Raw genomic sequence first — 72,089 nt, 5'->3', positions numbered from 1 at the left:
GGATATCTGGAACTGGAGTTACCCATGACGGTGATCCACCTGATGTGTGTGCTGGTCGGTGAACCCTGCTCTTTTCTAAAGGCTGAGCCATCTCTCCAGTCCCTGGTCCGGCCTCTTTTTTTTTTTTCTTTTTTCTTTTTTTCGGAGCTGGGGACCGAACCCAGGGCCTTGCGCTTGCTAGGCAAGCGCTCTACCACTGAGCTAAATCCCCAACCCCCGGCCTCTTTTTTAAATCCTAAATCTACTCTCCAAATCAAGTTTGAATCAATCCACACCAAGAGTTAGGAAGTTAATTCAACTTCCAGCCATACGTGAAAGCTCAGAGAGAAATGCATTGGAACATTTAAAACGAGAGGAGGGAGCGATATTCTCGCGCTTCTTCCTGTCCCCCCCGGAAGCCATTCCCAGGGTACATCCCGGCCTCCCACGCGGACTACACGCCCTCCAGTGCCTCCTTCTAGGAGCACACTGTGTCTTCCGGCACTTGCTGTCAAATACTCCTGATGTGTCCCCTGCTCCGTCCCCTGCCACAATCACTCCTTCACCCAAACAAGGGCAATACCTTTGGAAAGTATAAGACAGAAGCGTCAGCGGACTACACAATTTTTCTGGAAACTTCAAGGGGGTTGGCTGAAAAACAGTTAGAAATGCAAGTTTAGTATGGTAACCGGATGCGTTCTAAGTTTTGAGGCCCTGCCTCACTAACATCGGGAGGAGAGCTAGAGAAAGACAAAACGTAGACCGTAAGCCTTCAGAGACTAAGTGAAGACCAGAAACCGACAATTCACCAAAGAAAAGAACACTCATTCAAAATGAAAAGAAAAGGGATTGACTCTGTCTGACCCCAACTGTTGTGAAATCAGATGTGAAGGAGATTGAGAAATATGAACAAAAAAAGATTTATTCCTTATCAATCTGAGCATAAATTAAACTCACAAGAGGTGCTCTGAAGGCATGCTAAAACTGTTCCATACATTCCTAGAGATTGGTGTGTCACACACACACACACATGCATAAACACTCTCTCACACACACACATGTATGTACACAGTCACACATACTCACACACCCACATATGAATACATGCTTTCTCACATATACTCACACACTAACCTACGCACATATGTTCACACACATACTCACACATGCAAACTCACACACACTCACACATGCATACAAACACACACATACAAACACACACATTCACACACTCACATATGCTCACACACTTATACATGCACATACATACTCACACATTCACACACGTTCACACATGCACACACACACATGCTCACACACTCTCACACACTCACATATGCACACTCACACTCACACATGCTCACACACATTCATACATGTTCACACACACTCACACTCATACATGCTCACACACACTCACACACGCATACATATACACCTACTCTCACACTCACACATGCACACACACACACAGTAGTTTAAAAAGATGAGGCCATGCTCCTAATGGGGAGACTCTGGCAACAACCAACAAAATTAGTTACAGAGATTCTCTAAAATATTCTGTTTGTTTAAGGACTCTGGGAAATTATCATGAATATTGCTTTTAAAAGTGGCTCACAAAATAAGCTGAGCGTGCTACCAATTTCATTAAATTTTATGCATTTCTAAGAAGAAAAAACTTGAGAAGAAGTAAAATATTGCCAATTCCTGATAGCTCCGTGTGGATATTATAGGTAAATACTGTGTTCTTCCTGGTTTCCTATTTTTTTTTTCTAATTTTTCACAAAGTGACTGCTTCTGGGAAAGTATCACCAACGGCATGCATATATCTGTGTGTGTGTCAGTGCTTGTGTTTTCTATTTCCCTAAAAACTGGTTAAAAGAGAAATTGGACCGTGGAGAATCAAATCATATTTAACGGTCCTTAAAACAGCCACCTCTGAAGGTTGGGAAGATAGATCAGTGGGAAGCGCTTGCCACAGAAACATGAGGGGTTGAGTTCAGAGCCTAGCAGCTGCGGACAGTGCCAGGCACGGTAGTATGTAGCCACAGACAGTGCCACGCACGGTAGGATGTACTCTAACGGCCCTGGGGAGACAGACCAGAAAGCCCCTGAGACCCTTTGACCAGCCTGTCTAACCCAGTCCGTGGTCTCCAGACAAGCAAGGGGAGAGCGACTAAAGAAGACACACACACACACACACACACACACACACACACACACACACACACGAAACACAATCAACTGATCAGTATCTGTGTCTGCTAAAACTCCTTTCCATGTTTCTCCTTTCTTAGTATTTAAAAATAATTTTGTCCTAATAATTATAATTCAGCAAAACCAGGGAGGGCTCCATAAACATTTGCTGGTGGGAGGAGCGAAGGTTCGGCTGACAGGGTCTCCTTAGCCTTTGATGATAATTTCTCGACACAGTTTCAAGCCTGTCTCCAGAGGCCATCAGTCCTGCTGCTTAACAACTTTCAGAAACGTCTCACTATTAGCTGCTCCAAAAATAAAAATCGCAACTTTTGACAGACGCTTCCCAAAATGTAATTGGTTTAACACCTATAATCCGGTATGGTAAGTTAATTTGTTTAGCTACTTGGGGGCACATTTTGCAATTAATTCTTTCCTGTGAGTTCATGGGGGTGCTCTGAGCGTCAGCCCTGACGATGCTGTGCTAAGGTGTGGTCCAGCTTTCCTCTAAGGGGACATCAGTGACACCTGGGGTCAACACTCTAAAGCTAAAATGAGCTGGGCCCTGCCTGCTCTCTAGTGTGAGACTTCATTAATTCATCTGCTGGTTCTTTATTTGAAGAGAGGATGAGTCAGGGGGTTCTGGCTTCACTTAGAGATGCCAAGGCCTAGATTTAAGAGGCAGTGAGATATTGTGGCAGAATCAAGCTGTGGAAATGTTCCCATACGGTGTCAACTCTCTCCTTGATAGCCCAATAATATTTAAGAATCCAAGGCAACATGAAACCAGAAATATTCACAGTAAGTTCAGTGGGAGGTGTGCTCTCTTTCTAACTACCTGCGGGCCAGCTCCCGTCACAGGGCTATTGAGAGAATTTATCCCACAACTTTACAACCTAAAGGTTAAAGGATAACTCACTTTCTTACAACTGAACCCAACTCAAAATGATAAAGGGAAGACGGGGCCCAGGCATCTCTGGTGACCAGCTGTCTGCATAGCCTCCCTAGCCTGATCTTCCAGACTTCATGGGGGACAGGGCTCATCTGGGTACCATAAAAGACCTTGTAGTCGTGAAGCAAGGTGCGGTGGTGTGCTGTGTGATGCCAGTTCTTAGGAGACTGAGGCAAGAGACCCTAGACTGTGAGGCCAACATGGGTGCCACAGTAAACCCCAGAATATAGAAAAGGGGAGGAAGCAGAGGGGAGGGAAGAGGAGGAGACCGAGGAGGAAGAGGGAATGGAAGGTGGAGGAGGAAAAGAAGAGAAGCCTAGGGAAGGGAGGAGAGGAGGAAGAGAGGAAGAAAGAGGAGAAGGGGGAAGAAGAGGAGAAAGAAGGGTTTCTAGGGCTGAGCGTTCACAGTCCTCAGGTTCTTCTATACACCGTCCCTCTGTGATCCTGTCCCGTGAGAAATCAGGCAGCAGGCGATGAGGACCTTCTAGCTGCAGACCATCTCCACAGATGTGAGGGACGAAGTCCACATCATAGAAAGTGACACCTCCAGCCTTGTGTGTGGGCCGTCACGGAAGCTGATACCCCAGTCCTAGCCATGGTGCCAGATTATGATATCTGACTGCCAACCTAGGACAAGCTATACTTGTAAGCTGGGCTACTGCTCAAGCCCTGGGTCTCAGACACCATCAGAAACAGATAATCGATTCAAATTAGTGATTGACCTGACTCCAGGATCGTCCTGATCTAGGATTATCCCAGGGTCCCCTCCTTTTGTATCCTGGGATCAAAGACCCACGGGACTATACTCTCCTGAGGTCGGAGAAAGTATTCTTGGCCATTATTTTCTGTACCGGTTAAGTTGATTTCAACGGCCAATAACAGAATACAGAATCAAAATTGTTCCTATTTAACAAGGGAGAAGGGAGGCCAGGAAGTTGACTCCGTGGGTAAAATGCTTGCCACACAAGCATGGGGACCTGGGTTTGTATCACCAGCACCCATCTCAAAGCTGGGTGTAGTAACGCACACATCTGTAATCCCAGCATTCCTGTGGCACGATGGGAGGTGGAGATGAGACATTCTCTGTCTGTCTCTGTCTGTCTGTCTCTCTCTGTCTCTGTCCCTCTCTGTCTCTCTGTCTCTGTCTCTGTCTCTGTCTCTGTCTCTCTCTCTCTCTCTCTCTCTCTCTCTCTCTCTCTCTCTCTCTCTCTCTCAGCTACAGCCAGCTAGCCTAGCATGTGCAGTAACGAATAACAGCCTGTGCCTCAAAGGAGGAGGGAAATGAGGACCAGAACCCCAGATCGTCATTCTTATGACATGACGTGTCTGTTCTCATACACACAAGCATACGGGTGCGCAGACATACGTCACACACGTACATCTCTGAAAAGGCGCTCTAAAAATATGTGGTCTTCAAAACAATGTACTTGGGCATAAATACTTCCGGAGTCACATGATTCAGTGGCGACTCTCCCGGCTGCTAATTTCTTGGTTTTTCTCTTCACGTGGTGCCTTTTCGCTGTGAGTCGTCAGTAACATTAAATTTTTTCCCCAAGGCTGATGGTCTCTGTCCTATATTGAAAGAGCTCCTTGTATAGTCAGAGGCCACACTCATCTGTGGTATAAGTTGTACAGTGCCTCAGTTTACCAGTTAACGAGTCACTTTGCTGGTGGCCCCGTGTGGTTTATAGTCACTGTGCAGAGCGCTGGGTCTCATGAAGACAATTTCTTTGGCTACACTGGATCCCTTTAGCATCCTCTCCGCAGATCCTGCCACCCTCCCCATTCCTCAGTCTCCCTTCCTCTAGCACAAAGCCTTCATTCTTCTACCTTGTGCTTCTTCCCCGGGATTTGCAGGCCTCAGCTTAGGTTGGGTGTTGGTGTTATTGGTGGTGGTGGTGGTGGTGGTGATGTTGTCATTTTATAATCATTCATGTTTGTTAGAGGAAGACTTTGTAACATTTCAGTGAGGCTAGGCTGGAGTACAGTAGGGCTGAGGCAAAAGGACTCCCAACTCCAATCCACGCTGTTCGTTAGGAAGGATGGGGAGAGGGAACAGGGCAGGACAAGGCTGACCCACTAAGTGATTGATTTTAAATAAGGCAATGTGTCTTAGGGTTATTATTGCTGCAACATGACCAAAAAGCAAGATGGGATGAGAGGGGCTCGTTGGTTTACACTCTCATATCGCTGTTCACCACTGAAGGAAGTCTGGACAGAAACTCAAGAAGGGTAGGAATCTGGAGGCAGGGACTGATGCAGAGGCCATGGAGAGGAGCCATTTAATGGCTTAATTCCTCACGGCTTGCTCAGCCTGCTTTTTATAGAAGCCAAGACCACCAGCCCAAGGGTGGCCCCACCCACAATGAGCTGCCCCCCCCCATCAATCACTAATTGAGAAAATAAATGTCTTACAGCCGGATCACATGGAGGCGTTTCCTCAACTGAGGCTGCATCCTGTCCGATGACTCAAGTTGACACAAAATTGGGCAGTACAGTCAGTATAAGAAGGAAGGCAGGGGGATTAGTGTGAGCACAGGGTCTGCGGCCCGCCAGGCACCATGTGGGTCTTCCGTCCCGCCCAGTGTGGTGTGAGCCTGCAGTCCCTGCACAGTGTGGGTCTTCGGTCCTGACACCTTGCGGTCCCGGCATGGTGTGGGTGCTGGCTCAGGCTGGACTGTGAATGTCCGTCTGAACTACAGCAGCAACCGTGGGAGGAAGGGAGGGGTCCTGCCTAACCTCTGCATTCTCTATCATGTTTATTTAAAAAGCAGGTTTTAACTCCGTGCAACCTTTCTTTCACAGTTTCTGGATTTTTGAGTCATGTTTAAAACATTAGGCCAGTGTCACAAAGTAATTGTCTCATGTGATTTCTTCTAGAGAGTTTGGTTTTCATTTTTTATATAAAAAAAATAATAATAAGTTAAACGCAGCAGCTGTAGCACTGTCCCCCCTTAGCGGAGGAGAGAGGCAGAGGCAGGAGGATCTCTGTGAGTTTCAGGTCACCCTGGTCAACAGAGCCAAGTCCAGGCCACCCAAGGCTGCACGGTGAGACGCTGTCTAAAGTTTTTAATGTTTAGTTATTTTACTAAGTGAAACTTTACCTGCTTGTGAGATTTTAGGAACAAAATCAGTTGCCCTTCGATCCTTTGTGATCACCCCTCCCCCTTGGTGTACAAATCAGAGCCCTGGACTCAACTGATATTTTTCTTTGAAGTCTCCATACCACTTTGCTTAGAAGTTTCTACTGGGCTGGAGAGATGGCTCAGCGGTTAAGAGCACCCGACTGCTCTTCCAGAGGTCCTGAGTTCAATTCCCAGAAACCACATGGTGGCTCACAACCATCTGTAAAGAGATCCGATGCCCTCTTCTGGTGTGTCTGAAGACAGCTACAGTGTACTTATATATAATAAAGGGATAAATCTTTAAAAACTAAAAAACAAAATAAAAAAAATTTAAAAAAAGAAGTTTCTACTTCCCACCCTTCCTTCTGAGGCTACATGCTACTAACCCATGATGACCATCACTGAATCCCCCCCCCCTATGGCAACCGGATATGCAGAGGGGACAAGCAGGATTAAAGCACACAGTGACAGCACTGGAGGCTCTTGGACAGGGTCACAGCAAACTGGCTCAGCCCCAGTTCAGTCACATTTGCTTTGGTTTTCTTCACTTCTGTTTGGTTCGTGGCACTTGGGATTGAACACAGACCTTGTACAGGGCAGGCAAGCAGTCTACCTCAACCTATCCCCAGCCTCTTACTTTGAGACCCGGCCTCACTAAAATGCCCAGGCTAGCCTTCCATGCACCCAGTAGCCCAATCAGGCTTTGAACCTGTAGTCCTCACTCCTCTCAGGTAATCTCAGCCTCTCAAGCAGCCTACACCAGTGATCACAGGTGCCTGAAATCTGTTCTTCCCATAGACCCTCCTTGTCTGGAATCTTCAGGAAAGTCTTAGCTCCTGCCTTCCATACTAAGGTCGTCCTGGCTACTTGTAACTAGTGCCAACCAGGATTTTTAACAGCAATGATACATCAAAAGAGAGCAAAACGAAGCCCAGGATAGAGAAGAGGTCCTGGGAGGTATGGGCTATCGGAAGGAGGGCCCAGAGTCTTCAATACTAAGATTAGATTAACTATGTATCTTTTCTTCAAAGATGGCGAGGTGGAATTGAATCGCTTCCCCTCTCAGTCAGTCCAGAGCACAGGTGCAGAGCCTCTCTCTTGAGTTTTCCAGCCAAATCAACAGGGGTCTGCCGAAATCCCTTGAGAATCAAGAAGGTCCAGGCAGAGTCCAGAGAGTGACCACTGGGCGTGTTTTTAAAGCTCTCGCCTCAGTTCATTTTAACTGAGACGTCTAAGCAATCCACAGGGGCTGCTGCAAAGCCTCAGAGCATTTCAGTCCTGCTGGGCCCACTCAGAAAAGCCACATCCTTCCCTTGTTAGTCAGGCAAGTCCGCTCAGATACTATTTCAATTTCCTGTATTTTTTTTTCCTACACAAAGTTAATTTACTTTATCACTCATCCCAAGAATGATACAGGGCATCTAGGCAACTGAACATCCAGGATCAAAGACGGGCTTGTGTTGTAAACAAATTATTACAACCTTGCTCCCTTTGAAATATTTTAACTTAATTAAGCTCACACACTTTTGGCAAAGGTTTAAAAACTAGAGAGTCACTAAAGACCCCTTTCAGCTTAGTGGGATAGTTTTTCTTTGATGTTGGGTGGCGGGGGTGTCTTACGGGATGATGGCTGAAAATGGTACATTGATCTGGCTTCTTAGCTGTACCTTCTTAAGTAAAAGACAGGAGACAAAACCAACTGTGATCAGGGATAGTAGGATTGATGTGTATCTTACTCACAGTGGTAGCCGCTCCAGGGCTCACCTCTGACAAAACACGCAGAACCATAGGCTGACAACACCAGCTCTCGCTGTGCATACATTGCACACCTCCAGAAACCTAACCTCTTAAAAATTACATGCTGACTTCTCAGTTGAGTTGAAGATACTCTCCAGATGTTTTTCCAGCCTCGTCCACGGTGACAAAAACAAAGAAAAAATAGCTAGGAATTATATCAATATTGATCAGTGGGGAATTTAGTTAATTAAAAAAATAACTTAAACGTATATTGACATGAAGACTATAAAATATTGTTAGACGGGGGAAGCAGGTTGCAGAATAATATGTTCATAAAGCGATAATGGGAACACCTGAGTTTGTGTTAGACTCTAATTAACAATGGCTAAGGAACAAGCATCAGTGAGATTGAAAGCAGCGGCGACTTATTGATGAGTTCAATCCAGCAGCCATTACTCTAAACACCTCACACATACTACATCATTTAATTAGCATGAGCCTGCTGTGAAGCAAGTACCATGGACACATTCACTGACAACCAGGCTTTATCTGGATGCTCTGGGGCCACATAGAGTTTAGAGTTCAGAATCCTCTATATTTTCGTGTGTGCGTGTGTATGTGTGTGTGTGTTTGCATGTATGTATGTACATGATTTGTGTATGTGTGCACATATGTGTATATGTGTATGTTTGTGGTGTATGTGTATATATGATGTGTATGTGTTATATATATATGTATGTATATGTTTGCATGTGTGTATGTAAGTGATATGTGTGTATGGATGGATGGATGTGTATATGTGTGTGTGGTGTATGTGCATGTGTATTTGTGTATGTGTGTATACGAGTGTGTAATATGTGTGTATATGTATGTGTATGTTTGTGTATATGTGTGATGTATGTGTGTGATGTGTGTGATATGTGTATATGTGCGGTTGTGATGTGTGTGATGTATGTGTATGTGATATGTGTGCATGTGCATGTATATGTGTGTGTGCATGCATATGGGTGTGGTTATGTATATGAGTGTATATGTGCATATGAGTGGTTATGATATGTGTGATGTATATGTGTGTGATGTGTGTGCATATGTGTGGCTGTGATGTATGTGATGTGTGCATGTGCATGAGTGCATGTATGTGTGCATGCATGTGTATGTGTGTGGTGCGTGTAAGAGAGACAAAGTTCAACATTGTGCCTTCCTCTACTGCTCTCCACCTAGTTTTCCAAAATGGGCTCTCTCCCTGAACTTGAAACTCACAGTTTCAGCTGGAATGACCAGCCAGTGAGCATGGGGCATCTGCCTGTCTCTGCCCCATCCAGGGCTTTGGTCATAGACATGTCAGGCCGTGATCCTTGGAATCCGAACTCAGGTCCTCATGCTTGTGCACCAAGCACTCTGGCCACTGAGGCCTCTTCAGCCCTAGAATCCCTGGTACTCTGAAAACTAATATTACAATATTTACTAATTACTGTGTGACAATCAACCCCAAAGTCGACATCTTAAAACAGTGAAGGTGCATTCTCACTGCACAGGAGCCAGACAGGGTTCAAAAAGCTCACTGAGCGTCTCCACAGCCGGGCACAGTCAGGACTTGCTTGGCACTGAGGTCTCTCATGAAAGCTTGAGTCGGGGAAAGAGACACCTGCCTCCAATCCTTCCCCCACACCTGTACCTCACCTGTGCCCACCCCTCCCCCACACCTGTACCTCACCTGTGCCCACCCCTCCCCCACACCTGTACCTCACCTGTGTCTGCCCCTCCCCCACACCTATACCTCACCTGTGCCCACCCCTCCCCCACACCTATACCTCACCTGTGTCTGCCCCTCCCCCACACCTATACCTCACTGGTGCCCACCCCTCCCCCACACCCATATCTCACCTGTGTCCACCCCTCCCCCTCACCTGTACCTCACCTGTGTCCACCCCTCCCCCTCACCTGTACCTCACCTGTGCCCACCCCTCCCCCACACCTGTACCTAACCTGTGCCCACCCCTCCCCCACACCTGTACCTAACCTGCGCCCACCTCTCCCCCACACCTGTACCTCACCTGTGTCCACCCCTCCCCCAGCCTATACTTCACCTGTGTCCACCCCTCCCCCACACCTGTACCTAACCTGTGCACACCCCTCCCCCACACCTATACCTCACCTGTGCACACCCCTCCCCCACACCTGTACCTAACCTGTGCCCACCCCTCCCCCACACCTATACCTCACCTGTGCACACCCCTCCCCCACACTTATACCTCATTGGTACCCACCCCTCCCCCACACCTGTACCTCACCTGTGCCCACCCCTCCCCCACACCTATACCTCACCAGTACCCATCCTTCAGAGGTCCACAGAGCATCACCCTGTAACAAGGCAGCCAGCTGCTCTCAAAGCAAGGAGCTAAAGGGACCTCAGAGAGAGGCATGCAGAGAGACTCAATGCCGTCTTAGACTCAACAACGGTAACAAAAATATACATTGGAAGGAGGAAAACAACCTCTTTAATAAACGGCTCTGGAAAACTCGGGCAGTTCCATGTGAACTGAAACAAGATTCTTATCTGTCACCCTGGGCAAACACCCAGGTCTGGGAAGCAGAAGACAGAGCCTTGAAATTACAGGGGGAACATGGCAGAGACACTGCAAGGTCTAGGCATCGTCTGTCTTCCTAAGTAGAAGAGATGGCTCCTCAGATAAAGGGGCTTGCCACCAAGCATGATGATCTGAGTTCGATCCTAGAGACCGTATGGTGGAAAGACACACGCACCCTCACGTGCAAGCACAAATGTTTTAATTGACAAATGGGATGGCATCAAATGAAAACCTCCTGTAGTAACCAAGTGTGCAGAGGCACACCTGTAAACCAGCACTTGGGATGCTGACACAGGAGAGTTCAAAGCCACCATGGGTTACATAATAAGACCCTATGTCAACGCAAAAAAAAATAAATAAAATAAAATAAAAACCAAAAAGTTTCTTCAAAGCATGGGGAAATAGTAATAATGACAGCACATTGAAAGGGGGACATTCCTGCCAGCCATTCATCCACAATGCAATGGGATCCACTGACTTTGAAGCTTCTAAAACCACCAGTCCCAGCACATTTCCCTCTTGGTTTGTTTGGGTTTTTTTTTTTGTTTTGGTTGTTTTGTTGGTTTTTTTTTTTTTGCTTTGTTTTGTTAGAAAGGGTCTCACTTCATAGCCCTAGATGGCCCAGAGCTCACTGTGTAGACCAGGCTGGCCTTAAACCCACAGAGATCCACCTGCCTCGGCTCCCTGCGTGCCGGGATTAAAAGCGTGTGCCAGCACACCCAGCCACTGTCTCCTAGATGTTGTCACAGAAGTCACAAGTTACCAACATGAATGAGAGAGAAAAACTACACACAGGTCCGCACCGTTCACGCCCCAGCACTCTCGGTCATTGTTAGACTAACATAATCAACTTTTTAAAAGAATAACAGTGGGCTGGAGAGAGGGCTCAGTCGTTAAGAGCACTGGCTGCTCTTACAGAGGTCCTGAGTTCAATTCCAGTCACCCACAGGGCAGCTCACAACCGTCAGTGGCTCCAGTTCTAGAGGATCTGACGCCCTCTTCTGGCCTCTGCCGGCACTGCATCCATGGGGTGCATATAAAAACATGCAGGCAAGCACTCACACATAGGTGAAATAAACATAAATGCCTTTTAGAAGATTAGAATAAAAACAGCAATTTTTCCATAAGGTAAGGAATTCACATTTCCTCCCTAAGAGGCAGAGGCACTGTGCAGAGTTCTTGATTTCCGTCACAGGAGACTCTTTCAGAAAAAAGAAATCAGAGAAACTAAGGTTCAATGAACAATGCTCGCCCTCCACACATGGCTAGCAGGATTCGGGTGAAACAAGTCCACGATCTTCAGAAATGCCTACATTTATGGTCAGGTGCAAAGACTTTGGATTTAAACAGTTGTCACATGGATTAATGAAGAGGTTGTGTGACTTGGGCATCGCTCAGCCTTCAGGCCAATGCAAAGGTGACCAGGACATGATCACTGCCTGTTAAGCTTCTCGCTTCTGGCTTGCACTGCCTCTTAATCAGAAATTGCAGTGCATGTTAAACGTCGCAGGGGAAAGGACACTGCCCCTTATCTCAGACTCCACTTTTTTTTTAATGACCTGTTTAAACAGATAAAAACTGACTTTAATAACTGCAGGCGATATTAGATATACCAAATGGCTCTGCTTAGATTCTGTGTATGTTTAACAAATTAAGCATTCACCGTTATGACTGGAATAACGGGCTCGGGAGGGCAAGCTGAGAGACGCATACATCTCCTCTAAGGGGCATTAATAAGCTAGCTGGAGCCGGCTTCTATTGTAGTACTGTAACTTTAATGTAACACTTCAGTTCTAAATACGTTCCTGTCAGACTGGGAAATGGCCTTGAGACGATGACACGGCAAGCACTTTTGTTTTATAAAGTAAATTTTAGAGGCCAAGATGGGAGATAGAATCCACCCGGCTACCTTGTCATCCTTTATCTGGCCACGAGGTGGCGCTGCTTCTCAGCACCCGGTACACTTGACGCTATAACTTGTCACCATTGGTGGGCCTCAAAGGGTCATTCCTTCTACCGCCCAAGACCCACTTCTACCAGGAAATTATCCCACAGAGTGCTTGCTTTAACCACATACTGAAAGCATCGGGTGAGGTGAATGAAGAACCCCCAATTCTCCAGGATGGAGCAGAAGAGTGGGTTCAATTCCTGACTCCCCACCTAATGTGTTTATGAAGCTCACTGCCATCTCTGGGTCCCGGACTCAGTAAGAGCAACCATAGCTCCACCCTCAAAGGGGTAATGGCAGACAGGAAACCCTCGCAGTGGCCCCTGGCACATTGAGACAGTTTCTTTGCTGGTAGTTGATGTTCAACAATCTTGGGAGTCAGGACTCACATTAGACCCACTTAACAGAGAAGATCAAGGCCCAAGACAGAGAGTAAAGTGAGTATTCCTCACTGTGTTTATGTCATGCTAAACTCCTGTCATGGAGTCTGTGTTCTACACTACCGTGCCCCAAACAGTAGAGCAAAAAAAACCAAGAGACGTATAACTCCAACTATGTTAACATAAAGCCACGGTAACATAAAGGTACTCCCTGAACCAGGGAGAGGGCTCAGCAAGTAAAAGACCTTGTCACACAGAGGATCTGAGCTTGATCCTAGGAACCCACTGTGGAAGGACAGAATACACTCATGAAAACTGTCACCGGACCTCTCTCTACAAGCATTCACCAGGACACAGGTATACACACACACACATACAAACACACACACACACACACACACACTAAATAAATAAATAAATAAATAAATAAATAAATAAATAAATAAATAAAACCCCTCCTCCAGGCCCCCCAAAAATACTTTCCTGACCCCAGCATGAGTCTATATTCCTTTCTTTGCTTCAGGTTACCTCCCTTAAATTAAATTTTTCCCTCAACATTTATTTCTGAAACCCACATAATCCAACTAGCCTAATAAATCTTTTAAAATTTTCCTGAGATTTGGTTCTGAGCTGAACTTAACACTCTCCGACTTTAAAAAAAAAAAAAAAGTTACAAGTAAAGAAAAGATGATTCTGCAACTCTACTCAGTGCTAAAAATAGAATCCCAAACCCTCTACCCAAAAATTCTCCCCCTCTCCAATGGCTGTCTTTTCCGGTCCATCCTTGAAATGACCTTGGTTTAATTACCTGCATCTCAATGACTGAATCTACATAGGAAGTGAAGGTTAATTAGTGAAGGATTGGTTCTTCCCTAAGCCCACCAGGCAGTGGCTGACAGAAGTCCCCTCCACACAGCAATATCCTCTCTCTCATTAGAAATGGTCAGGTGGACGTGCTTGCCCTGGACCAGGGGAGAGAAAGGAAACCGCTTGCTAAGATGGCCTCTTGCTCGCAGAGAGATCACGAAACCCCCAGCCAGGAGCCTCTAACCCTGAGTCGAAGCTGCCCATGAACTCAGATCCCACTGTGTGAGACTAAACAGAAAGGAAAACGGGCAATCTAGTGTCACAGACAGACACTCACGCGCAGGGCTGCTCCTAATCCCTCCATTCCACATAAACCACCAGAAGTCTCCCAGTAAACCGGGGGGAGACAGGGGCTGCATGCGTTTAATTGCGAGTGCACCTCATGCAATGTGGAGGGCTTTTGGTGCCCCTTCGGGTCCCAGCCACACATCGTCCCTAACTGAGACAACCCAAACTGTCCCAGGTGTTACCAAAATCTCCCCCCTCCCCCCACAGGGGAAGGGCGATCCCTGTGTGAGAACCTTTGGCCTAGGGGTGAGGCAGGAGTGCAGATTTTAGAATTTTTTTTCCTTACTATTTCATGATGAGATAATTTCAAACTGACAAGAGAATCGCATCCCCCATCCCCCACTTCCAACTCCCAAACCCTAGTTCCCCGACCCAGGCAAATTCCACAAATGTTACAACTTCACGAAGCCACTGAGAGCCCAGTTACTATTTTGTGCAGATGTGGTTGCTTTTTTTTTCCTTTTTTTCTTTTCTTTTTTTGTTTTGTTTTGTTTTATTTTGAGACAGAGTCTCATGAATCCTAGGCTGACCTGGAATTCGCAAGCTTGAAGTTCCGCCTCCACCTCCGTGATGAGACCGCAGGCGTGAGTGATCGCACCTCGTTTATACCGGGACCAGGGCTCATATGTGCTAGCAAGCCGCTCTACCCACTGGGCTGCATCCTCCTATATACAGTCCAATGAGGAAAAGCAGGAGTTAGGGCTCGAGAGATGGCTTTAAGAGCACTGACTGTTCTTCCAGAGGACCGGGGTTCAGTTCCCAGCAACCACAAGACAAATCTAGTGGTTCTGATGCTTTCTTCCAGCCTCCACAGCCACTGCACATACACACACACACACACACACACACACACACACACACACACACACATGTGTGTGTGTGTGTGTGTGTGTGTGTACATATATATATATATATGCATGAAAACACTCAAGTTTTTCATAAGTTGTAGATTACATCACTATCCATTTCTGGGCCCAAAATCTGGTCCAAGACCTTGCATGGGTGGGTCTCCTACGCTTCTGCCTTTCTGGTCCTTGGTCTGTCTTTGTCTATTGTGACCTTGATGTGTTTGAGGAGAACTGGCCACTTGCTTTCTAAAACACCCCTGAGAATGCCGGAAGACTGAAGATCCACATTCAGACCACACTGAGCCACAGCGGCCCGAGACTCCTCGGCTGTGTGTGAAGTCAGGATGGGGAGTGACCGCTGACTGGGCCACCACAGAGGCACGTAGATACTTCCCTCCCTGTAGACCCTCCTGCCTCCTCTCTACCTAGCGTGTGTCTCCTGGCAGCTTCTTTTGGACTGAGAGACAGTGCAAACTGATTCTCACTTCCGTATGCCTAGTAACGTTAGCATCTGGTGGTGACTCTCCAGTTTACTCCTTGTGACCAGGGTGTTAGCCACTGGGTGGTGCCCTGTTTCCATGAAGTCCACGTTCACAGTCCCTTTTCTTCTTGTGTTTAAGGCAGGGTCTCTCTCGCTGGTTCAATCATTCAGTACACTCCATACCACCATGTTTCAGGAGATTATCCTGTCAAAACCTCCTATCTTGGGGCTGGGGATTTAGCTCAGTGGTAGAGCGCTTGACTAGGAAGCGCAAGGCCCTGGGTTCGGTCCCCAGCTCCGAAAAAAAGAACCAAAAAAAAAAAAAAAAAAACCTCCTGTCTTGTTCAGGAATATTGCAGATGTATACAACCATTTCTGGCTTTTTATGTGGGTCCTGGGGATTTAACTCGGGATCTGGGGATTGCACAATGAGCGCCTTTACCCATTGACTACTTCACCAGCCCTGGACTCAGATTTTAATGTCATGAGTGCAGGCCTTTTCACAACCTGGGACATGGCTGGGACTAGGACTCTCTGGAAGGTGGGTGGAAGTTTTCCCGACATCCCATACCCTCCCCGATCCCTGCTCCCTCCACCCTCAGAGGCACCATAACCAAGGCAACTTATAGAAGGAGTTTGCTTGGTTTGTGATTCCAGAGGGATGAGTCCATGTGGCAGAGTAGAGGTGGCAGGTGACAGGTGACAGGTGACAGATGGCAGGTGGAAGGTGAGGGGTGGAAGGTGGCAGGTGGAAGGTGGCAGGTGACAGATGGCAGGTGACAGGTGGAAGGTGGCAGGTGGCAGGTGGAAGGTGGCAGGTGGAGGGTGGAAGGTGGAAGGTGGCAAGTGACAGGTGGCAGGTGGCAGGTGGAAGGTGGCAGGTGGAGGGTGGAAGGTGGAAGGTGGCAGGTGACAGGTGGCAGGTGGCAGGTGGAAGGTGGCAGGTGGAGGGTGGAAGGTGGAAGGTGGAAGGTGGCAGGTGACAGGTGGCAGGTGGCAGGTGGAAGGTGGCAGGTGGCAGGTGGAAGGTGGCAGGTGGCAGGTGGAAGGTGGAAGGTGGCAGGTAACAGGTGGCAGGTGGCAGGTGGAAGGTGGCAGGTGGAGGGTGGAAGGTGGAAGGTGGAAGGTGGCAGGTGGCAGGTGACAGGTGACAGGTGGCAGGTGACAGATGACAGGTGACTGAAGCAATAGCTGAGAACTCAAAGCTAAACCACACACAGGAAAGAACTAGAATGTCCTGGAAATAGTGAACAGATTCTGAAACCTCAAAGCCCACCCCAGAGCTTCATACTTCTCCAGCAAGGCCAGGCCTCCTGAACCTACCCAAAAAACACCATCAAGTGGGTATGGAGTATTCAGAAGCCCAAAACATACGGGAGGGCATCTCATTCAAACCACCACGAGTATAGAGAGGGTACACCAGCACTGACTCCTTACCTGGTGCGTAGTAGAGAGTTACTAACAGTGACAGCAGGCAAGCCGCAGCTCAGATCAGAGGAAGTCTTTGCTTGTTGTGAGAATAAACTAGTCGTGACCATCTTCGCCTGAGAAGGAAAGTTGTCTTTTGCTCCAACTGATTTGCAAAGTACGTGGATTTACTTAGTTTGTTTTCTATCTCTGGGATAGCATTAATAAACAAATTTGAAATCGCACGAGTCAAAATGTAAATTATTTACAGTGTGCTTGAAGAGCTCAGAGGGCTTTGTAAGGTGAATAATTTATAAACTCACAGGAAAACTTCCCTTTTTTCACTAATTAAGGGTGAAATTTTTACCAATAAATCACGAGAGGTTCAGAAAGGCACACGGAGTGATGATCAGTTCCACACAGCTAACAGTTAATAAAGGAACTGAACTGCACGCCAAGTACATGGCAGGACACGGTGATTAGAGAGTTGCATGATGGGAAACCAGGACGTGACTCAGGGATAGAGCTTTGCCTAGCATGAACTTGGTCCGATCTCAATACAGCAAAAATAGAGAAGAGAAATGAGGATCAAAAAGAGAAAGGGAGAGAACTATATGGTGAGGTTTCTGCTGTGAAAGTGGGTGGGGCATACTCAAGACCAAGTGTGCACGCTGCCATTCATGGGAGCAACCTCCCAGACCCTTCAGGCCCTGCAGAGTAGAAGCACGGTAGGAGCCAGCATATGAAAGAGGGATTGTCAGACTGGCTAGCATGACAGAGTCTGGGCTGTTCGTGGTGATGGCTGTCTTCACCCTGGAGAGGCTGAAACCCAGTTGTTATTCAGTTCACTAGGCTGGATACCTTGTCCCAAAGACCTGGAAGATGCCTGGGAAGGCCCCAGTCTTGAGTTCATGTCGGAAGCCTGGAAGGAGCTGCCGTCTAGTATAAGGAAAGGACGTGGCTTTCATGAACTTCCACCTTGCACAGAGCCTGTTTCTTTCTATTAGGTGTTTATTTGGTTGGTTGGTTTTGGTTGGTTGGTTGGTTTTGGTTGGTTGGTTGGTTTATTTTGGTTGATTGGTTGGTTGGTTGGTTGATTGGTTGGTTGGTTGGTTGGTTGGTTGGTTGGTTTTGATTGGTTGGTTTTGGTTGGTTGGTTGGTTTTGGTTGGTTGGTTGGTTTTGGTTAGCTGGTTTTGATTGGTTGGTTTTGGTTGGTTGGTTGGTTTTGGTTGGTTGGTTGGTTTTGGTTAGCTGGTTGGTTGGTTGGTTGGTTTTGGTTGGTTGGTTGGTTGGTTGGTTAGTTGGTTTTTGGTTCGTTGGATGGTTTTGGTTGGTTTTGGTTGGTTGGTTTTGGTTGGTTGGTTGGTTTTGGTTGGTTGGTTTTGGTTGGTTGGATGGTTTTGGTTAGTTGGTTGGTTTTGGTTGGTTGGTTTTGGTTGGTTGGTTTTGGTTGGTTGGATGGTTTTGGTTAGTTGGTTGGTTTTGGTTGGTTGGTTTTGGTTGGTTGGATGGTTTTGGTTAGTTGGTTGGTTTTGGTTGGTTGGTTTTGGTTGGTTGGTTGGTGTTGGTTAGTTGGTTGGTTTTGGTTGGTTGGTTGGTTTTGGTTGGTTGGATGATTTTGGTTGGTTGGTTGATTGGTTGGTTGGTTTTGGTTGTTTGGTTTTGGTTGGTTGGTGGTGGTGGTTGCTGCTGTTGTTGATTGGTTTTTCAAGATGGGGTTTCTCTGTGTAACCCTAGCTGTCCTGGAACTTGATCTGTATAACAAGGCTGGCCTTGAACTCACAGAGTTCCGCCAGCCTCCTGAGTACAGGTATTAAAGACATGTGCCACAACCATCTGGCTTCTTTCTGTTTTAAAATACCCTTTCTTCCCTTGTTGACTTTACCAAATAGTTTTTCTTCCACATCCACACATAGGAACTGAGACATAGCCACGGCATCGTTCATTTTAAAAGTCTAGTTTCCGGTTGAGAACCATCTTCCCCGTCCCCTGCTGACCCTCTACTTCAGCCTCCATTGCTCCTGTCGTTTCGCTGCATCTGGGGTTGTTTTTCCAGATGTTGTTAGTTTCACATGCATGTCTAGATCTATGAGATCAGAAGTGGAAATCATATAAAATCTGAGGCCAGTTGAAGAGCCCCAATATTGATCTAATATGCACTATTCAGTCTTAGTAACCAACTGCCCTATAAGGGCACATTAGGAATCAGCAAACTGGCAGAGCCATGAATAGACCAGTTTCTGTCGGTTTTACTCACTGCTGCATTTCCAGGGCCCGGGGCATGACCAACAACACAGAGAATAAACACTGCGGAAGGGTGGAAGGGAGGAACTAGAAAGCTGCCTGGTGCACACACGTGCACACACCTTGGAACCCACAGGAGGAGCCAGCGGTGCTCAGAGACATGCACGCTGTGAAGACTTACTGGAGAACACAGGAAGGGAAAGATTCTTTACCCCCAAGGGTTCTGGAGACTTTCCAACCATGTTCATTCTGGAAGCACTTCTCTGAATCAGCAGTTGTTCAGGATAAGGGAGATTCAGTCTAGATTGAGGGAACAGGACACCTTCTATGGCCAAGGAGGGAGGTACTTCCTAAAGAGCAAATAAATGTCATGTGTGCTTCCTCCTGCTGTGGTAGACTGGTAGGAAGAGGAAATCAGGGAGTCAGGGGTTGCTGGAGTTCAAGGGAAGAGTCCTGCACGGTGTGTGTAAAACCCTGGATACTGCCCAGCCTCAAATAAAATGGGGTGCGGTGCTGCTCACCTGTGATCCCAGCACTTGGGAGAGAGAGAAAAGAGGATCAGGAGTTCACGATTATCGTTGGCTACACTGGAGGCCAGCCTGGAGATCCTGCCTCAATGGATAGAGGGAGACATGATGGGGTCAAAGTTCATGCAGCGCTTGTGTCTGCTTCTTAACGCCTCATAAACCCCATCTCCCTTCCTCAAGCTTCTGTACGCAAGCTAGAGAAGCTCACCTCGGTCAGCATTGCCTTTTTCTCCGTCTTTCTATGAGAAAAGCAAATTTTTCAAAGTAGTCAATCATATTAATCTATAACGAAATTAAAATTTTGCTCCATCTATGCAAAGTCAAATAAGAAGGAGAAGGAGAAGGAGAAGGAGAAGGAGGAGGAGGAGGAGGAGAAGGAGAAGGAGAAGGAGAAGGAGAAGGAGAAGGAGAAGGAGAAGGAGAAGGAGAAGGAGAAGGAGAAGGAGAAGGAGAAGAAGAAGAAGAAGAAGAAGAAGAAGAAGAAGAAGAAGAAGAAGAAGAAGAAGAAGAAGAAGAAGAAGAAGAAGAAGAAGAAGAAGAAGAAGCAGCAGCAGCAGCAATGGGCTTTTTTCCCTCTGTATGTGTGCCAACTTTGGGGGTCATTCCTCAGATGTCTTCCGCTTTGGCTTGAGAAGAAGCCTCCGACTCACGGACCTATAGTTCTCCAAGTAGAATAGGCAAGCTGGCCACGGAAATCCAGCAGTCCTCCTGCCTCTGCCTCCCCAGGGCTGGAATTACAAGCATTTACCACCATGCCTCATTTTTCACCAGTCCAGAGGATGGAAGACTGGTAACCTTGTGCTTGCGGAGCAAATATTTCACCAACTGAACCATCGCCTCAGCCCCCGCCCCGCCCCGCCCGGCCCCGCCCCCTTCGCCACTCCCACTCTCCATATAAGTCCTTGACTTGCAGTGACCAGCTTCTGGCACACAGCAGCAGTTCACACTGGGGTCACATCCCCAGCCCCCCTACCACAGCCCTGCCTCTACCACTGAAGCTCACAGTGTGTCGCTACAGGTCTGGAGGCAGAAGCTCTCTCCAGTAACGTCTCCTTTGACTTTGAGGATAAGAAAATCACATCGGGTGGAGTTTCTTAAGCCTGGCGCTAGGAAATTCAGGGTCACAGCAGGGATGTCCCAGGCTCCTTCCACCCTGTCATTTCTCTACACGGTTTCCCTTCCCATGCTCATCTCCTGGTTGCTGGGGTACCTGCTGCTATTGGGAAGAATGGAGGGAGACGCGTAGAGTCAGCTCCTTTTAGATACGCTCCCCACATAATCAAACCAAAACTTAGACTCGTGGCCCCAGTTTGCTGCAAAGGGCCCTGGGAGGATTTACACTACTGGGGGCTGAGCAACTGAAGGTCAAGTACAGGGACTATGTGGAGGGGCGGGTTCGGGGTAAGGGAATAATTGGCTCCCCACTCACTCCAATATGGCTTATGCCCGGCTTTAATTTGTCTTTCTCTGCTTCTCCTTAAGTGCTAAGAAAAATAATGAGATATCTAAAGTTTTCTGAAACCCTGAAACAGAACTCATTTACCTTTATAATTTTCTATTAATCTCCTCCCCGAATTCATTTTGCATTTAATTCCGGTCTCCAGCACTTTAATTCCGTCTCTTCAGTCTTCACACATTAGCGGGCTCCGTCTTGTCAGTCTTTCTCCTCTCTCTTATGTTCATTTATTTGAACTTTTAGTGGTCTTCTAGCCGATCCTTTATCCTTTTTATTACGAGAGCATGAAATTTTATAATCCCCGGGGGCTTTGTTAGTCAGCCTGCTGCAAGGCTCTTAACCCCCGCTAATTTATTCCTTCATTTTTGACTTTCAGATCTGAAGCACGCCTTAATATTTTGTTTTCGAATGTGAAAGTAACTTTTATTAAGTAGGTTTATTGCATTAATAGATTTTTAGTTCCATTTTTACAGTTATGTTTAAGTTCCCGGCTAGTTACACTACAGATCATTTTAATAACGATTTATAATGCGATGTGATATAATTTATTTCTGAATATTGTAAAAATGCTCACAGTAGGCTACGGAGCAATTTTAGAAAAACTTCACCTGAAAGTCGTATCCAAGAAACATGGTGTTTTTTTTTTTTTCTCAAACTCCCAGTTTTACTGGTTTTTATTACAAAAGAAATTCCAAAACAAAAACAGTTTCTCGTGGTTGGGGATTTAGCTCAGTGGTAGAGCGCTTGCCTAGGAAGCGCAAGGCCCTGGGTTCAGTCCCCATCTCCGGGAAAAAAAGAAAAAAAAAAATACAAGCTTGCATTTAGTTCATGAGGCTGCACACGAGTAGCTGGGGCCCCTGCCTGTGTGGCCTGGGCTTAATGGACATTACTGGGGGATCACAGAAGTCTGTGGTTGTGTCTCAGGCAAACGGCCTGGGCCTCTTTCATAGGTCCCTTGTCATACAGCTGCCCTCAGGTTTGTTGCAATGGTGGCAGAGAGACCAGCCTGTGTCTGTTGTGCCATTGTCAAGTTCTGTCCCCAAATCAGATGGGACAGGGAAAACACCAGGAGCATTTTTTTAACCTAGCACATGATCCCCAATACATTAATGATATTTACTACCAAATTCTGAATTCCCGAGGCCCATCTGAATACACCATTCATTCATTCAATTGGGTGTTTCTTCATACAAAGCCCTATTTTTAAAAAAATCAAATAAAATAGCAAAAAGCCAGTCTGGTTAAGTTCAGCCTGGCAGGGTGAATCAGTGCCCTCTCTGACCCTGAGTCTGTCTATGTCCTCTCCCCTCAGGAAGAGTGATTTACTCTCCCTTCAGGAACGTCCTTCCCCCTTTGCTCTCAGTGGAGGAGTCTTGTTGTTGTAAAAATATATTTATAAAAAGGTAACGGTTGTCTTTTATCCCACTAGGTCCGGCACCTCAGTGCCCCAAGATATCTGCTAGATATCTTGGCGGAAACCAGTCATGCACTTTCCTACACTCAAACCTTCACATAAAAGAACACACAACACAATAATCTTTGACCCAATTGGTAAGATATAATTTCCCACTTAAACATACAAAGCCCGGTGCCATCCATCCCTTGAGAACATTAATAACAACCTGTAAATACACAGAGCAGAATCTTAACATCACCTGCCATCTTGTCCTGCCACGGCTTCTCCCCTCTCTCCTCTGCCTTCCTCCTCCTAGTCTCCTCCTCTTCCTTCAAACTTCTCTCCCGCCCATCCTTCCTTCTCCTCCAATGACAGGCCTCCTTCTATCCTGTACCTGCCCCTCACCTGTACTTTACAAATTCAATGGGGAGGTGGTTCTGGTGAAGTCACCTGAGTTCTGAGTACATGACTAGGCAGCTGTCCTTGGGGCAGTGGAATTAGCATCAAAATACAGATAACTCCAGGGCAAACCGCAACAGAGTCTCTCGCCCTCAGTTGTGAGATCTAATCTGTTCAATCAAAATGCCTTACTACGAGCACAGTGATTGGTTCGTGGTCGGGCAGATGAGCCAGGCAGAGTCAATCAGAAACACTCTAGGCACTGCACAGCAAGCTGGCACGAAGAGTCTGAAACCTTCACCAGAGACATGGTGTAAACTACCGATGCCAACAGCCTCCTATACCCCAAAGCAATAGATCCACCAAAGAACTAAAATAATGAGGGACGGAAGGCCCCAAGCTGTCGCCAGGGCACCTAGAGACAGCCACACCTGCAGGACACGCTGCCCGACATTATGTAAATCAGGAGTGTAGGAAGGTTGAGCTGGGTTTCATCACCCACAAAGCACTGAATAGGTTGTGTGCCGTTCCGTCTTCCAGCACAATTGACTCACTGCTGGCCTGTCCCAGCCTCCCCAAGCCAGCTAGAGGCTGTGGAGATCCAGTGTGCTACCAGCAATGCACACTGATGTGTACCATATACAATTCTACCCAAATCATAAGTCAATTACGGCGGGGAGACCATAAAGAGACTTTTACTCTTAAAGTGTGTTTATCAAACTAAATAAGGTCTGCCGGGGCCGGGGCTCTCATCACTACAGCCAGACTCTGCTCACCCACTTAGCTACCATTAGCCCTCTCAGGCGGCTCGAGAGAGGATTAAGGGATGGAAAAGAAATGGACAAATTTCTATCTTAGATCATTTTTTTTCTCCACGAAGTAAAAGAAAAAGAGATTAGCTTCTGCCCAGGTCATGAAAAATTCCAATCATCTTTTGGACCACAGCCTGAGACTCATTTTATAAAGTAATATCGGAGATGAGGATAAATTAATCAGTCCTACCTTACAACTGATAACTTCTAGCGTTGAGCCACCTTCTCCAGGAATACCTGGGCATTTTAACATCAGACTCTGGGATTGTACTCCCCGGATTTTGCCACCTCTTCCCTTCGAAGATGTAACCTATAAAGTGTTACCCGCATACATGCATTCCAGAGCTCTGTGTACAAATTATGCCCCATACTCATGAGATCTAAAATGACCAACAGGGGTTGGAAAGACATCTCAGCAGTTAAGAGTGCTGGCTGCTCTTGCAGGGGAACTGAGGCCAGTTCTCAGCATCCGAATGGAGACTCACAAACATTTATAATTCCAGCTCCAGGAGATCCTATGCCCTTTTCTGATTTCCACAAGACCTGGCACGCACATAGGCATGCGCACATGCACACATGCACACATGCACACATGCACACATGCACACATGCACACATGCACACATGCACACATGCACACATGCACACATGCACACATGCACACATAAATTTTTGAAATAATAAATCTTTAAAGTGACCAAGAAAAGTGGCCTCAGCTCACCTGCAAACATACATCACCCATGCAACTGCCTAATGGCAAAGCAAACAAACCTTCAGGGTTCTTTAGGTTCCCACTTCTCTATTTTTATTACATTTGTGTGTGTGTGTGTGTGTGTGTGTGTATGTGTGTATATGTGTATGTGTGCATGTGTGTGTATGTGTGTGCATGTATATATGTGTGTATATGTAAGAGTGTGTATGTGTGCATGTGTGCATGTATGTGTGTGTATATATGCATGTGTATGTATGTGTTGTGTGTATATGTGTATGTGTGTGTAAATGTGTGTATGTGTGTGTATGTGTGTGTTGTGTGTAGTGCATGTGTGCATGTATGTGTATGTGTGTGTACATGTGTGCATGTATGTGTATGTGTGTGTGCATGTGTGTATGTGTATGTGTGTATATGTGTGTGTTGTGTGAATATGTGTATAAATGTGTGTATGTGTGTATATGTGTGTGTATGTGTGCATGTGTGCATGTATGTGTATGTGTGTGTTGTATGTGTATGTGTGTGTTGTGTGTGTATGTGTGCGTGTGTGCATGCGTGTGTGTGTGTGTGTGTGTGTGTGTGTGTGTGTGTAGGTCAGAAAACAACTTCAGGGATCCAAGTCTCTGATTACCCTTTGCATATCCCGAATTGAACTCGGGTTTTCAGGCTTAGTGACTGGGTCTCTCAGCCACGGAGCCACTCCCAGGCCTGGAGTTGTCGTTTCTCTCTTAGAACGAAAGTGGAGGGATGAGGGGGGGAAGACAAAGAGAGCATGTTAAAGGCACTGGGCTGCAGCTCTGCAGTTTTTACGCAAGATTTGCCACCACGAAATCTTCCCTGCACCCACCCCAGTGGGGTTCACTGTACCCCACGAACTGCGTGACGCTGGGGTAGCTGAATCACTTCTAACCTCCGGTTCTATTTTAGGTGAGTAGGGATGACGGAAGGAGAGAAACAAGGAAAGCCGCAAATCCCACCAGAGCTCCCTTTCTACTCCATGGGGACCAACATTTAACACAGTTAATTTTTTCCTTTATGAAAGGGGGGTTGTTGAGAGAGATGAACATTTCTTTGTCAAGGAGAAGCTTTTAGTCATCATGACACCAGGTTTTCCCACAGCAAAAATATTACTGATAGTATTTTCCCTGCGAGGTGCATTTGTTATCAGTATGCACTTAAACCCGTGCTCCAGTCTCGCTAGAGAGGCACCTGCTCTGCCTCGTGATCTATTTAATACCTCGGGGATACATCACTTAATAATTTAGTGCTAAACCATTTAGCATTTTAGCCCTTCATCGCTGATATTACACACAGGATCTCGGTAATGTCTGCTGAAATTATGTGTTAGCCGCCTTATGTGTGTGTAAAACTTAATAAGTCTTCTCTCGCCCCTCAAGTTTAATAACTGATTTTCTTACATTTATGGATGTGAAATTTTATGGCTTGTGGATATAGCTTGAACCTAAATCTTCATATCTTATAAATTGATTTTTAGTTTCCTTTTTGACCTTATGAATTTCAATCAGACATTGACCTCTTGTTGCTCGTGAACCTGACTGATTTAATGCCTTCTAACAATAACAGTGGGGAAGAACATTATCCTAGGAGGCCACAGGGTTTGCACAAACCCATAACTGGATCTTGGAAGCTCACAGGAAGAAAAAGCGCTTGACCCAAGACCACTTTCTACAGTGGGTTCTCTTTACTGACCTAATACAGCCTGCCCTTATTGAGCCAAGTGGTAGGAAGGTTCCACCGGAAGTTCAGTCGGTTGGTTTCTATCGACTTGACCCAAGCTGGAAGCATCTTAGAGAAGGGAACTATGGCTGAGAAGGTTCCCCGTCCGGTTGGCATGTAGGCAAGCCTGGGGGACATTTTTTGATTGATGGTGGATGTGGGCAGGCCCTGCCCACTGTAGGCAGCACAGTAACCTATACAGTACACTGTAGGCTGTGTAGTGCAGAATCCCTGAGCAGGAGGTGGTCCTGGTTTGTATAAGAAATTGGGCCAAGCATGCTGTGAGGAGCAAGCCGGTAGGCAACACTCCCCCATGGCCTCTGCTTCAGTTCCTGCCTCCGGGTTCCTGCCCTGATTTTCCTCGGTGACGGAGTGTGACCTGAGACTTGTATGCTAGACCCAACCCTTCCTTCCCTGTTGGTCGTGGTGTTTATCAGGGCCACAGAGAGCAAACAAGGACAGGAGGGTTGGCTAATACTGTCTGGACTCAAACCGGAACATCCGCCTGCCGTGGGAGAGACAGCGAAATGCTAATTTTACATCAGTCTGGTTGTGATTGAGAGCGGAGACGCCACAGTCCTCCTGGTGAGAGAGGACGCTGCGTGAAGTGCCGTGGCCCCAGGGAGAGCGAACAGTTCAAGAGGCTGCATTTGCTGCTCCTCGGTCCCCGGGTTGTGACAGCAGAGCCGACAGTAGAAATGGAGAGGTTGAAGGATTTCGGCTTTGTTTCCTGGCCAAACTAATTTAATTTAATTGGCCGACTGAATAACTAGGGGTTGACGCTCATTACTCCTTATTAAGAAAGATTCAGCCAAAACAAAAGCAGCACCTTCGCTGCCCTGTGTTCTCTCTTTGTGATAAACTCAGGGGTCCAACTTCGCTGCAGTGAGAGAAATAGATCTCAAAACATAAAGCTAAACTCTGGCTCTACCCAGGAGCTTCCCCTCCTCGATTCCTTCTTTCAGAAATAAAAGAAAAAAAAAAGCTGAAATCCCCCTAGATTGCTGCAGCCTAATGCTGGCGCCGGAATGCTGACTAACAGTGAAATTACTTGGGGGAGAATAAATCTTTTCTGCTGAGAACTTAAGTAGCTGCCCTATTTAACACACTTGCTTTGTCAGGGGTTGCTAACAAAGGAGAAGAAAGCTGACCTTCAAAACTCGGATTCCGCGTGACCCTCACTTCAAATCCCCGTGTCAGACTGAACCGGGTTCAGTCTCCAGACACCAGCGTCTCTTGTCAGCTCACCAACATACAAACGCTGAGGACAGCGGCCACTGGGTTCCGTTTGACAGTAGTCTCCAGAAAAAGGAAGCCGTGCTTTTGGCCTGCTTGCCCTCGCTCTGACTGGCGAGTTCGTCTAACCCATTGCTTTGAGGTTTCTTAGAACTAAATTCTTCAGGATCCCCATGTAGGCCGAAGTCCTGCAGCCTCTCTGGGAAACAATCCTCCAGGTTCCCCGGCACCAGGTTGGGACCGTTGAGACTTCCAGCCTCGTGGGCCATTTCTCAAACAATTAGTGGGTTCTCGGGCTCTCCACTGTGAGACAGCCATTTGTGGACGACCTGGACCACATCCTGTTAGCAAGGCTGACAAACCCCCTTCTAATACATGAATTCATTCTCTAGTTCTGTCTCTTTACAGAACCACAGCGTGTTACTGCTGTTTTGAGACGGGGTCTCGCATAGCCTAGCCTGACCTCAAACATCCCATATAGCCAAGGATAGCCTTGAACTCCTCATCCTCCCACATCCCCAGCGAGAGCTGGAATGGCAGGCATTCACCACCTCACTTGGCTACCCATGGGCTGTGTTGGAGGTGAATGTGCTGACACATTCATAACTCTAACAGTCACGCACACATCACACGGTCTGTGGATGATGCCCACGGTTGTTGGATGATGAGAGGGAACGTGTGTATTTGAGGCTCTGGGAGGAAGAGGGGTGACATAAACATTACAGCTATCCAAACCGTGCCATCCACTGTTGAGATTGACAGGTGTTTCACACCCGTTCCTGTCTGCTCCACAACTGGGACTTACTTCCTATTCATGTACATGTTATGGGTATGGTTATGCTGCCTGTGTATGAGTCTGTGCAGCACGTGCATGCAGAAATCCAGATCCTCTGGAGTTACAGGCAGCTGTGAGCTACCATGTAGGTGCTGGGAATTGAACCAGGGTCCTCTGAAAGAACAACCAGTGCTCTTAACCACTGGACCATCTCTCCAGCTCCTTTTTGTTGGTGGCAGTGATGGTGGTGGTGGTGGTGGTGGTGGTGGTGGTGGTGGTGGTGGTGGTGGTGGTGGTGGTTTTGGTTTGTTCTGGTTTGGTTTGGTTTGGTTTTGTAGACAAGGTTTCTCTGTGTAGCACTGGCTATCCTGGATATCACTCTGTAGACCAGGCTGGCCTCAAACTCAGGGATCCTCCTGCCTCTGCCTCCTAAGTGCTGGATTAAAGGCGTGTGCCCCCACTGCCTGACACAAGTGACTTTTTACACCTAGCCTCATGGTGATATTGGTTTTGATAGTTATTTGAATAGTGTCAGACCTGTGAAACTCTCTGTTTAATGCGTGCCTCCATCTAAAATGCTGTGTTTTAGAGGAGACACAGAGACTTTCTCTTCAGCAACTAAGAAACTTAGCACTGTCTCCTATTACAAAAGTGGATAAAGATGCATTTTACTGAAAATGTTTGCTTGGGAAATATGCATTTTTCAGGGGCAATTTTATCTTCAAATGAAAGCTGCACTGTTTTGTATGAAACCACTGGATGTCATTCACAGGGTGTTAGACATTGCCGGCGATGGTACAATCACAGGCGATTAGACATGCAGCAATGGAGGGAACAGAGAAGGGCATCAGGAAGCTACGACGAACTCCAAGAGGTCCCAAGAGCTGACTAGAATCCCCACAGGAAGCAGAAAGGGAAAGGAAATGGATTTGAAAAGAGGGTGGGACAGTATAGGAGTTCCCAGTTGGGTGATAATGACAAAGCTGTGGAAGCCCAGTGAACTCGAAGCACGAGAAATATGAAGAAAGTGAATCTAACACCCAAGGAAGCTGCTTAGGCCAACGATAAGACGCGGAACCCTCAAATAGGCCAACAAGAGGGCTCCGTGGATAATGACCTAATGATCTAATGACTTGCACCAAGTCTAATGACCTAATGACCTGGCTCAATTCCTGGAACCCACAAGTTAGAAGGAGAGAGCTGAATCCCACAAGTTGTCCTCTGACCTCTACTGAGCATGTGTCACATGCATACACACCCATCTCCCCCCTCCCAATAATAAAAGCAAACAAACCTAGAAATAGCCAGAGGAGAAAGACTCATCGTACAGCCCCCAGCAGACAGAGGAACAATGTACACAAAGCAAATGCAAGCAAGGCAGCGATTTCTCAAGAGAAACTGCACAGAGACGAGGTAGAGCAACCAAGAATTTTATACCCAGTAAAACGTACATTTCAAAATGAGCCAACGATGTCATTCGGCCACATGAAAGTTGAGCATCTGCAGACTCGGCAGAGCTGCACTACATTAGAACCTTTTTTTTTTAAAGATTTATTTTATTTATTATATATGAGTACACTGTAGCTGTCTTCAGATACACCAGAAGAGGGCATCAGATCTCTTTACAGATGGTTGTGAGCCACCATGTGGTTGCTGGGATTTGAACTCAGGACCTCTGGAAGAGCAGTCAGGTGCTCTTAACCGCTGAGCCATCTCTCCAGCCCTATATTAGAACCTTTAAGGATGCCCCAAACCACAGGGAAGAAGTGATATCAGATAAAAATTAGAAACAGCACAGAGGACTGTGAGCGGGGGTCTGAGTACCAGGGGATGTGAAAGAATTGTCGCTTATAGTTGGGAGGGGTCTTTAAAAGATAAACGACCCATCAACAAAAAGCAATACCAGTATTCTCTGAAGTTTACCAGACTCATATAAATCAAATATGATAATGGTTATTTTTCCTATGAAGGGAAAATAGAAAGATATAGCTAAGATTTTTATTCTGTTTGTGAAGCATTATGGTGTCACTTGAAGAGTAAAAGAACAATATTAAACACTCTAATCAATAAAATAACAACAGGAAGGATTATCAAATAATTTAGTTACTATGTGTGATAGTTTGTATATGCTCGGCCCAGGGAGTCGCACAATTAGGAGGAGTGGCCTTGTTGGAGTGGGTGTGTCACTGTGGGTGTGGACTTTAAGACCCTCATCCTAGCTGCCTGGAAGTCAGTCTTCTGCTAGCAGCCTTCAGATGAAGATGTAGAACTCTCAGTTCCTCCTGCACCATGCCTGCCTGGATGCTGCCCTGCTCCCACCTTGATGATGATGGACTGAACCTCTGAATCTGTAAGCCAAACCCAAGTAAATGTTGTCCTTATAAGCCTTGCCTTGGTCATGGTGTCTATTCGTGGCAGTGAGACCCCTACTAAAAGACTATGCAATCCAAATGAGTTACAAATATGAGGACAAGGAGTATTTGAGTCCGATAGAGATCTGGCAGTAAGGCGGTAGATTTAAATACAACCTTGAAGGGCATTCACACTAAATGTAAATGGTCTAAATACTCCAAGAGAAAAGTTAATGAACAAGACTTCTAAAAGACAAACATTTTCCCTGCCTACAGGTTTAATCCCTAGTGCTGAAAACACAAAAAATACAATACACACACACACTCACTCACCATTTTTAATGTCTACTTTTTGGAAAAAAAAAAAACAGTATCAAGGGACTAGGGAAAGGCACCAATGTTCATAAAGGCCTCAGTTGTAATTGCCCCAAACCAATACGTCTGGCCTTCAGCAAAAGAACATGATTGAACTATGTCACAGTGGAACACGCAGGACTCCAGAATGGAAAGGAATGGGCTGAGAACCAAGAGAGAGCCGGATGAGACTCAAAACTGAAACAAAAGGAAACAAAGAAGCAAAGAGCACCTGCTGCTTGAATTCTAGGAAAGGAGCTGAGGAGATGGCTCAGTGGTTAGGATTCTTGCAGAGAACCGAAAGTTAGTTCTCAGCACCTGTGTGATGGCTTACATTTGTGAGTGGAGTTCCAGGGACTCAAACCCCCTCTTCTGGACTCCTTAGGCACTGCATGCACAGGTTTCATATTCATATATGCAAGCAAAACACACATACACATAAAAATAAGTAAATTTCAAGAAAACTTATAGGGGGGAAAGCAAATGATTTTTATCAGAAAGTGGAACAGGGAGAGAACAGGATGGAATGCCGGAGGTCCCCAGGAAGTTTGGGGTGATAGATTGTTCATTACCTTGATTGTGGTGCTGGGTTCCCAAATGCATATATATGTCAAAACTTATTGAATTGTACAATTAAATATGCGCAATTTATAGTGCGCTAATTATACCTCAATAGCTGTGTTAAAATGAAGACGGGGAGGGGGGAGTAGATGAGGAGGAGAAGCTTCACTCACAACAGCACAAGCCACAGCTGCTGCTCCTGACAGATGTCCCTGCCTGTGCCTTGTTCACAGGGGAGGCAGTAAGTGGACGGTCTGAATGTGCGCCTCCTGGCGTAGAGTGTACACTGGCCTCAAGAGATGATGGGAGAAGCCAGAGGCTCGAGTTAGCAGTCCTCAGCCGACAGCTTTGCACTCAGTTGTTGGCGATGGCACCTACTCTAGCTCTCTCCTTCTGCAGGAGACTATCTTTCTAAAAACCTTCCATTTCCTAAGATACCAGAGACCAGGTAGGAGGATCGGAAATGCAGAAAATCAAGCTAAATGGTGAGTCAGAAGCAAGCCTGGGTTACATGAGGTCCTGGAGAGAGAAAGAGAAAGGAGGCAGGGAGGGATGGAGGGAGGGAAGGATGGAGGGCGGGAGAGGGAGAGGGAGAGGGAGAGAGAGAGAGGGAGAGGGGGGAAAGATGAGGGAAGGATCCAATTGCTCTGTGTGTCTCAGGAAAACCTACTAAAAAAAAGTGGGGCTATATGATCTAACAATGAAAGCCATTAACTCATAAATACTGTTTCCATTATAGACCCACTCATATGAAGCAACTTAAGGGAGCAAGCGAACACTGGGCTCATGTTTGTGGGGTGCAGTCCACCAGGCCAGGAAAGGCAGCAAGAAGCTGTACCTGAAGCTCCGCGAGTGCAGGCAGAATAGGAAGCTGTGAGCCCAAGCAGGAAGTGCTTGCAAGCCTCAGGTCTACAGACCCACATCTGCTAGCTGTGTACCCTGGTCCAAAACAGCACCACCGGCTGGAAGCTGTGTATTCAATCGTGTGAGCCTGTTGGAGGCTTCACATTCCCACCATGGCATGGGAGAGGGGGGCCGAACGCCAGCTCTGATGGTTTCTGGCTCTGCAAGAGGCCCCACTGTGGTGCGTGGTTTTGTCAACTCTACACAACCTGGAACCGCCTGGGAAGGGAGTCTCGGCAGTTGTCTACCCTGTCTGCTCGGGGACAACTGTAGAGGATTGTCTCAGACGAGTTAGTGTGGGAAGGCCCAGCCCTCCGTGTCAACCAGTCAGACTCCTTGAATTGAAACAGAGAGAAACACAATTTGAAACCCCTTAGCAGAAAAGGAAGTTGGAGGGCTGCGGCAGGCACCCTGCCTCCCGGATGTGTCCTCAGAGTCTGATGCCAGCACCACAGTGTCAAGCCATAATACAAACCAAACAGAATTAGCAGGAGCACTGTAGGACTGATGCTTTCCATAAAATTAAAGGGGTGAGCCCTATGGGCCTGATGCCGGTCGTGCGTCCATTCCCAAACCCACCTCTATGACAAAGCTCAGTACTAGGGACAGCTCCGTTTCACAGCCATGGACAGGAAGGGGAGGGGACACGGTTCCGGAAGGGGCTGGACCATTGCTGGAATTCAGACCTGGACAGACATAAGAAGAGATATCTAACCTCAGTGTGAGGGGCAGCCCAGCCCCTCTGTGCCCAGCAGGACTGGTCGGCAAGCAAACTACACAGTCTACTCTCACTTGCAGCTTGGCGATCTGTCTTTTATCTCTCGCACGCTGTCACGCCATACTTCCAGAGTCACACATGTTGCCCTTGGCCTCCAACCTCAGACCTAGTAAACGCCAGGTACAAGTATTAATGTAGTACAGAGCCTCATTCTGGTGTATATTAAGCAAAATATACCCATTATACCCACACTCCATTTTCACCCAGGGACTCGTGGGGCAACTATAGCACCTTGGGGTGACAATTTCACTAAAGAATCAAAATATAAAAATTTTAAAAGTCTTCAGTGCCTTTAAAATAAGAAAGAGGGGGTTGGGGAGGGCTGCTCAATGGCTGCATTAGTAACTGTTTGCTGCTCTAACAAAACACTGCGGCCAGAAATGAGCTCATTTGTGGCTCAAGAGGGAGCATCTATAATGGCATGGGAGCAGGGTGGCCAGAACAGGAAGCCGAGGGATCACATCTCAATCCACGCGCAGGAAACAAAGAAAGCGAACTGGAAGTGGGATGAGACTGGAAACCTCGTAGCCCACCCCCAATGATGTACGTCCTCCAACAAGGCTCCTCCTTAAAGGTTCCATAGTCTCCCCGAACAGTTCTACCAAACAGGGATCTGCTGCTCATACCACTGTGGTGGGTGAAGTGCTTGCTACACAAGCAGGGAGGCCTGAATCTGGCCACCTAGAATCAACCAAAAGCTGGGCACACAGCACAGCCATAATCCTAGAACTCCTACAGCAAGAGGTGGAGACTGGAGGCTCTCAAAAGGCTATGGGCAGCAGTGAACCACAGAGGTCCTATCTCAAATAACACAGAAGGGTGGACCCACCCCTGAGGTTGTCCTCTGACCTCCATGGGTGTTCTGTCATGCACACACCTGCTCTCTCTCACTCTCTCTTGTGAATTCCCTCTCCCTCCCCCTCCCCCCCTCTATCTCTGTCTCTGTCTCTGTCTGTCTTTTACGCATATACACACACAAAGAAAGAGAAACAGAGAGAAATAGGAACATTCTAGCCAAAATCTTCAACTCTATACCAAAAAAACCCCTGAGAACATTAATACAATACAAGATGGTTTCGTGTTTCCTTTGCTTGCTGGCCTGCCTTGTTCTGAGGCGTGCTCTCCCTATATCACCCAGGCCAGCCTCAGACTCACATCTACCTGCCTTTGCCCACTGAGTGCTGGCAAAAGAGGTGTGTGCACCACCACACCCAACCAAAATGGCTTCTCGAATCTATATTTTATTTCCTTATTTTAACTGACTTTTTGCAAAGACACACAGGACCTGTGATCAAAGCAGGAAAGCTAATACTAGTCTCCTCTTTTGGCACCGATTATCTTCTCCTGTAAGGCTATGGTGTGAGCTAGAAACATTTCAAGTGCAGAGAGAGACAAACCGCTGGTCTGAGGTCCTGAAGTGTGAGCATCTGCTCCACAGTGATCTGAATAATCTGACAATAATACCCTAAAAGAAAAAGTAGTGAGGGCTCATGACATCTCTGTCTTTCCAAGTGACATGCTATTATGTGCTGAAAATGATATAATTATGAGTTGACCAATCAATGTTTATTTCCCCTCGTGTTCTGAGGGTATTCTCTTGTTCTGTTTTGGGTGTTCCTTGGGAAACTCTTCAGGGAAAGCCTATGAGACTTCTGATTTACATGCCTCCGTTTCCTCTCCTGTTAGGCAGAATGCTAGCTGACTATATAAATCTGCCCCTTTCTGTATATCTCGCAGTTGCCTGTCAAAGCAAATAAGCCTGCTTTGTATTAGCACTTGGAAATTAAGTTGTGGGAGAGTATGTTCCTCTGGTGAAGGGAGGCCAGAGCACTGCATCTCCCATGACCAGTGGACCAGCAGCCCACACATCTAATCACACAACCTTGCACTCAGAGAAGGGGGGAAGTGTTTTGGAGGTGAATTTACACACCCAAGGAAGCCAGTCACCTTCCCTAACTACACAGTCACCTGCTTTGCAAACAACGACGTCAAGATTGGGTCTGGGAAGACTGACTCTCTCTGATGCCATTACCGTCATTAGGCAGAAAACCCATTTCCCATGAGCTTCCTTTACCACTGGGTCATAATCTAAAGAGTGACGTCTCAGAAAGATTGCCCCTTCAGATGCAGAAGGCACCAAGGTAGGTACTCATGACCCCTAACTTCAATGCCCATGTCTCCCAGACCCATCCCACGTGACATTACTAAACCCTCATCGTGAGTCTGAACCGATGGATGCCTGACACGTGTTCCAATCCATGCACCTCCAAGAGGCATTCATTTCCATTCATTTTACAAGTGAGTTTGGGGCCAGGCAGATGACTCAGTGGGCAAAGGGTTTGCCACACTAGCATGAGGCCCTGATAAAGCCAGTCGTGGTAGCACGTGTCTATAACTCCATGGAGAAGGGAGACAGAGACAGGAGAGTCCTTGGAAGCTCATGGGCTAGCTATCCTGGGGTTCAAATTACAAACAACAGAAGAACTTGTGGCCAGTGAGATCACTCGGTGGGCAGAGGCCTGCACCTCCAAGCATAGTAACCAGAGTTTGATTCCTGGGATCCACTCAGTGGACAGAGAGAAGCAATGGCTTCAAGTTGAACGGTGACCTCCACATATACTGTGGTATTTGTCACACACACACACACACACACACACACACACACACACACACACACTAATAGTCACAATAATTTTGAAAAATTAAAGTCATTTCGTAAAGAGACTGTCTCCAACAAGCTGAAGGTACGGGGGAGGGGAGGGGTGAGTGCACAACACCAGGCTTAATCTCGAGCACAACATAAAGTTGGAGGTGACTGTGTACGCCTGTAATCCCAGCGCTTCTGCAGTGCAGGCAGGAGGAAGAGAGTCTCCAGGTCATCTCAGAGTACTTTGAGGGTGTGAGGTGCTGGCCAGCCTGAGCTACGTTAGAGGCTGTTTTTTTTTTGTTTTTTTTTTTGTTCTTTTTTTTTCGGAGCTGGGGACCGAACCCAGGGCCTTGCGCTTCCTAGGTAAGCGCTCTACCACTGAGCTAAATCCCCAGCCCCGAGGCTGTTTTTAAAAAGAAACAAAAGCTGAGTTTCAACTAAGTAACCAGTCAAAGAGCAATTGTTACTTTCCCCCCCCCCCGGGGGGGGGCATTAAAATAAATGCAAAACTTTTAAAGTGCTTCTTCCAAGGACTAAGGTGGAACTTATCCCCACCCACCTTTGCATGAATCCAAGATCTGAGGAATTCCCAGGAAAGAGAAAGGAGAAAGGAAGCACAAGGTGATGCATGCCGGGCCAGGCTGCACCCTGTGTTTGCGCCGTGACTGCATCCAGTCTACAAGCAAACGGACAGGGTGTGTTCCTAAGCCAAGGGAAGGTCATGGGAACCGCTAGAATTCCACTCGGGTCTTCCTGAAACAGATCTGGAAGCCAGTGGGGATATACATCAGTCAGATGCAGTACCAGCTCGACCCATCAGGAACGTCACGCTCGAGACAAAGCAGTGAAACCTTCTGTCTGAGGGTCCCATAGAAGTAGACTCTACATCGCATGGCCATGGCCTCTCTGAAGAAGAAGGTGGTAAAGCACTTTGACAGTGTCCAGCACAGAGGAAGTCTGTGACACCCCCCAGGACAGCCTTGAAGCACTACATGTGCTCACTTTGTATACCCGTTCCGAGCAAACCTGAGATGTCCCTGTCAGCTTATAATTTGGATTCTTCACTGGTCGGGGAGAGTTCTAATCTCTTTGGCTGGTGGGGTATGGTGTGAGACTTTTCTTGGGGAGATGGGAACAAATATTTACTCCTTCCAAATGGCGAACTGACAACAGACCAAAGTCATGACTCCACCCAAGTCCAACTCTGGGAACCAAAGGATTTGTAAATGCTACTCCGAGGAGGGAGGGCTTACTCACAGGAGCAAGGACACCTCAAAGGCAGCTACGGCACTGAGTAGCTCACTCCAGCATGGGTGACAGTCACAGACGCTGCTGCCTAGCACTCTGCATAATGTCTCCTCAGGGCAGAGTCTCCTCCAGGCAGCCCTCCCTCCTCTCTCCTCCTCAACAACCATCTGTGGCCTTGAGGGGGGCCTTTGTATAGCATGTAACCTTCAAGTCTCCAGGACCTGTGAGATCTCTCCCTTCCTCTCAACCTGACCTTTCTTCCTGCCTCCAGGAAGGGAGTTTTCGATTCAGAGGAAACTGCTGCACACCTGGGTCCAACCTAGAGGAAGTAGGTGGTTAGAGGCCAGTCCTTGAGGTGTGTTAGCCATGGCTGCCTCTTGACACTCTGTGTCCTTTTCTGCCATGATGGGTACAGACGCCCTCCCCCTGCTCCGACACATGGAGCGAGGAAATCATGGACTGAGCCCTCTGAAACTGTGAGCTGAAATAAATCACCCCTTCCCTTATATTGTGTGAAACTAATACACCCTGCTCACATGAAGGGGAACTGGGCTGTAGAAAAACTCATAGAAGAAATGATGTGTGGCTCATGAGACAAGTTGTGAAGCAATGTTGTACCATATGCCCAGCTAAGTCTCCTAGCTCACGCTAGGGACAGCATCCACATGCCGTGAGAATATCAGTATAGAGAAGCAGAGGCCTCCTGCCAAAAGCCTAGCCCAGGCTACCACTCCTGGGAGAGAGACCTTTTTAAGAGCTGACCCCTCCCCAACCCCAGTCTGTCAGAATTCAAGCACCAGATGCCAATGGCCCCTGTGGACATTTGGATGGAGATCTTGTAAGAGACCTCAGACTACAGCCACCCTGTCCCACCTCTTCTGAACCTAAACCATAAGAAACTGGGAGGTGGTGAGTGATGGTGATTTCTTGAAGCCACTAGGGTTGGAGTCATTTGTTATGTAGCAATAGCTTGCTAATGCACCGTAGGGATTAAGTGAGCTGTAGTTTGTTAGAATCTAAATCTATGCATTACTTCTCTCTCCCCACCCTACCTCCACACACATACACACACACACACACATACACACAGACAAACAGACACACACACATACACACACATACACACACAGACAGACACACACACATACACACATACACACACACACATACACACACAGACAGACACACACACATACACACATACACACACATACACACACATACACACACATACACACACATACACACACACAGACAGACACACACACATACACACATACACACACATACACACACATACACACACATACATACACACAGACAGACACACACACATACACACACACATACACATACACACATATACACAAACAGACACACACACACATACACACAGACAAACAGACAGACACACACACATACACAGAGACAAACAGACAGACACACACACATACACACATACACACAGACAAACAGACAGACACACACACATACACACACATACACACATACACACAGACAAACAGACAGACACACACACATACACACACATACACACATACACACACACAGACAGACACACACACATACACACATACACACACACATACACACACATACTTACACACAGACAAACAGACACACACACAGACACACACACATGCACACACACACACAAACAGATACACAGACACACACACATGCACACACACACACAGACACACACACACAGACAAACAGATACACAGACACACACACAGACACACACACAGATAGACACAAACACACACAGGCAGACACACACACACACACACATTTTCCACTGAAAAATAAAAAGCCCTCCAGTACAGCATGATAGAGGAGAGCAAGAACAGTTTCTCAGAGAGGAGTCTCCACATGATGCCACTCCAGTGCACACTTGTGCACACACATGCCTTAGTCACACATGCATAGGATCATGACGTCCATGGAGTTCAGAACTCTGAATACAGCTCCAAAGCAGGCTCCACTTCGCATCTTCAATATCCGTTTGCAGACACATCTCACCCTGCGGTCCCCACACTCCCAACACCTTCTCTCTCTCTGCCTGGCTTCTCGCAGCCACACGGCGTGAGGAAAGGGAAGCCTCCAGACAATATTTCTCATGCGGATTCTGGCTTTGCCCCTCTGCATCATCTCCCCCATCTTGGTGCAGGGAAAGAGAACGGGCTCAAATACTTTTGTTATTGACAAGCCTCGAAATGGTCTCAGGCCTCCGCTACCCTCACAGTTACATAAAAAACACATCACCAGGTCGTCAACCCCATTCTGCTGCTCCAGACACCACTCCTCACCTGTTCTAGAAAGTTCCCAGACCACAGAGAAACCCTTGGTTGCTTTTGTCTTAGTGATGAGTGGATTGACCCCTCTCCTGCCTTGCCGTGGATACCCGTGTAGATCTGAGAGCAGATGACCGCTTCGGTGGCCCCGTTCCCTGTGGTTCAGGTGCCAGTGGGACTGGGGCTGGCTTCCTTGTATTCAGAATGCCACGGTGGGGCCAGCAAAATGGTTTGTCGGGCAAAGGTGCTTGCCATTCAGAGGGCCTGAGCTCTATCCCTGGGACCCACATTTTTTTTTTTTGGTTCTTTTTTTCGGAGCTGGGGACTGAGCCCAGGGCCTTGCGCTTCCTAGGTAAGCGCTCTAACCACTGAGCTAAATCCCCAGCCCCGGGACCCACATTTTTAAAGAAGAGAACTGACTCCTGCAGGCTGGCCTCTGGCCTCCACGAGTACACACCAGTCCCTTCCTATTCCCTGCCTCACACACATATACAAATAAATGTCTTTTTATTTTATTTCACATCTATTTTTTTTTTTTTTGGCCTGGATGTATATCTGTGTACCACATGTGTACTGCCTGTGGAGCCCAGAAGAGGGCGCCAGAGCCCCTGGAACTAGAGTCACAGACCATTGTGAGCCCCCATGTGGGTGCTGAGACTCTAACCCAGGCCCTCTAAAAGAGCAGCTATTGCTCTTAACCACTGAGCCATCTGTCCAGCCCCAGCTGCCGGTCCCCGCCAAGGTAGGAATGCTGCCATGATGGGGTACTCAGCATCAAGTACCTAGCAGTGACAGGGTACTTTGCATCAAGTACCCATTGCACTCTGACTTTAGCCCTCATACCCACATCAGAAGCAACCTCACTAGTTAGGTGAGGGGCGTGGGGGAGTGACATCAAATAATGGGTGTGGAACCCAGAAGCCCAAGTTACACTAATAGGGAGCCACATTCTTCTGCAGAAACAAGGTGGACACGGTCTTGAGCATTAAGCCAAGCAGACCCATGTTGAGCTCCTGCCTGCTATGTTCTGTGCCCTGTTACTTCTGAACATATCAACCTCTCAGTCCCCAAAGCAAGCAAACTCCCAGCATGAGTAGTGTAGAAACAGCTCTGTCCATGAACAAAGGGCAGAAACTGTGGGTGAGCAAGGGAAGGCTCAGGAGCCGAGCACAGCCCTGTGCCTGCTCAACACACAGACCGCAGTGGAACACAGGCTGTGCTTAGGTGTTGGTCTATGTGCACACACACATTTCATGGGACACCTATAGAACAGAGACCCGAATGGCCCATGATATGAGCTGAAAGGCCCACGTGTACACATACATGCACATAAATGCACATGCGTGCACACAATGTCTTACGCTAAAATCCGCAACCACAACAGATCTGTATAGGCAGAACCTTCAGGAGGGAATTAAGGGACAGGAAGAAAGGGTGGGCAAGAGTCGTGCCCTGAGTAAGTGTGGCCTCCCATCCCCACCCTGGCACAGCTGTCCTCCACGGCTCTGTCCCATGACATCATTCACATATATACTCATATCTTACTTAGCCTTTGAGATCTCATACACGAATACAATGTGTTTTGATCAGGTCCATCCCTCAGCTCCCCCCTCCAACTCCTTCCGAGCTCCCTACCCCCATGTGTCCTTTTTTCTAACACACTGGTTCCAATTAGTGATGCCGGTGAGTGTGTGGGTGTGGGGCCAGCCCCAAGAGCATGGGCGATCTACCAGTGGCCACAGCCCTGAAGAAAATTAACCCTCCCTCCACACATACATGCACCCCATCAGTCATCAGCATCCTCAGAGAGGGGCGGTGCCTTGTGAGCCCCTCCGCCTCAGGGCTGGGTTGTCAACTGCCTCAGTCTTGCTCAGGCAACCAGAACGGCTGTGAGCCATGCGTGAGCAATTCTGCCCCATCCAGGAGAGTCTTTCACAACTAACCTCCCCAAACTCTGACTCTTACCATCTTTCTGCCCCGTCTTGTGTGATGGTCCCTTATATTACCGTGTTGATCAAATGTGTCTCTGTGTTGAGAGACAGCAGAGAGACATGTTTGAAAACAGGGTGTGGTGCAGCCAACAAACTGCTCTGTCAGTAAGGAGAACAGATATCGTGTGGGCGCCTGACTTTTCTACCACAGCCTTCATCTTAGAATTTTCGTATCTAAGAACTTTGCGGGGGGACACATGGAGACGCAAGTCAGAGAACACCCGTCATAATATGTCTCGCATAGAAAACCAATGGCCGGGTAGATGTGTTCAGCTGATACTGTTAGCATCTTACTGAGATCAGCTGGGTTGCTGACCTGCCATTCAAAAGCCTGAGTCCCCAGGGTCATCCTGGGGTGCAAGGCTCCCCCTCTCAGCTCTCCTGTGTTGTCCGCTCCCTTGGTAAGTCACAAACATGGGGACACATAGAGAAGTGTGGTGCACACCTGTGATGCTCACTCCGGCAGACTGAAGCTGGAGATTTTAGAGTTCAAGGCATCCCCAACTTCTTTTTTTTTTTTTTGGTTCTTTTTTTCGGAGCTGGGGACCGAACCCAGGGCCTTGCGCTTCCTAGGTAAGCGCTCTACCACTGAGCTAAATCCCCAGCCCTGCATCCCCAACTTCTTAATGAGATCGAGATCAGCCTGGGCTACAAGAGAAGGCGGTGTCTCCAAAAACGAAAAACTGAGCTCACGAGCCGAGGAAACCCACGCTTAAGACAGCTTCATCGAGAGAAGACTCACCACCCAGATCAGGGCATAAACATGTAATCGCTAATGCCAGGTAGAATTAGACAAAGTGGCTTACAACAGCATCGACTAGCTGCCAGTTATTATGCTCCATTGCGCATGAGGGGGAAAAAAACAAGTTGAAGAACGTTATAGATAATATGTTCTGAAATGCACAAAGTTTAATCCGACTGCCCTTAAACCTGCTTGAATACACGTTTCCAAAAAAGCACCTAGAAATGCACAAGAGAAGCTGTTAGCTTTTGTTTCTATTGGTTACACTTTAGTCCTTTCTTCTCTATTGTATAAAGTAAGAGAAGAATATGTCTTTCCTTTAGGACTTACTTTTGCTTTTCTTACTTCCAGTGGTTCATGCTGATGGTCCCGGATACTCAGGAGGAAGTAGGAGAAATTTCCAGAGCCCAGGAGTTCACAGAGCAGCCTGAGCAATCCATCCACACAGGCTGAGACCCTGAAAACACCTCCCTCCTCTAGCGTGACTGGATGTCAGGATTTGGGGCTAAGGCAGCATTAACTACCCCCAAAACTTCAATTTTAAAGTAATTAAGTAGAAAGCTTAGGTTCAAGTCCAACTCGGTTTCCATGAGTCCACTCAAGCTACCCTGCCCACGTATGTTAATCTACAGAATGAGACTTAAAGTAAATGCATGAACTACAGTATCCTCTGAGGGACAAACGGAGGCTGAGTGTGACATCATTCTGCGTGGAGTTCTGACTACTTGGTGCTGTTACAGATGACGACGTAGGGCACTCACACAAAAAAAGAATCTCTTCCTTCCCAAACCTGCTATAAATGCAAAGAAAATTAGCTAAAGTAAAAAACACGTGACCAAAACGGCTCCTCTATAGATGCCCCCAAGTCACTGCCATGAGTGGCCTTCAGAGCATCCACACCTCCCTGATCAACATCAATAAGGTCCAAGACAGCTCAGAACCACTTAAAGGTTTAGGAAGCACTGCTCTGGAAGGTTCCCTGAGACCTCGGGATGCAGTTGTGAAGAGGAAGCCCTGACTTTGAAACCAACTCAGCTCAGACGTGGGCGTGCTTAGTGCAGCCTGTCCCACGGTGTCCGCATGGTCTGTCAATAATCAACGGCGAACCGGTGTTGCTATTGCTACATGAGGAAACTCCTCAGTTTGGTGGCTTCACCAGTTTCACCTAACTAATAACTTAGCAGAAAAATCACAGGTCAGCGGCCCAGTTTTATTTGTAAAAGGAAAGAATCGCCTGTAAGCATCACCTGTCAATAAAAAAACCCTAGGGCCAATGAGCTGAGGCAGGAAATAGGAGGTGGGAGGGACAATGGCAGGAAGAGCGGATTCTGGGAAATCGTGAGAGACTGAAAGGGAGATTTACCCAAGGAGACATAAACTAGCAAGTAGCTGTACTGAGGATGGAATAAAAGGTGAGATTCAAGGGAGATTTGAGAGAAACACTGAGGGAGAGGCTGAGGAAAACACTGAGGGAGAAGCGGGCTGAAGGAGAGGTAATTAACCATGTGGAAGACATAGAGTAGTTTGAATGGGTTAAATAAGTTATAAGCTAGCCAGAGAATGAGCCAATGTTGTGGCTTAAGCATTTATTAATAAATAATTAGTCTCAGAGTCATCATGCCAGGAGTGGAGGCCAGGTAGGAGGAAAAACGGATTTTTTAAACATTTATTCTAGGCGTCTTATTCTTCTGCACAACTAACCCCCCCCCCAACTGTGGTAGCAATGAGGACGGAATGAGCTCCTCTCGATCTGTGAATGGTTAATACAGTGGCCCGTGTTTAGTAAGCACGCGCAGCACAGAGGGAGGGTCGGACTGGACTGACTGAGATTTGACCCACGGAACGCTACATTATCCAGAAGTATGGTGTACTATTGGCCGAAAACTCCGAGTGCCAGCCCCCACCAACATCCAGAACACATTTCAGTTCTTCTCTCCCGTCAGTCCGCTGTTTGTTTGCGTGTTTGTTTGTTTCGTATGAGAATAAATTTTCCTCCTAGCTTAAGCAAAATAGAATCGCGAAGGTGATTCAACTGCCCTGGGTCAAATGTGGGCCTCCAAAGCCTCACATAAAGGGTTCTTGGTTTCCCGCTGTTTCGAATGATCTATGCCAATCCCTTCCCCTCCCCCCTCATTGGCAATGGTGACTGAGAGTTAAGTACACTGCATGCAATTAAATTCAAAATATTTGTGCAGCAATTATATGGATTCATCAAACCTAATGGCGCAGTCACGATTTCATGTGTGTTCGTCAGTACCGCTCAGGAAGGGGGGGGGGGGGAGAATTGGCATATAGAAATACATTCCCGCTGGCTGACAAGGAAGCAAACACTGTCTGGCGTCCTCGTGTTAGCTGCTGTCTGTCGATAACAAACAAAGAAGACGGTGCCTGCTCCATCGATTGTGTGAACACAGTCTTCATAGTGATCAGATGCATTAAGAAGGTATTTGCTGAACCATTGATGAAGGAAACATACTTACCTTTAACTTTCCGCTTGCACGTGTATCGTCTTTCTTAATGTGTGTGCGCACGTGTGTGTGTGTGTGTGTAAACACATGTGCATACTTGATGTGTGTGTGTAAACACACGTGTGCATACTTGGGGTGTGTGTGTGTAAACACGTGTGCATACTTGATGTGTGTGTAAACACACGTGTGCATACTTGGGGTGTGTGTGTGTGTGTGTGTGTGTGTGTGTGCGCGCGCACGTGTATGACATCAACACCAGGTATCTTCTCCAGTCACTCCCTTCTTACATTTTTTGAGGCAGAGTCTCCCGATGAACCTGGAGCACACCAGCTTAGCTAGACTGGATGGCCAGCAAGTCCCAGCGGTCCTCCTGCACCCCCCCCCCCCCCCGCGCACTGGGATTAAAGGTCCAGGCCACCCACCTGACTGGTTTTTCTGCTTTGTTTCTGTTTTCCTTCATTTTTACAAAGCCTTACTATTTGGCCCCATCTGGCCTGAAATTCTATAGACGAAGCCGGCCTCAAAAGCACATAGACCTGCCTGCCTCTTTCTCCAGAGTGCTGAGATTAAAGGTGTGTGCCACTATGCCTGCCTAGCCATCTGGCTTCTCACGTGGACGCTGGGAATCCAAACCCTGGTCCCCATGCTAAAGCAAGTGCTTTGACCAATGGCGCTCTCTCTCCATCCTCCTCTCTTATTCTGAGGTCCTCCCAGCCGGGTTTTTGCTTAGTGCACAGATGAGCGCACAGTAGCAGACTCTGAGGCCACCCACGCTCACACTCAATCCCTGAGTTTGCCAGAGCCACTGATGCTTCCTACCTCAAACCTTCCTGACTCACTCCCTGCCTGGGGACTGCATGGATCTCCCCAAGAAGGCCCTTGGGGGTAAACCTTAACAGTGATTCAGCCGTGAAGGGATGCAGCCTCTAGCTTCCCAGCAGTCCTGGGTCAGTTCTAGTGTGTGTTCATGCAGGTCCTCCACAAGGGAGCATGGTCCTGGTTGGTACACACTGATATCCTTTGTTAACCTCCCTTCATTCCCTGCTTCAGTTTCCCCAGGCCTTCACCTGTGCTTCCTGGGGTCATCTTTCAAGGAAATCCTCTGTGCCCAAAACCTTGGTATAGTGTCTACTTTGAGGAGAAATCTAGTGACCATACCTCCATTTGGGTAAGACTTCGGCTTACTTAGGAAACTCTCACTGTCACCTTATTCTGACTTTTCCCAGACTCCCCTGGAGTTCAGACATTTCACACAAGCTCCAAGATCAGAGTCTTTGACATTTGCTGTACATACAGGCATACACATGCACAAACACACCCACACACATGTATACACATATGCACGCACGCACACACACACACAGACACACACACACAGACACACACACACACACACACATACACCAGAAGCACTAGACAGCACCGTCTGGTTTCCAAAATGGCCGCCTCTATGATCCAGAATGAAGTTCCGGTTCCCACCAAAGGGGCTTCTTCATCCAGGCAGTGTGTCTGGATGATAACAGTTCCTTCCATTGGCTGGCCTGACTCTTTTCCTACTTTCTATTGACACTCTCACCTTCTGAGAGACCTCTAGTAAATTCTTCCTCTGTTGACACAGCCGTAGCTCGTTTTCTATGACTCGAAGTTCAAAAGTCAACCGAATACAGTGTGTTGGGTTCTCCTCCCAGATAAAGGTGACAAAAACCGTATCTCTTACCACATTGTCTGCCGTGGCAATATCCACCAGGAAGACTCTGATCAATGACGAAACATCAAGTCGGCAAGCAAAAGCTAACCAGATATTTTTAAATTAAGCTTTAAATGGGGGAGTAAGGGCTGGAGAGATGGCCCTGCGGTGAAGAGCACTGGCTGCTCTTGCAGAGGACCTGAGTTCTATTCCCAGCACTATCATGGCAGCTTACAACCATTGTAACTACAGTCTCAGGGGATCTGATGCACTCTTCTGGCCTCCACTGGGTACCAGGCACAGACATGGTACACATATGTACACACAAGCAAAACACCAATATACAAATTTTTTTAAAATATGCTAAAGAAAACTCACCTACTTGTGTATATAATTGGTGTGCTTTTTTCTTTCTTAAATGTATATCTATAGAGCTGTATATATTCACATATGTGTACATGTATGTTCAAAGCCCTTTTTATCTTTGCTCTTTTCAGGGGTACATAGAATCATATGCACAGAGATTTATACACATACAGATGGATACATGATTGATAGGCATTAGGTATCCCTACAAGGGGTGGGCAGCAACGTTTGTATCTGGGGAGAGGGGAAAAAAACAGGTCTGCATGTTCTTACGTGTTACCTTATGTCTCTTAAATTCCTACTCATGGATGTATATCATCTAACCCATAATCATCTGTCCAAAATGAATCAAATTTAAATGTCAATGCGTGGATGAAGCTTAAAACTCTAAAGAGAAAAAACACTGATCAGACTCCCAGACCCTGACACATCCTATCTAAGGTAAGATCAAAGGCAATGTCTTTTCAGCAAATCACTCTGACGGCTTGGAAGTCACAGACTGCTTCTGGACCTTCCTTCCCCTCCACGCCGTCTCAGAGATTTCACCGTGACTTGTTACACTGTTCTGGTCCACCCTGCCCATATATCTGCCCTCAGCCTGAATTCTGAGGCTGATCAATATTGAATTTTAATGCAATAACGTTCAAAAGAGTCTTGCTGGAAGATAATGGCTACTGTTGTCCAAAGACTCTGCCCTGTTGTGAGGCAAGCATTGATCTATTGACAGACCGAAGAGATTACGAGACTGGCAAGAACTGCCCCGAGGCGCGGGTCATTACTATTTCCCCTCCCGTAACACTGTCTCAGCTTTCCTGGAATATTAAGCACAGGCAATCATAGGCTTCTGCTGTGGTTTTTTTGTTTTTGGGGTTTTTTTTTCTTATTTCTTCATTAAGATCCACACACGGGCACACCACTTTCAGCTGTCAGAAATGTAAAAGTGTTGCAGTGCTCCTCCACCAGAATGTATTTGGGGCAGGAGGACAAAGGTCACCACTTGCCAGCTGAAAAGTCACTGCTCCCTTTGAACAGGACAGTAGCCACCTTTCTGAACTAAATGCCCCTTGCCCTTTGCCAACTTTTGCTTCTTTCTTTTCTTTCTCTCTCTCTCCCTCTCTTTTTTTTTTTAACTTCCTTCTCTGGGCATGGCGCCAAGCACGTAAGGAGGTGACCCACTTTATCAATCTATGATAATCTTTTTAAAGCCTCTGCCATTCCAAACCAATTTATTTTTATATGGCATCTTCCATTAAAAAATTATCTCTAAATACTTTGTCGAAAAAGCAAAATTATGATAAAAAACGGTTTAAGCATTTAAAAATGCCTTGGTTGTGAAGATCAAGAGTTAAGCACGTTTTAACAGTCTCCTGGAAGTTCAAAGCTCTCAACATTAAGAGTTTTCATTCTTCTCCGCAGGTCCCGGTTTAGAGACACCAGCAGCGTCGGGGGCGGGACCCGCACTTAGGGTCGGACTGTTCGGAGCATTAGAGACACTTAAACACCAGAGGGGGGACACAGTATCACAGCAGACCCCAAAGCCATTTTGGTCAAGCCTGTTCTGCTGACGGAGTTAACTTTCCCCTGATCCTCGACATACTACCTGACCCTACAAATTTCCTCTCCCGTGACCCTGCTGTGGTCTCTAGGGCACATTCTCTGTTCCGCCCGCCAATGCAGCCATTTCTCTCTCCTTACGTTTTCTAGAATCTTCTATCTGTCCTTTGGCTGTGCCAAAAACTTCGTTTTTGAGGAATATGTGGCAATCCAAATTGATACGGGAACTATCCCTGATTTTCACTCCTCCCCTCTCGTCTCTGTTTTCAAGACCCCACCTTTCAGTGGGGGCCTCCCTACTCTTACCAAGCAATATGTATTTGGTGGTGTGTTCTCTGGTTCTGTTCAGCATCCATTGTCTCCTGCTCTGGCATTTGACGTGAGATCTATGGAAAGCAAAGCCTCTCTCATTGTCGGAGCTCCTGGACTTCTGTTTGCTATGTTTGCTTTGTCTGGGGCAGGCGGGTGTTGGCTCAGTTGGTTTAGTGTTGTCCTTTCAGTCTGTGTCCAGAGACAACGCCTCATGTAACCAACCGGCTGACCTTGAGTATACCAGGTAGCCTAAGATGACCTTGAACTCCCGAACCTCCCGGCTGCACCTCCCCAAGTGCATGGGTTTTAAGCAGGGTTTGCCTAGAAACAAAAGTGGGCAGAAGACCAAACTGGTCTGTACTGGCTGGTTTTGTGTGTCAACTGGTCACAAGCTGGAGCAACCACAGAGAAAGGAGCCTCCACTGAGGAAGTGCCTCCATGAGACCCAGCTGTAAAACATTTTCTCAACTAGTGATCAAGGGGGCCATCCCTGGGTTGGTCATCCTGAGCAAGCCAAGGCTATCAATCCAGTAAGCAGCACCCCTCCATGACCTCTGTGTCAGCTCCCTGCCTCCAGGTTCCTGCTCTGTGTGAGTTCCAGTGCTGACTTCCTTTGGTGATGAACAGCAATGTGGAAGTGTGAGCTGAATAAACCCTTTCCTCCTCAACTTGCTTCTTGATCCTGATGGTTTATGCGGCAATAGAAACCCTGACAGAGACATGGTCCTATTAGAAACTTCTATTCCCCTGGCCACACTCACTGGCTCAAGGCTGTCACTCTGGCAGGGGGGCGGAGGGTGTCCAGCTGTAGCTGCTTAACTGTCAGAATGTCAGTCAAGAACAGAGGCCCCGTCACATCAGGAGTGACTTCCAGATGCTTCACAAGCCGCTGGTTCTCTGCTTCGATCACTAATTCAACCATGGAAAACTCGAAGCCAAATGGGCCTGGTTGCATTCGATTGACAAAACCTGACAAGTATTTGACCTGAAAAACCTGTCTGCCCACCTCTTGCCCACAGTGCCTAGTGGCATTTTATTAATACCAACTCACGGGAGCCACCAACCTGAGAGTGACAGACGAAGGAGGAGGAGGGGGCTGTGGGGATGGGGGGCAGAGTTCTGACCGCAAAGTTTGAGCACTGGACCCTAAGTCTGAGGTAAACTTCCCCCACAGACATTTTGAACATATGTAGATGAAGGGGTGAACTGTATACCTCAAAAGCACCCACATCCTTAAAGCCCAAACCAGCAGATGTTACCAGATATGATAAACAATACTTTTCAGGTATGAATAATTCGGGCATGAAGGGACAAAGAAGCTCAACACAGAGGAGACATTTCTAAGACATTGCTAAGACGGAGGGATGTGGCTACAAACTGAGGAAAAGCAGCCGCCACCAGAGGAAAAGTCGAGGCACAGTGCCCAGCCCTGTCAAGAGTTTGACTCTGGTTCGGTGACACAGATCTCAGACTTCTGCCCTCCACAGTTGGGAGTGAACACATCGCTGCCGTTTCTTAAACGATGAGGTGTCTGGTGTTTTGTTGCAGCACTCCCAAGAAACCAACGTAGCCAGCGAATATTTGAAATCGTTCTCTTACCTGCAATTGTGAGCCCAAGTTGGACTCACCCTCCTCGTAAACAAATGGGTATTTCAACCGAGGGTTTATGTCAGTATCCCAAGGGTGGTTGGTTTCCTTAGGTCATTTCTGTGAGCACCCGTTACTATGCTTTAATCTGATCTATCCTCCCACCCAACCCTTCTCCCCATATCTCCTCTGCCCCTTCACATATATGTGTGTGTGTGTAAGTGCCATAATGAAATCCGTCGTATATAATTAATATGTGCTAATAAAAATAAATACCAAAAATAATTGTCCTTACTTCCTGAGTCAGTAAATAACGGGAGAGATTTTGAAGTTCAGAAAGACTCAGCATTGATAAGAACACAGCACACATGTCACATCAAGTACATTCTGTTTGGAATCACCTTTAAGATCTAAACTTTAGGGACAGGGACGGGAGGTGGCTTGGTAGAGAAAGCCTTTGTGGGGTAACCATGAGGACTGAAGTTCAGATCCCAAACACCCATGTAAGAGCAGTGTAAGACCTGGAGCTGGCCCAGCCATCAGGTGCGGCTGTCCCAGAGGACCTGAGTTCAGTTCTCAGCACCTACATCAGTCAGTAACTTGAGCTCCAGGTGACCCGTCTTCTTGGGCTCTAGTTCACACACTCATACAGACATGCACATGTTCACATAAGTAAAAATAAATCTCTTCTTTTAAAAAAGAAATTAAATCTAGGTGATGCACAAAATCAGACGATAAACAATGGAGCCAGTGCCTCCAAGAGCCTTTCTTTCAGAGCCAAATGTGATCACAAAGCCCATCCCCTTCCAAATGCAGGAGACAATTTATCCAGCTGAAAGTCGGACTTACACTCCTGGGTAATCTTGGATTTGTTTGCAAGTGGGAAACCCAGATGTTCAGGGACCGGAAGACACATCTGGGAGATGAGAGATGGATGGTCCAGATGCCAGGCACACAAACATATTATTCCTACTCTACACACAGCGCAGGAAAACATCAGAAGCGGGGGAGTATCTTGGTTTGTGGAGGGAAGGGGAGAAGAATGAAATGTGGGAAGTGTTTGGTCCAGAAGCTCCCACGATGAGGTGTGTCCTTAGGAGGGGAACCTGTTTAAACTGGCTTAAGTTGTCCCTACGCACATAGAATAAACTGAAGCTGCACCGTGGCCAGGCACACGATGAAGCAAGAAAGCATTGGTGTACCCAGAGGTTGGGCAGTATGAATGGCACGTACATGATGTTTAGAGATGGTCAGATTATCTTTAGAGATGATAGAAACTTACAAAGAGGCTATGGGCAAGAGAAAGAACACATATGGCTCCTGTACAGGCTATAAAGAGTTCATTAGGTATGCATGAAGCATTGCATAAAACCTGGTTTTGTAATCCTGGTGTTCAGGAAGTAGAGACAAAAGGAAAATTAGTCCAAGGCCATCCTTAACTACATACCTCAGCTATGTCATGAGTTTCAGGCTAACCTGGGCTAAATGAGACCCTGTCTCAAACAAAGGAGGGAAGACGTCCCCTATATACTGCCTCCAGCGGACTCGTCACAGACCACCTTCCCTGTTATGGTGGTTTGAATAGGTTTGGCCCCCACAGCATACTTGAATGCTTGGTCATAGGGAGCGGCACCATTAGGAGGTGTGGCCTTATTGGAAGCACTGTGTATCAGAGGAAGTGTGTCACTATAGAGGCAGGGCTTTCAGTCTTTACTGGTCAAGCTATGTCTAGGGTGAAACACACCCAGTCTCCTTGCCGCCTGCGGATTCAGATGTAAAACTCTCAGCTCCATCTCTAGGACCATGTCTCCCTGGATGTTGCCAGGCTTCCCGCCATGATGATAATGGACTGAGCCTCTGAAACGGCAAGCCAGCCCCAATTAAATGCTTGCCTTCGTAAGAGTTGCCCTGGTCATGGTGTCTCTTCCCAGCAATGGAACCCTAACTGACACACCTGTGAAACTGGAAATTGCTGTGCTGGACCACACACTGAAGGCTGTAACTCTCCTTCACACTGGAGCCAAGCAAACACAGGCATGTTCAGCAGCAGCTGAGGCCAAGACAAGGAACAGGCAGTTCTGTCCCCAGCTGCCTCCGCCTTCTATATTTTCTATCACCTCCTTGAGCATACACTGAAATCCCATGCTCTGCCAGGCCGCCACTCTAGGACACCTGTGTGACTGAGAGTCACAGAACACTCTGTCAACAGAACCCACCAGAGCCCCAGTCACCAGATGCCCTGCAGGGTGGCACTCGCTGTTTGTCTCCTGCTCTGGGTGCTTGAGTTTCTTGTCTAATTGTTTGGATTTTCGGGTTTAATGGCCTCAATAACCTCACTGAACACAATCCCTTACAGGCTAAGAAAGCCATTGAACAGAGCCCAGAGTTCACATAGGTTTCAGCCTGACACGTGTGCTGATTCGAAGTCTGAGAGTGCAGCTCATGGACAGAAAGAGTTGTCTGTCCTCTCTGGCTGTCCAGGTGTGCGTGAATGGGCTCATTTTCTCCAGCTCTTCCATTCCCTCCCCCAAGGTCAGCTTCCAGGGACAAGTCCTCCTCATCAGGTAGGGCTTGCTTGCATGATACTTATGTTAGACACTGATGGAGAGCCATGATGGTGGTGGGAGATACATGTCACATGCCTCCCGTCTAGAAACTCGAGAAAAAGCAGGTACGATAGGTGGCTGCTCACTCTCTCTGCCACCAAAAGGTCAAAAATTCGCCTTGACATCCCCTAACAGCAGCGTGGGAGGGCAAAGCAAGAAAGAAACCCAAAAGGTGTAGGAAAGCTGGAGTTAAATAAGAGGATAGAAACGGTGAAATGGGAGAGAACTGACCTGATTCCTCCCATGCAGTTGCATCAAATCTGGCAGGCAATAAACTGGACTATGACCTCAGTGGCTTTGACCTTGGTGATGATTAATTTTGTCAACCTGGTATAGCCCAGAGTCACCTAGGAGAGAGTCCTAATGAGGGATTGTCTATATTGGGCTGAATTATGAGTATGTCTTGGGTGGATTATCTGAATTAAATTAATTTATATGGGAAGACACAGTCCACTGTAGGTGGCGCCATTCCCTAGGCAAGGGTTCCTAACTGTGTATGAGTTTAAAGACAGAGCTGAGCACAAGCTAGCAAGCAAGTGGGAAAGCATGTATTCATTTCTCACTGTTCTTGACTATTGATGGGACATGACTAGCTGTTTGAAGTTCCTGCCTCAATTGCCCCACAATAAAGAACTGTAATCTGGAATCATAGGTCGGAATAAAGCCCTTTATCTCACATTGGGTTCTTTGTCTTGTTTTGATTTTGATTGTTTGGTTGTTTTGTTTTGAGGGGATTGGGTTTGTTTTTGTCTTGTTTTGTTGTTTTGTTTGGTCAGGATAACAGCAACAGAAATGAAACTAGAACAACCCCAAAGGGAAGACCTCACCCACTCACTCACTCGTTTCCACCACTCTGAGGACCAGGCAGGTATCTCTTTCTCCACGGTCACGTAGAGATCTGTGGGCCCTTTCCAGAATATCACACAGCTGGACCAGGAAAGCACACGGTCTTCACCCACTGAGCCTGAAGCTACTCAATAGCCATCTGGTCAACCCCACTCTTTCTTTATTATTTTTAAAGAGACATCATTAGCTGGCTTCCAGAGAGCCAGTGCATACAATGCTCCAGAACCTTCCAGATCTCCATTCCAGGACTGTGCAGCCAGGAAACAGATACTGCAGAGAGCATACATGAATTCAGCTTTCTTCTCTTCCCTAGCGCCAAAATGATCTCCATGTTCTCCTTGCTGACCACATGACAGAGGGAAGCTTGCAGAGGGCTCCTTCTGACCCACAGGTCACAGACCTAGGAACCCATCCCAAACTGTTCACAGTGCCTGCATCCATAGGACGTAGAGCACACAGCCAAGTCTTACTACATTAGCAGTGGGTGTGAAGCCGAGAGGGACAGACAGAACCAAACCTACCTGCAGGGGACTTCACTGAACAGATGTCAGAAACCATCAAAGCCAAGCTCCCTTGGGGTACCCTACCCTGAATCCTACCTGCAGTATGACCATCTATCTTACACTGCAGAGTGCAGTGCAGGCTGGGGAATTGGTTCTGTGGGTAAAGTACTTGCTACACAAGCATGAGGATCTGAGTTTAGATCCCTAGCATGTGCACTCATGCACTCACACATGCAAGTGTGCACACATGAACACACACACACATATGCACTCGTACATACATGCACACCACACACATACACATACATGCATGCACACATGTACACATACATACACATGCATGCACGCATGCACACACACATACACACACATACATGCACACTCATACACATGCACACATACATATGCATGTGTACATATATGCACATGAGTGCACATACATACACATGCGTGCACACACACATACACATGCACACATACATATACATACATACACGCACACACATACACATACATATATATATACATGCACACATGTACACACCTCTTATATGACTTATCTTTCTATTCACAAGCTGCCCCTCACATCTGGAGCTTTTCTTGGGGAGCTGAGATCTGTGCAACCATTTTCTCCAGTCTTGGACTTGCTGGGGTAGACAATGTTCATGCAAGAGCTCGGATTGTCAGTGATTTTGATCCCACAGGATGACCCTGGGACCCAGCTCCTGGAGATGAGTCTTCGGACTGGCTGATAAGGAGGTGGAGTGTGACCCTATAGGTAACACTCAGGAAATGGTGACCTAGGACCTGCAGCTAAGGGAACCTGCAGCATACGGTAAATGCGATGTGTGCTTCCTTCATATTTCTGGATACTGGAAATGCCCCCATCTCCTCCACAGCTCCCACAGCCCAGCTCCTCCCTCGGGCGCTCTGCTAAGCTCTACGGCATCTTTATCTACTTCCTTTTCCCCAACCACTACCAAGATCCAAGGGACACAAGTTCCACTTTGGAGGCAGGAAAGGGCAGAAAGAGAAAAAAACACACACACACACACCTGAAGCCTCTTTCACAGACTGTGGGGAGGGCAAAGAACATTCTGGAATTCCATCCTCCATTTTCCAGCCTTGGGAAATCACAGTTTGTCAGCCCTAGGGATGGGTGACAGTGGGGACAGGTGACAAGAGAAAGCAGGTGGAAAAGGTACCTGCTTGGCAGCTCTAAGCTAGCTTCAAAATAGACCTTCCAGAAAAATCCATGCAATTCACTATGGCCAGCTTGCAGAGTCTTGCTCTGTGTGTTAGTACTAGAAGCCCACCAGGAGTTGTTCACCTTCAGTCTTCCCACAGCATCCATCCCAGAACTTTCATTCCTGTGAGATCCACCTTCATACTGTACCCTGAAGATGGTACAGCTCTACTGTGACCTCCCCATGACCTCTTTCAGGCTCTCCTCTCATCTTGACATGTGCAGAGTCTTGGTTTCTACTCCATTCAGTCTGCATTCCACTCCATTCAAACTCTTGCAGGTGCCATTCCTAAGATCCTGGTTCCTCCGCTGTCCTAGTCAGAATTAACTAAAAGCTTGGCACAACCATGAGTTAACCTGAGAAAGGGGTCTCAGTTGAGGGATTGGGCTGATCATATTGACCTGTGGGGAACTGCCTTGACTATTCATTGATATAGTAGTGCTTCGCCCACTATGGGTGGGACCATTCCCTAGGCTCATGGTCCTCAGTCATACAAGAAACCTAGCTGATCTTGAGCCTGCATGACAGCCAGCAAGCCACATTCTCTCTGGTTCCTGCTGTACTTCCGTTTGGCTATTACTTCATGGTCAGAGGTAACACTGCATGCACTGTTCCTGCCTTGGGTTCCTGGCCTGACTTCCTCAGTGATAGACTGCGACCTGGAATTATAATCAAATAAGTCCTTTCCTCCCTTAGTTGCTTTGAGTTAGAGTGCTTTGTCACACAACAGAGTGCCACTAGAACCCACACCTACACAATGGTATGTGCCACTGCCTACCTACCACCTGTGTGTCTGGGAAACTCGTTGTAACATTACTTTATTTGTATAGTTTAAGTACAGCCCAGGCCTAAACAACTAAAGGGCATCTGCTTGTGAGCAATAAATATAAAGAGAGAAACTCAGTCACCTGCCCAAGACAATTATGTTATGTCAGTGCTATGCACTACATCTATGTCAGAAGCTGTCAATATATAATGTGTGCTATCCCCATACTCCTACACCCATGACAGACATTACTAATCAACCATGCTTCTCTTTCTTTCCTGCTTCTCATCTCCTTTTCTTTTATTCCTCCTCTTTTCCTCTCTTGTCTTTCTAGCTTTCTCTACTTCCTCTCTCTATCCCTCCCTTCCTCCATCTCTGAACTGCAATACAAGCACGAATTTAAATCAGCCACTATGAAAATATATCCTGTGTGCTGTCATACATAACTTCTACAGTCATGGCAGACATTACCAATCAATTGTGACTCTTTCTCCTTAGATGCTCACGCAACTTCAGAAGCCCTCAACGCAGGGAGTGGGGAGATGATGGCTTGGCTGGTGAAGTATATGCTGAGTTTAATCCCCAAAACACACACTGTAACAAGTCGGGTGCATTTGCAATCCCAGTGCCTAGGAGGTAGCGATAGGAGGATTCCTGGAGCTCTCTAGCTGACCAACCTGACCTAGTTGGTGAGCACCAGCCTAGGGAGAGATTCTGTATCAAAAACAATGGGCACAGCATATGTACATGTAAACCTGTACACACACACACACACACACACACACACACACACACACACACACAAAATCCCCAACACAGGGCCCTGGGAAGATGTTCCTAAGCCATTTGGATCAGGACGAGTTGAAAACCTCTCCTCTACTGAGTCTCCTCCCATGAGAATCTCTCGTTTCCATATCTTATATAACTCATTCTCTTGTCCCACCCCACCTAGCTCCCAGATGTGCAGTAATCAGGCCTCAGTTTTTAGACTTGCCACCGGCCATTGCTCCCCTCTCAAGGAGTTTACTGAGGTTGCAGATCACAAGCTTTGTAGTCAGCCAAGTCACCTCAGGCTAACCAGCCTCTCGCTTCACCCCTCTTCCAGGTCCCCCACCTGCCTGAAGTGAGAAGAAGCTCCCACTATATGCCCATCTGTGGACCGAGAGATAGATGCCTTCTGTGAGGATGGCTGCATATATGCCAACTATGTTGCCACTACCCCTTCCCGTGTTGGCTAAGTCATTCATCCCAGTGACCCCTGGGAAATTCCCAAAGGTTTTCTTCTTTTTTTAAGATTTATATATTGGTTATATATAAGTACACTGCAGCTGTCCACAGACACACCTGGAGAGGGCATCAGATCCCATTGCAGATGGTTGTGAGCCACCATGCGGTTGCTGGGATTTGAACTCAGGACCTCTAGAAGAGCAGTCAGTGCTCTTAACCACTGAGCCATCTCTCCAACCCCCTACAGGTTTTCTTGACACAGAGCCCAGACAGTCATTAAAAACCTGGCCTCCTTTCATATGTGATGAACAAGGATTGCAAGCCGTGCTGCATGAAGCCATGGGGAAATTCTTGTTCTAAAACCATGTAGCTCAGTAGGGTAAATCAGGTGACGTGGGCCCCTTCCCTCTCTGTCTCTTCATTTCAACCATGACCCCTTCTTAAGTCTCAGAACGAGCGTGGAGTCCAAACTCTGCATACCTAGTGGAACTAAGTGACCAGCTGTACGCTGCTGTCCCAGCATGTAGGGCACATGGCTGACCCTGATGGGACATGTAGTCCAGTCTCTAGGGTCCTGGGCAGTGTAAGCCGTAATACTCCATGTCCTGCTTTAGGTTGAGGAGATCTTACAGAGATAGAACTCACAGCCTGTCACATCACATTACATCAAAGCATGATGTCATGTCATAATTTTTTAAAGAATTAGCTTTAATTTGTGGTACCACCGTTAAGCCACAGAAAGCTTCATTCTCCCCTGAGTGTTCTGAGTTTGACAGTGATGACTTAATTCCCAAACTTTGGCAGATGGAGATGCAGCAAACAGTGGCCCAAAACAGACATCTGCAAGCTGGAGAGATGGCTCTGCAGTTAAGAGCACTTAACTGCTCTTGCCCAGGCCCCGGGTTCAAATCCCAGCACCCACGTGACAGCTCACAACCGTCTACGACTCTGGTTCTAAGGAATCCAGTGCCGACTTCTGGCCTCCACAAGCACCGTATACGTGTAAAGTAGAAAAACAATCATAAAATAAGTGAATCTTTTCTAAAAAATAAATCTAGACACGCTCTACAACACGAGAGCTGCTTATGGGCCAGCAGGGTGCTGTGTGGCTGTGTGTATCCTCCTCAGAGGCTCACGACTAATACCCTCGCTTGCCCAGCTGTCAAGTACCATGAACAAACCAAGGGGACAGTGAGGAGGCAAGATGTGACTGCTTCGAACCTCAGATAGCCTCAACCTATAGAGTACAGACCAAGGGGCCAAGAGATGGCACCATCAGTAAAGCACTGAGAGCCAGGTTTAAGCCCCAAATCCATGTAAAAGCCTGGTATAGTGGCCCCACCTACAGTCCTAGCACTGGGGAGAGACAGGGACAAGAGGATCCAGGTGAAGGTTCTGTCTCGAAAACCAAGGTAGATGGATCCTGAAGGACAAAGACAGCCAAGGCTACCCTTTGGTCTCGCTTGTCTACACACATATGCACGCACACATGCACACATGCTCACACACACACACACACACACACACACGCACACACACGGACACGAGTATGCACACTGAATGTGATTCCCACTGTTCAGTCCTTCCATCGGCAGAAAAAGTCATGGGTTTTTTTGTTTGTTTGTTTGTTTGTTTGTTTGTTTGTTTTTTGATTGGTTGGTTTGGTTTTGGTTTTGGTGTTTTGAGATAGGGTCTTTATACAGATCAGGCTAGCCTCAAATTTGGAGCTCCTCATGCCTCTGACTCCTGCATTCTGGGATAAAAGGCACCACAGCTAGTGCATGGGAAATTCTTCAACCTGTAGACATGTTTGACTTGGAGCCGGCAAGGGTGGGAACTAACAGGGCTCAGGGGACAGGAAGGCTCCCTCTGCAGTGCACAAGCAAGAGTCACAGCCATGGTCTCTGCTCACTGAGTGCCAGCAGCACCCTTAACCCAGTCAGAACAAACTAAGCGTATCTCCTGATGTGGTTAGTGCCCCCTAGGACAAAATTACCCCTGGTGGAGAACTGGCACCATTGAGCTCTTTGCAAAAAGTTCTCAATGGGAAACCCAGCCGCCTCATGTAAACCTCCTCCCCTCTTCACCTTCTCTTTCTCCCTCCTGAGCAAGTCTCTCCAGGCTTCTCCCCCCTGCCTTGCTGGTTTGTGATGACAATGCTTCTCCATCGATCCAGGGATCCTTCTCGTCCCTAGATGTCACAAGCCCTTCTCCCCTGAATAAAAATAATCAGATGAGTCTTGTAGAAGCATGACTGTCTCAGATTGAGTGCCCAAGGGTCACAAAGTTTACCTTCCCAGCTTCCCTGCTGGGATGTGCTAACATGGGTTTTCTGCAGACTTCAGAGTACCAGCCCTGGCCCACCATCAGTAGTACATGGCTGCATTTGTAACTTCATTTGCTCTGTTTCTGTTGGGGGAAACAGAGAGCCCTTTCTGTCTGTCATTGCCAGATACCCACTCTCAAGACCTAACAGACCCAGCACCTTCTTTCTAGAACATTCCACCTCTCCCCCTGTGGCAGCATTGGCTGCTCTCCCTGACCATCGCAGCTGCTCAAGGATGAACCCTCATCTTAAAACATCCGCAACAACCCACCAGCCCTCAGTGCCCTCTAGAGAGCCTCTGGCCTCTCAGTCAGCAGAAAGCCATGCAGCAGCCTACATGGGCGACTCTGCCCTGCAGCTCTAAAGCAAACAATTGATTTGCTGAATTTCATATAAGACGAGAAAACGGGCCCCAGACTGTCCCTTCGCTGCTTCACGCCCGAACAAACACAAGCTGGAACACTGACACAATCGTGGTTTTGTCAATTCCAGATCCGTCTGGCAAAGCGATCCATTGATGAGATTCTCTGGTGTCGCAGTAGACTATATGTCAAATGTCACCTCGGGGCTTTTTGCTTTCTGACTTATCGGGTCCATAAGAAAACAAAACAAAACCTCCTACTTTTTAGGCATATTGGTTAAAAAAAATAATAATAAAATAAAATAAAAGGTCTGAAAAGGTGATTCGCTAATTCTTCATGTATGCCTGCCTCAGGTTATTATCAGCAAGAACTTTTCAGCACATTTTGCACTAATAATGACATCCCCACCCCATCCCCAAGCCCTAAGAAAGACAAGTAAAGACTCTTCTTAAAACTTTAGCTATTGCTGCGTTGTTAAACACATTCCTGGTGCCTGGGGACCAGCCCACACACACGGATGAGAACCTCCACAGGGTGAAGACAGGCCCCCCTCACAGCAGCCGGGAAAGTGCCCCTAGGTCTCTCATGCCTTGTGTAGCACAGGTGAAAATCAAAACCAGTAAGTTGGAAAGGGAGCGCTTAGAGACATGCGCTGTCTAGGAGATCGTGCCGGTAATCAGGACTTTCCAATCATTGCTTCCATGATGACAAGCAACAGCAAAAAAATGCAGGATGTTGATGCCTAATGGGTTTGCCCTTTGCCAGACAAATCCTTTTACCCACAGCGGCGGGAAACGCAGGATTCCTGTGGGTTCCTGGAGAGAGTGCACACTGCCCTCTTGTGGTGACCCGCGCTCATGATTTTATAGACTCTGGGAAGCCGTAGAACAGTACCACCCACCAAAGGCAGGTCAACAACCCCTCAGACAGATGGGAGTCAACAGTTTCCCCCGCTCTCTTGACCAGGAAACAAGCTGTCCCTTGGATCAATAGCTGAGAGCACTCCACCAAGATGGAAAAATGTCAGTGTAATACTTCAAATATTTGAACGCCATCAGACAGACTAATAAGTGCACAGGAACGGTAGGTAGACACTGTGAGCTGAAATGAGAGGAACTTCCCTCTGAACTCGAGCTGTATCAGAAATGGTCAGGTTTGGGGCCAGCAAGATGACTCAGAGGGTAAAGGGTGCTTGCCACCAAGCCTGATGGCCTGAGTTCTATCCCTAGAACCCAGGTGAAGGATAGAACCAATGCCTGCAATTTGCCTTCTGACCTCCACAGCACCCTGTGGCCTGTGTGTTTGTGTATACATACATGCACACACACACATATGACATGCATAAATACATGCACACATGCATGTACACATGCATGACATGCATACATACCACACATGTGCACACACATGCATGCACACACAGACACATGCACAGACATACATGTGTATACATGCATGCACACATATGTGCACATACACATGCACACAGTAAATTAATTAATTAATAAAAACTTTTCAGATTCAAAATTAACACACACACACACACACACACAAAAATAAGAGGGACACTGAGAAGGGAAGGGGGAGGGGGAGTTAAGGGACTAGTTTGGTTAGAGCCCCTGCCATTATATTTTAAATAAATGAGGTAGAGAGTGCAGTGGGTAATTCCCACCCCCAACCTTTTTTTTTTTTTTTGGTTCTTTTTTTCGGAGCTGGGGATCGAACCCAGGGCCTTGCGCTTCCTAGGTAAGCGCTCTACCACTGAGCTAAATCCCCAGCCCCAACCCCCAACCTTTTTGAAACTCCAGGTACAATTGATTTTTACCTTCTAAAAAGGATGCATTTACTATTTTCAACTGTCTTCATCTACCCTGTCACAGGCACATCCTAATTTCACTAATTCCCAGCAGCCAAGAAAGGGAAACTATGCAGTTGGCCCCGGCTCTGGGAACCGTTTCTAAGCCGGTGCTGTTGATCCACGGAAATGCAAATGTCATTTCTAAATTTAGCGTGAGAAAGCCAGAGAACCAGCATTTCTGTTGATGGAACACCTTCCCGGGAAGTAGCACGTGCGGAAGCAGGCAGGCAAGCTTTTCTCTAACACTTGGAGCAGCCAAGCATCTCCCTAGCCAGCCCTGCCTCCGGGAGGGGCTCCCAGAGCATGTGTACCTGCACAGACCTGGAGAAGTCGCCTCCACTTCCTTCCTTGAACAGCACCAGATTGTGACCCTAAGCAGGGCACTTCCTGAGCCTTGCCCTCCTCTTCTCCAAAAGAAGAGGAAAAACTTCCCATCCTAGAGACACCTACATCCTCCAAATGAATCCAGAGGATGGAGACCATTTTTTTCTTCATTGGTACAGTCACTGGTCAGTTGCCTGTGTGCCTGTAAGTAACCCCTTTCCCAGCTTGCAGTTAGCAAGCCAGACCAAGTCACTAGGAGACATACATACACACACATAGAAACACACATACACACACATAGAAACACACATAGAGAAACACATACGCACCCACATAAACATGTGCACAAACATACACATGCACACAAACATACACATATAAACACACATACACACATAGAGAAACACATAAACATGCACCCACATACACATGTGCACACAATACATATATAAATACACACAAACATATTCACACATATACATACAAACATACATGCATACATACACATACACATATACATACAATACACATATAAACACACATACACACACCCACATACACATATACACACACTACACATATAAATATACATACACATGTGCACACACGTATACATATAAATGCACATACATGCACACACACATACCTGCACCCACATAAACGTGCACATACATACACATGTACACACATACATGCACACACACACACACAAAAGTAGAAGGGGTTGTGTTAGAAGAGATCAGCAAGAGTGGGAGGAAAAATAACAGGGTAATGGGTAAATATGGTCAAAATACACTATGCACATGTATGAAAATATTATAATGAGGCCAACTATTGTATATAATTAATATATGCTAATTAACTGTTGTGTAATTAATATATACTAATTTTAAAGGTTAGAGGGATTTTTTTTCCTCCATAGAAAGTATAGTGTAGGATTTAAAACCAGCCTTGGAGATGGGACAGCAGTTAAGGCTGCTCTTGCTGAGGACCAGGATTCAGGTCCCAACACCCACAGCATAATTTCCTGCTACCCCACCTCCAAGAAATCTAATATCCTCATCTGGTCTCACATGGACACACACACATACACACACACACACACACACATACACACATACATACGCACACACATACACACATACACACACATATACACACATACACACACACACACACACACACACACACACACACACACCAAATAAGTGAAGTACATCTAAACAATTAAAATTTTAAAACCTTCATGGCCATAGATTGTAAGGACGCAGTGACCTCTGGCCGCTGGACAGCTCCTTAGCCCACCCTCTGATCTCTCTGCAGCCTTCTGAAATGCTGTCTTTGCATACCGCAGCTTCACCAGCAGATTCCTCGTCACTGACCTCTGATGCCCTCTAGATACATGTGTGACATCCTTAACTGTCATGGGTCTCCATGCCCTCTACTGCAGTCTGCCGCTCTCTGATTGAGGACACAGCTCACATGGGAAGAGCCTCATGCTTTTTGGTCATAGCTATTTCCAATCATTTTGTTTTGTTTGTTTTGCTTTGAGGCAGGAGGGTCTCCGTGAGCACAGGTGAGCCTTGAACTCACATTCCTCCCCTCTTGACCTTCTAAACACTGAGACGACAGGCCTGCACCACAGCAGACTCGGAGTCCTAGCCAAGTGTCAGTCGCTCTCACTGCCCCACAAGCCCTAAGCCCATCTCTGGCTGCATCTCCTTTCCTTGAGGGGGGGGAGGGCTAGGGGAGTTGTTCTGCTTTCTCCATTAGGGTGGGAGACAGTGCTGCCTTGGTTTTGCCTGGTCTGGCGCCAGCCATTTCTATGATTGCAAAAATGTTCTGTCTCTTTGCAACCCTGAGGTGTCAGCCACTAACCTCTCATGGCTATGGAATCCGTGACACATAGCCAAGGAAACTCATGGGCTGGAACTTATATCATAATTATAATTAATTTCAATTAAAACTAAAATAGCCATGGGGCCGGAGAGATATCTCAGCAGTTAGGAGCACCGGCTGCTCTCTCGGAGGACCAGAATTATGTGTTTGGTTCCTAGCACCCACATCTGGCAGCTCACAACTGCCTACCATTCAGAGGTTACTGCCCTGCTGTCGTGATGAGGCACCATGACCGCGACAACTCTTAGAAAAGAACGTGTCTGAAGTGGGGGCATAATCATCACGGCAGGAAGCAGACAGGCCTAGTCCTGGGGCGGGAGCTGAGATCCACAGGCAGCAGGCAGAAAGAGAGACTGGGCTTCACAGGAGCCATTGAAACTTCAAAGCCCACTCTGAATGGTTCACCTCCTTCAACAGGGCTGCACTTCCTAATCCTTTCCAGACAGCCCCACTAGCTGTAGACTGTGTATGCCAGTGTCTGAGCCTATGGGGGCCACTCTCATTCAAAGCACTACACCGTCTTCTGGTCTCCACAGGCACACGCAGGCATGTGTACATATTCACACAGAGACAAATAAATGTATAAATAAATATATAAATAAATAATCTTTTTAAAAAGACGTGAAATTGCCTCACGTAGTTGGTAGCTACTGTATTGCGCAGGTCTGGCCCACTGAGGTACACCCAGATAACAAAGACTGCTTCAAGGGAGTTCCCCGGGAGCAGGAGAAATGGGTCAAAGGTTGAGAGCGCTGGCTGCTCTTACCAAGAACCTGGGTAAATTCTCAGAACCCACATAGCAGCTCACAACGTTCTGGAACTCTAGTTTCATGGGGTCTGCTGCCCTCTTCTGGCCTCTACTGGCACTGCACACACGATGCATATACCTACATGCAGGCAAAACACCCCCACATATAAAATAAAAATAGCATATGTTTTTAAAATGTGTGTGTGTGCATACGCGTGCATGCGCAATGCACCCGCATAGACATATATGTGACAGCACACTCATAGAAGCCAGAGGACAACTTGCAGGAACAGGTCCTCTCTTTCCACCATGTGGGTCCCAGGAACCGAACTTCTCTCATGAATTTAGCCACAGTCCCCCTTACCTGCTGAACCACCTTATCAGGCCAATGAGTATTTTGTTAAGCATCTGATGTGCTACTATCTGTTTTGGGATATCCCCAACTATCAAAGCCTCTATCTCACTTGACTTGTATGGGTTCCAGTTGACTTGTATGGGTTCCGGTTGACTTCTGTGGGTTCCGGTTAACTTGTATGGGTTCCGGTTGACTTGTGTGGGTTACGGGCGGATTGAACACTGGCAGGGCTCAGCTCACTGGAAGCCATCTGGTAAGGCAACAGATTGAAATGCTGAACTATTCATCTCTGTCATTTACAGGGACTTCAAACTTTTGCTATAAAATGTAAACTTTTCAGCCACAAACATGCGAAGATTCCTTTCCGGAAGCGCATTTGCCTTGGGATTGTTCCTACAAACTGGCAAATCAATTGTGGTTTTCCTGCCCCTCTCTACAAAATCAATTCAAAAGAAGAAAGGCGTCCTGCTGCAAAATACTCACCCCGGATGCCTGAACTACTGCCCAGGGCCTAGGAAACTGGTCATCTGCTTTCCCAGACTCCTTTGCAGCACGGGCCAGCCATGTGATCTAGTTCTGACATAAGAGCTACGAAGAACTGCATTCTGGGGGGTGTGGAAATAGCTCAGTGAATAGAGAATTTGCTGAGTCTGATTTCCAGAACCACATAAGGATTCTGAACGTGAGGGTATCATTTCGTCTCTCAGTTCCTCCCATGGAATCATTTCCGGGAGGTGTGGTCTAGGGACGACTCACAGGAAGGTGGGAAGTGAAGCAGCAAAAGGGAAGAGAACCAACACCATTTCATACAGACTCGGTTTGTCAGGGGACACACCTTAGGACTGACCCCTGAGGGGCAAGTGCACTGGGGCATTTAGCCATCCACACCTCCCTGTTACAGTTGAGGACTGATCTTGCCTGCTGCACCACGCATGCCCAGGCAGCGAGCACTCTGAGGCAGTGTCTCTCCGGCTCTTTCCTGTTGCTGTGACGTAATCAAAAGCAACACAAGGGGGAGGGGCTTGTTCCAGCTCACAGATCAAGAACACAGTCCATCCTGTGAGGAAGCCAAGAGGACCTGTGGGAGCTTGAAGCAGCGGTCCACCCCGCATCGGCAATTAGGAAGCGGAGATAGACAGATGCACGCTGCGGCTCAACTTCCTCTCTCCACAAATACAGTCCAGGAGCCCATCCAGGAAATGATGTCGCCCACGGTCAATTAACAAAACCAGGACAATCACCCAAGGCACACAATTGGTGTGATCTCCCAGGTGGTTCTAAATTTTGTCAGGTTGACAATGGACACTAACCATCACAGGCAGAGTCTCAGCTGTTGAGTGATCAGACAACGACCTGGGTGGATGGGCTGGCGTGAGGGGCGAGGGGTGGCTGGAGGGTTCAGACAGTGTGAGTATCGGGCAGGATTTCATCAACCTTCGTCAGAGTCACTGTTTGTCAGTGCCTTGCTCAGCTCTGGAACTGTCCCCTGAATTGTCTGTACCCATTTTCCTACAGCCCCATGCTGGGGGGGGGGGGGTCACCAATGCATTCATTTGGCGCACAGTGATGACACACAGCAACCAGCAACGCGCTGGGAACTCCACGGTCTGACGTGGTCCTCGCACATATAGGGCTCTATTTGAAATGCCATTCCGCACATGGAACACAGGTCTTGTCTTCTCAGAGTCCCAGGCAAAGTAAAAGGACAAGAAAAGGGACTGACCAGGGGGGCGCTCACTGGGTAAAGGAGCTTGCCGCCAAGCATGATGACCCGAGTTCTAGTCCTGGGACCCACACTCCCAAAGATACGGATTTAAGATACACACAGACACACATATGCACATGTGGAGAGAGAGAGACAGAGAGACAGAGAAAGAGAGACGTAAGTTAAATTAAAGAAATAATAATAATAATAATAATAATAATAATAATAATAATAATAATAGATTGCCACAAAATTCTGAATGTGGAGCAAAGGGGTTGGGGGAAGCAGGGAGAACCCAAGACTGGCAGGCTGAGGGTAAGGAGACTCTCAGAAGCAAGCCCAGCACAGAGAACCATGGAGAACTGCAAAGGGGGAGCATATGTCCTTTCAATAATAACACCTTCCATAGAAACCGAAGGTAAGAACTGGACCCCAAACCTTGTCACTACGTTGATTTGATCAGTGAGATCCTTGCGGGGTTGTCAGCCTCTGAAGGAACAAGCAAGAAGCCAGGGTGGGACAACATGAACTATTCTGCTCTCCTGTGAACTGGAGGACCCAAGTCTGATGCCCTGATGAAACACCATGACCAAAAGCACTATGGGGGAGGAAAGGGTTTCCTTCACCCACAGTTCATATAACAACCCATCGTCAATGGCACAGGGCAGGAACCTGGAGGCAGGAGCTGAAGCAGAGGTCACAGAGGATGCTGCTTCCCTGCCTTGCTCAGCCTGCTTTTGTACAGAACCCAGGACCATCAGCCCAGGGATGGCCCTACCCACATGGACTGGGCCCTCTCCCTTCAGTCACTAATTATGAAAATAGTCTACAGATTTATGTACAGCCATATCCATAAGTGGAGGCATTTTCTCAATTAAGATTCTCTCCTCTCAGATGTCTTTAGTTGTGTCAAGTTGAAGTAAAACTCCCAACATAACCAGCATCATAAAACAAGGTGGATGACTCTTCAACATTGGCACACACACACACTCACACACACCACACTCACAAACACACTCACACACACTCATACACACACATACACCACACACACCACACACACACACACACATCACACACCACACATTCACACACATATTCTCTCTCACACACACACCACACTCACACACACTCATACACACACATACCACACACACAACACACACAACACATGCTCACACATACACACACCACACACATTTACACACACTCACACACTCATACACACACCACAACTCACACACACACTCATACACACCATGCTCACAAACACACCACACTCATATACACACACACCACATATACTCACATACATCACACATTCACACACATATTCTCTCTCTCTCACACACACACACACACCACATACACTCACACATACCATACATTCACACACACACACATTCTCTCTCCCTCTTTCTCTCTCTCACACACATGCACACACACACCACACATACACACTCACACATTCACACACACATTCTCTCTCACATACCACACACACTCACACACTCTCACACAACACACCACACACACAACACACATAACACGTGCTCACAGATACTCACACACCACACATTCACACATATTATACACACTCATACACTCACACTCATACACACTCTTATACACACTTTCACACACACCACACACACATACTCACACACTCATACACACTCACACACAAACACACATGATTAAATCTAGTTACAGAAAACCACTGTACTCCCGTAAACTCTGGTTTCTGTGACATGACCACCTCAGCCACCCAGAGAGCCTGAGCTAAACTTGTCAACTTGCCTTGAGGTTGAAGCTTCTGTTGCAATTTCGTTCTGTGGCTGTGATAAAAACACTTTGGCTGAAAGCGGCTTGGGGGGAAAGGGATTTTCCTGGTTTACACTCCTGGGTCACCGACTATTGCTGAAGAAAATCACAACAGAAACTCAAACAAGAATTTGAATCAGAAATCACCAAGGAACGACGATTGCTGACTTGCTCACAGGCCCACGACCAGCTAGCTTTCTCACACAGCTTGCCTGCCCACGAAATTGTCAAGGCGAAACCACAGCTCTGATCTTTTTTTTTTTTTTTTTTGGTTCTTTTTTTCGGAGCTGGGGACCGAACCCAGGGCCTTGTGCTTCCTAGGTAAGCGCTCTACCACTGAGCTAAATCCCCAGCCCCACAGCTCTGATCTTAAAGCACTGGTTCTCAACCTTCCTAAGGTCCGGTCTCTTTAGCACAGTTCGTTCTGTTGTGGTGACTCTGGCCATAGAATTACTTTCCTTGTTTCTTCAGAACTGTAATTTTGTTACTGTTATGAACTGTAAGTATCTGCTTTTTCATTTCTTTTGGTTTCTTGAGATGGTTCGTGTGTGTGTGTGTGTGTGTGTGTGTGTGTGTGTGTGTGTGTGTAGCCCTGGCTATCCTGAAACTCACTCTGTAGACTAGGTTGGCCTCAAACTCAGTGATTCACCTCCCTCTGCTTCCCTAGTGCTGAAATCGAAGGAGTAAGTCACTGTCACTCTGCTAATATCTGTGTTTTCTCATGGTCCTAGGTGAACCCTGCAAAAAGCCCATTCAATGCCACCACCACCACCACCACTCCAGGCTGTGTCCCACAGGTTTTGAACCACTGTCTTAAAGGGAATAAGAATTGATTCTGGGGCCATTTTGAGTGACCATGGCCCAGGAGCACAGATTCAGATTACCCCGAATTCCACGTTCCAATGTGGAATCAGTTTCGTGTTTCCATAGCTTTGCAGAACAGTTGCCTTTCAAGTTAACTCTAAAAGATTTTCCATCTGTTATCAGATCGTAGTTCTCAGACAGAGGAGAGTGAGGAAATTTGCCCAAGACAAGGTCTTGAACCCGCAACACTTCAAACTCTCCATGGTACTGAAATTCTGTGTGCCCCATCCATTCCTGCAGACACAGCTTCTTTTCGGAGGTTTTCATTCACAGAATGGTGCTGCCCACAGTGGGCAGGGCCTCCTACCTCTGGGCCCACAGACTAGTCTGACTCAGGCAATCCCCCAACTGAGATTCCCTTCTCTGGTGATTCCACGGGGTCGCATTGACGGTTCAAGCTAAGTGGGACGGCATAGCAATGACACTCTGCATTTAGTGTTCTCTTCCGATGTCTCTTTCCTGAGGGCCTCTGGTCACATGGTCACGGCTACTCCTATCCCTTCCTGGCTATCCTGTATCTGTCCCTTCACATCTGTCGAGTCAAGGCCTCCCCTGTGCTGTCTCCTATTGTCATCATGTAGAATCTCCACTAGAACCTGGTCATCAAAGATGTTCTTCCCAGGTGCCCAGTCAATCTTTAGACCCTCCCGAGGATTTTGGCTCCCCCAGAGCCAAAAGAACACTGTCGTCTTCTGCTCGTGACCTCTGTTTGCACAGCTGACCTACTGCTTCCTTGGGACCCTTGGAGGCCAGAGGCCAGTCTGTGTTGTTCCTTGGGTGCCATCCACCTTGCATTTTTTTCCCTCTCTTTTCCTTTCTGTTCTCCTTTCTAAGATAGGGTCTCTCGCTGGTTTGGAGCATGCGGACTGGCCAGCAATCCCCAGAGATTTTCCTTCCTAGAACTGGAATTACAAACTTGTGCCCTTTTTGCTCCCTACCCCATCAAATGAGTTCTGGAGAATGACTCAGGTTCTCAGGTCTCACTTCATTGACTGAGCCTTGCTCTCTGCTTTAGGAAGTGGACCCCTAATGCTTACCTAAGCGTGCACCACTGAGAAAATTTACCTGGGCATGTGTGTGTGTGTGTGTGTATGTCTGTGTGTGTGTCTGTGTGTGTGTCTGTGTGTATGTCTGTGTCTCTGTGTGTGTCTGTATGTGTGTGTCTGTATGTGTGTGTCTGCGTGTGTATGTCTGTGTGTATGTCTGTGTGTGTGTCTGTGTGCCTGTGTGTGTGCCTGTGTGTCTGTGTGTGTATGTCTGTGTGTGTGTCTGTGTGCCTGTGTATGTGTCTGTGTGCCTGTGTGTGTGCCTGTGTGTCTGTGTGTGTATGTCTGTGTGTGTGTCTGTGTGCCTGTGTATGTGTCTGTGTGCCTGTGTGTGTGCCTGTGTGTCTGTGTGTGTGTGTCTGTGTGTGTGTCTGTGTGCCTGTGTATGTGTCTTATGTGTGCATATGTGTGTGTGGGTGTGTGTGTGTGTGTACTTTCTGGCCAGTGGGAGGTTTAAAAGTGCTCTTTGTAGGCTGGAGAGATGGCTCAGGGGTTAAGAGTCTCAGTTGCTCTTCCAGAGGCCTGAGGTTCAACTCCCAGCACCCACATGGCGGCTCAAAACTGTCTGTAATTACCTTTCCAGGGCATCTAATGCCCTCACACCCTCATACACACAGTCAAGGCACCAACTACATAAAATAAAAATAAATGAATTGTTATTTTAAAAGCCATTCTTTGCAACTATCCTGTAGAAAGGCCACCGATGGTTGGCTTACTAGAACATGTCGCCGTAGTCGGCACAGAGCAGGGGCACTTGGACTCCACTGTAGAAGCTGTGTATTGACCGTAGCAGACTCAATGATCAGAGGCACAACAGCAAAGAGATCAGTGTTTCCCCTGCACCAAAATCCAGAAACGACGCAGCTGAAGAGCAGAAAGTGGCAAGTGACGCTGTGCTTGTCAAGCTGACCACAGTCTAAAGTGTCCCCACTTTTTAGAGACTGCCCAGGGGAAGCAGAGACTGCCAGGGGGCGCGGACACATGCTCATGCTCACAACATAGCAAGCTAACTGGTTATTTAACTCAAAGGGATGTGCTTTGTCTGAAAGTCATTATATCTTCTGCTATCACGAAGACGGGTGACTTGAGACAAACTCGCCCATGCTTCACATACACTCTTTATCGCACACTCTCACACTCTCCTACACAACCATGCTCACACAGAAGTACACACTCCCTCACACACACACCCTCATACTTACACACACACACACACACACACACACACACACACTCCTCCTCCTCCTCCCCTTCCTCCTCCTTCAGTGTTTTGAGACAGTGTCTCACTATATAGCTTAGGCCAGGCTCGGTTTTCCTGCTTTAGCCAGCAACACCACACTCATAGGATCTTTCTTTTCCTTAAACACTTATTTTTATTAATTTCATATACATGAGTGTTTCACTTATATATATGACTGAGCCCGGTATTCTTGGGGGAGACAGGATAGAGCACTGAATGCCCTGGAACTAGAGTTGTAGTGACAAGCTTCTATGTGAGAGCTGAGGCTTGAACCCAGGACCTTTGGACGGGTATCCACTGTCCTTAACCACTGCACAATCCCTCCAACCTGGAGTTGTCTTTCTTCTTTAGTTTTTTTGGAGTCAGGGTCTCCCTGTGTAGCCCTGC

This window comes from Rattus norvegicus, chromosome 3, assembly GCF_021556685.1.
Source record: "Rattus norvegicus strain SHRSP/BbbUtx chromosome 3, alternate assembly SHRSP_T2T, whole genome shotgun sequence".
Taxonomy (NCBI): domain Eukaryota; kingdom Metazoa; phylum Chordata; class Mammalia; order Rodentia; family Muridae; genus Rattus; species Rattus norvegicus.
This window is presented reverse-complemented; position numbering follows the sequence as displayed.